General features: G+C 47.2%; 1 protein-coding gene across 3 annotated transcripts; it reads left to right on the top strand.

Annotated features, from left to right (window-relative positions):
* The first annotated feature begins 8,150 nt into the window (after positions 1-8,150).
* LOC141217696 (uncharacterized) lies at positions 8,151-58,776 on the top strand. 3 transcript variants are annotated; one of them, XM_073665833.1, is made up of 5 exons: positions 8,151-8,484; positions 15,536-15,703; positions 53,430-53,837; positions 56,977-57,108; positions 57,967-58,776. In XM_073665833.1, exons 3-5 carry the CDS (start codon positions 53,630-53,632, stop codon positions 58,560-58,562), a joined length of 936 nt encoding a protein of 311 aa, XP_073521934.1. In that variant the 5' UTR covers positions 8,151-8,484; positions 15,536-15,703; positions 53,430-53,629; the 3' UTR covers positions 58,563-58,776. The 3 variants fall into 3 exon arrangements, 2 of the variants coding, with proteins under 2 accessions (XP_073521934.1, XP_073521933.1); XM_073665832.1 differs by having other exon boundaries at positions 8,155-8,383; XR_012286496.1 differs by lacking the exon at positions 53,430-53,837 and having other exon boundaries at positions 8,171-8,383.
* The last annotated feature ends 9,823 nt before the right edge of the window (positions 58,777-68,599 follow it).

Below are 68,599 nucleotides of genomic sequence, written 5' to 3'. Positions count from 1 at the left end.
GACGTGGTGCCCGGGCTGTGATCTGCTGTGCAGGCTGCATAGACGATGCCTCCTAGGACCCGAACTTCACCCCTAACAGGCACAGCAGAGCTCGGACGGCTGCAAGTGAACGGAGAGCGGCTGATTAGTAACTGCTGCGTCTCCTGCAGCTCAGGTAAGAGCCGTACAGAGCGGGGGCTCAGTAATGATGAATACGGGAAGTGTCCGCCCCTCACATGTCCTATATGCGGCCTCCAGAGGTAAAGTCTCCCCTGTAACCAGCGCCTTCTCCCACCTTCTCTGCTGCCATGCTCCATTGCTTAAAGGGGATGTCTGAAGAAAACAAGTTATCACTTATCCACAGGCTCGGTAATCACTTACTGATTGTGGGGTCTGACCGCTGCGAACCATTGTCTGATCGGGAAGGAGTGGAAAGTCAGGGATCAACTGCAGCTCCATTCATTCTCTATGGGGCTCCAGAAAAGCCGAGCTCAGGGCTTGAATGCCACATAGGGAAGGAATGGAGTGGATCCTGGAGTAATAACATGTCCTCCTCTCCTCAGCTTTCTGTCTGTGTAAGTGGCTCAGCCCTTGTCTCCCCTTCTGCACCGGCTTCTGTACTGGTCCCTGTAGACTTTCTTCTATGAGGAAGAGGAAACCCCTCTGCCCTTCTGCTCTCAGACCTCTGCGGCTTTTCCCCATCGCTCAGTGCAGCCATTATATGTAATAAGGATCATTCTTGTCCGGCTTTCATTCCGCCCAGCTGACAAGATAATAAACATGTGAGGTGGAAGGTTCACAATTATTAGATGTGTTGTGAAAAGTCTCCACAGCAAATTCAGAGAAAACTGCAGGGTGACCGCTTGTGAAACCAGCACAAAATCCAGCGGACAGCGCCTCCCTGCCCCCCGCCGGTCTCTGTATCCTGGCATTCAGCTATTCCATTTGGTGCTTATTCAGGGAGGAAAACAAAAATGTGATGTTCTTACACAGACGCCTGAAGACGCGACGTTCGCTGCTGTGACGCCCAGCTGCGCTTGGTATCACAGATCCTATAAGTGTGCATTGATGGATTCCTCCACAAGACGCCCTCATAAGCATTCACACACCTCCACCTTCCACCTCAGACCACCAGAGGCAGCCCGTTAGGGATATATAAAGGGAAGGTGGAGCCAGGCAGCCCAGAAAGTGATTCAGCAGTTTCCTGCTCAGACACAGAAGGACTCAGTGCAGTCGAGCCAGAGCCTAGCAGTTCCTGCAGAAAGAGTTCAGTACAGTCTGTAGAGTGATTCCAGACTAGAACTCAGCTCAGGATAGAGAGCTAGGAGTGTGCCGACGCTCTGAGAGCGGCGAAGAAGAGCAGTGTCCCGGCTGCAGTGTGTGTTGCCTAGTGAGGGCCCGAGCGGGACCAAAGGTGAGTGGAGAGTGAATACATAGGGGGCAGAGGAGCTTAATTAGCTCACCCCGAAGAATTTACCGGACACCAGGTCTGAAGCTTAGCGGGATCTCTACGACCCAGTAAGACATAACCGGAATCCCTGGAGAACTACAGGTCCCAGGATCGTTAGAGTGCTGATACGTAACAGAGCCGGGAGACACATAGGCCCCGCAAGCTGAGGAGCGTGTACTCCAAGAAACGGCCCTACCACAAGGTCAGCCAGCGCAGGACAGAGACAAAGTTAGGCCTAGCTCCAGGCAGGTCAGAAACTTACTATGCAGAGGCAAGAAACAGGAGGCCCTACACCCGCTCATTGGGGAGGATCCTGATATGCACCCTTCACCCTACAGTGCTCCGGGATGTGCCTGACTTTCCATCAGTAAAAGGTACTGAAGTGACTACCGTGTCCGTCCCCGTTCTTGCTCTGACCCGGCTGGGTCTCGCCTGTCCTGCATTCCCCTTGCATACGCTGCCCAGAGGCCTAGCTCCGCCTGTGGGGAGCTATACCATCGAGCAACCTTATCACCGGCCTCAGTGGACTGCCGCAGCGCTGGTGATTATCATCAGAAACCACAGGTGGCGTCATTAACGTTCATAAAATTAACAAACAACCACCCTTTTAAAGAGTGACCCCAGGGTACGGGCCCGGGAGCCGACCACCGCGACATCCCCAAGGCCAGGCAAAGGCCCGGGTACCGAGTCATCCCCATCCCCTGGGCTGGTCACTGCTTTTCATCATCCATGTTGGGCTGTTGTACGACGTGTGGACTACTCTGCTTGTTGGATTCTTGCATTACCACAAACACTGCCTTTATTTTGTGATTTCTGTGCCGCTTCCCATTTCTATTGGCAGCGTGATATACCAGCACGTGAGGGCTGCCACAATCATGTGTCAATAGGTTATTGATGGAGGCCGTGATACAGAGACTGTCCTGGACCAGGGAGGAGTTGGTACAGAAGCACCTAGAGAGGGGGGTACAGGGGCTTCATTTCAATTTTAAAACTTAGCTGGATTGTGTTTAGGTACAAGAATGGAAAGAAAAATAGAAAAAAAAAATTAAGAGTTTATTATTTGGCAAAATCGTTCATCAGAGGTTTGGCCACTACCAAAAAGTTTTTGATGAACTTACAGTAGCAGCTGGCAAAACCCAAAAAACTTTGTAACACCTTTAAGTCCTGAATATAATAACAATCCAGTACCGTCCGGACTTTTGCCAGATCCATGCAAAAACAGTGAATGATAAGAAATAACCCAAAAAAGGGACCTCTTGATGGAGAACATAAATTATTTGTCAAACCAGAGAAATGTATTATCTTTGAGTATCTGTAAGACCTGCCTGACATGTACCTGATGTGATACGAGGTGAATAAATTAGACTGTGGGGACCCCCAACCAAACCCCGACGCTCAGGCCCCCTACCGCCACCCCTTCCTTAACAATACAATAATGTAACTCTTACAACTGGATGGGTGAGGATAGGTCACAGCTTTATTAACTCTTTAACTCATTCCATTAGAAAGGCATTTTATTTCCAAAAATAATTCCGCTTGTTGCAGCATGCCCTGTGTCTCCACACCGGCAAGTTGGCCAACAAGAGTAACTTTCCAACATGTCCTTTCTATTTCAGGCCAAGGAGGATCCTGCGTACTCGTATGCAGGACTCCGACCCCCACCCATCATCATTAACGCTTGCTCCACTCCGTCCTGGAGTCCTGACAGGAATATGTCCAGTCCAATATCCGTAAAATGAACACCGTCGGGCCGTATGAGGCCAGCTTTATCTCCTTCCAGTTCTCGGTGTCTTATCACTACACCACCTCTTTCCTTTACAAATTTTGCCATCCGAATATTTATTAGCCGCCTTGTCCGTTCGATGGCTGCACTGTCTCGCGCACCTCGCCATACCGTTCTCGGCACAATCTCTAACCATATTATAGTTAGTTTACTAAAAAATGCTCTGAAGCGCTCAGTGTCTAGCTTCATTATTGCCATTAGTTATGCGCTCTTGTAATGACCGAAGTCGTTCCCCCCGGCGTGTATAACTAAGATAACCGGACCTGTTGCTTCTCTCCCTATGTTGATTACCTCCATTAGTACCTGTGGCCATCGCAGGCCTCTAATACCTCTCCAGTTGAAATATGTGTCATGAAACCCCATATTCCTCCCGCCTGGGCGGACTGTCGCCCTTTTTTCTGCCCAGTATATGTACGAGTGTCCTATCACCCACACTGTTGGCTTATCGTCACCTGTAAAAGAAACAAACCACGTTAGGATAACAAGTCCGGTCTTATGTATCTCGCAAAACACACGGATCGCCATCTGCCTATCCTCTGCACTTCCAGACAGTCCTGCTCTAGCTGCTTCCGTGGCCGTGCCTATGCGGAATGAGTGTGTCCCGTAATCTTTGGGGTGGTTCCCTGCTGATGTTAGGCATTTATTAAATATAAATTGGAACTGGTATCTTGATAATGGCGTTCCATCAATGTGTGATAGGAAGAAATTACTTTGTGGCCTGATGGCTGCATATGTTTTTTCTATTGTTACCGGACACAGTGTACTGTTTGTGGGTTTTAGAAGCACCCAAGTGCCCTTGCCCGTTGGGTCTGTTTTGGATTTGCGTATGCGTAGGCGTATTGCATTATTGGCTATGACTACGTCCTGGTGTAATAAGCCTCCACTGGTGGTGATTTTGGATCGAGGGACTAATTCGCTTATGCGTAGTGCCCCGAAAAAGGCGATCACAAATGCAGTAGACAGTAGTGTTGCTTCAAATTGTGAGTGGCATGTTAATGGTGTTAGGGATATGATTTTTGAGAGCAGATTTAGTGACACGGGATGTCTGCACTCCTGACTTGTCTGACCTCTTTTCCACCCTTTTAAGGCTTGACTGATGATGAATCTTTTTGTCACATCTCCCCAATTCAGTAGTTGGAAATGAAATGCTACTCCGGTCCGCCACCGCTGCGCTGACGCCCCTGATATTCCCCTCATTATTAGCTGGTGGAGAAATTCTATGGTTACATCTAGTCTGGCTTGTTCACATTGGTCAACCAGTCTGCCTGCTACTAGTCGTGTCCAGTCTTCCCATGCCTTACCGTATGCTTTCCACATTGACGGGGCGACTGACGCTCTGATTAATGGCATCAGCTGTTCGCCACTAGATCCCATGGGGAGGGTGGGCAACTGGTGCCCGACGGGTGGGCTTTGGGGAGGCGCTCTCTGAAAACCTGCCAATTGAATTGTGATAAAGCGTTAGCAGCAGCGTTAGATCCCCCCTCCACATTGTGGCTAGCGCGGACCCATACATTGTGTTTTAGGCACAGGAATGCTAGCCGGCGTAGTAGGCCTAGCACTGGGAGAAACGATGATGCCATCTTATTAATGCAGTGCGCTAGGCTGGTGTTATTTGTTATGAAGCGTATATTTTTGTTCGCTAGGTACGTGCCCGATATTTCTATGGCTACCACTATTGGGAAAAGTTCCAGGAGTGTCTGTTTTTTTGTTAACCCTTGTTCAGACCAATACGGAGGCCATAAGCCTGTGCACCACTGGTTATCTAGTATCGCTGCATATCCGCCCACTTCTGCTGCCCCGGTGAATAATGTTAGTTCAATGTTGGACTGTTCTGCTGACATAAATAACGTGTGACCATTGAATGATTGTAAGTATGTTTTCCACACCTCTAAGTCCGCCCGAAGCTGCCTGCTGATTCTGATTCTATGACTCGGTTTTAATGCACGTTTTGTTGCAAGGTATAAACGACGAGAAAAAACCCTTCCGACTGGCATCACCTGGCTCGCGAACACGAGGAGGCCTAGTAACACTTGCATCTGTTGTAGTGTTACTTTCCGTACTGTGCAAAATCACTCGAGGTGTAGTGTTTTTTGTATTTTTTCTGTTGGGAGGTGGAATAACCTTGCTGTGGTGTCGATTTCGATGCCTAAGAACGATAGCTTTGTTGTGGGGCCTATGGTTTTTGTAGGGCATAATGGGACTCCGAACCGTCGAGAGATGTTTGTGAATTCGTTAAGAAATGATTGGCATTGATATGAGTCTTTGGGTGCGACGAATAGGAAGTCATCTAGGTAATGTGTGACGGACCTATTGCCGGTTTCATACCTCAACACCCATTCTAGGAAGGAACTGAATAGTTCGATGTAATAACAAGATATTGAACAACCCATTGGGAGGCAAGTGTCGTAGAAGTATTCATCGTCCACTTGGCATCCCAGCAGGTGGTAGCAATCTGGGTGCACCGGTAGTAGGCGAAAGGCGGATTCTATGTCGGATTTAGCGAGCAGCGCTCCGGGCCCCGCATCGCGTACTAACATTACTGCTCTGTCGAACGACGCGTAGGAGACCGAGGCGTCTTCAGACGAAATACCGTCATTTACAGACTCTCCTTTTGGGTAAGATAAATGATGGATAAGCCGGAATGAACCTGGCTCTTTTTTGGGGATTATTCCCAGAGGGGAAACTCTTAGGTTACTGAATGGTGGTGTTGGGAAAGGGCCCGCCACTCTGCCTAGAGCTACTTCTTTTTGTATTTTTTGCCTAAGTATTTCAGGGTGCTCTTTTGCAGATTTAAGGTTATTTGCAAAGGTGGGCGATTTATTAAGTTTGAAAGGGATGAAAAATACCGTATGTGAAACCAAAACGTAACTGTCCCGCTGCGTCTTTCTTAGGATATTGGTCTAGCCAGGGGCCCATCGCGTTTACGCTCACCGGGGTCCTTGGATTCTGACTGTGGGAGTTTAATTGATAATTTGCTTGTGGGACGAGAACATCTTGCCGCGGGGTGGGCTGCACCGCAGGCTGAGCATTCATGTTTGTATCTGCATAAGGCGTAGAAACGACAGTGTCCCTCATTGTACTGCCAGCTGGCCCCTGGTCTACGTACTACCACTGAATTTTGGCCTGCTGTTGTCTGTTGTCCAGTAGCCGTTGTTGGAAAGGGATGGTGTTTCTGTGACAGCATTCATCGCAACCATACGTCTGTAGCTTTTACCCCCCAGCCTAACTGTGGTTGCAGGGCCAACCACCTCCGGAACTCTTCATCGTAGCGCCACCATGCTGAACCGCCGTGGGCTTTGTACGAGTTATACACCCTATCCTGGTATATGAATAGTTCCGAGCAGCGTTCCGGATGCTTTTGGCCCATGATGAACCCAGCACAGAAAACGCCTGTAACCAGTTACTCATCGTCATTGCAACCTTTTGTCTGTTTCTGTCGAATGGTCTGTCGGCTATCCTTTTCTCTTTGTCTATAGTATGTTGGTCAGCGGTTACAAGTGACCAAATGTCGATGCAGTCATTATTCCATATTTTAATTCTGGTTTCCTCGTCTATGTGTGAGCCCAATGGGCTTTTCCCGCAAAAGAATGTGTCCTTGTGTATGCTGGCTAATGGTGGAGTTCTTTTAGTAGAATTATGTATAGCGCCTGGTGGCGCGGATAGTTGTTCGACTATGGCCTTAAGGGCCGCTATTAAGTTGGTGTTACTATTTCCCATTTCAGTTATACTTATATTGCACGCACCCATTCCTGCGGCTGGAGGAGGGACTCCGATGTGTGGAGGGACTCTGACACCTGTCTCGCTCGGGGTGAGCGGCGTGCCTGTGCTCGTAGACCTGCGTGAAATCGTTGTATCGTGCAGACTGTAAGCTCTGGAGGGTGCTATTGTATAGTTTCTGTCCCCGGGAGGACGGGATCGGTGCAAGCGGCTGTTGGGGCTCGACGATGCGCTCGACATCTCTGATGCAGAGGATGGTGAGCGCCACCTTGAGGACTGCGACCTGTGACCCCTCCTGTGGGATGCCGATCTCCGCTTTGCTTGAGATGTCCGCTTCCTTCGCCGGTGACTTGTGTGCGATGGCATAGATCTGTCGTCGGAGGAACTACAGCGAGTTCGCCTAGAGTGAGTACGCCTGGAGTCTCTGTGTCCCTGAGGGTGTATGGGGGGTTCTGCGCAGTTTACATGTGTCCCACCGGGACATGTCGGTGCTATTTGTGGCCAGGGCAATGCTATAGCGGTGTCAAGCGCGTGCGTCGCTGCGCTATTATAGGGGTATATGGGGGAGGCGAGGATGGTCGCTGAAGTGTTTAGGCTCCGTATCGTGTCCATCAGTGGGGTATTGATACTGTGACTGGGCGCTGGATGGGCTGCGGTGATTACAGGGCCGCAATGTCCCCTGGATGTGTAGTGTCACGTGTTCTGTTTTGGGAACTTTTTCTTTTATTTTTAATAGGAGTTTTTCTGTGGGGGATTGTTTGGGGGGGAGGCAGAGCACAGCCCCCGGCAGAGGATTCCTGTCTGGAGCTCTGCTCTGCCACAGCCCCTGCTGTGTGTTGAGGGGGCGGGGAATGGTTACTAAGTGGCCCGCAGCTTCTTCTGTGAGGCTGCGGGGTGCTGTGCCTAAAGCGCTCTGGAGGACGGGAGTGCCTGCTGGACCTCCGCCCTCCAGGGCGCTCCTCGGCAGGATGCGGGACGGGAGTGTTAACAGGGGTGGGGAACAACAGGCTCTATGCTGTCTCCAGCGCCGGCGGCAGGCAGGAGACCTGAATCCCCTCTGTGCCCGCCGCCGACATGGAAGACAGCCCGCACTCATTTATTAGTGCAGTGGAGCCCTGCGCCCGCTGTGAGTGAGGCGCAGGGTCCACTGCCGCACTAGCTTCAGCTTCCTGCTCCGCCCCGCAGCTTTCTGGACTGGGGGGCGTGACCTGCGGGGTCACGTGAGGCGGACATGCGCCCCGCACATGCGCATCGAGCGCTTCCTGCCCTCCAGCTCCGCCTCCCCCAACATGCCTCTTCGGCCTAGTGGAGTCGCGCGCCCGCTTCCGGACCGCCACGTCTGCCCGCTTCCCCGAGTCAGCGCGCGCCTGCAGCACTACCGCAGCCACCTGCCGTCCCGTGCCGGGTTGAGTGGCCCGATGAACACTGTAAAGTTGTGCGGATGCGGCGGTCAGGTGAGGATGGGGATCGGGACCAGGCCGCGGAAGTAATGCAGCCCCCCGTTCCAGATGACCCGACCGCCGTGGAGGGGACCGTTGTATCGTGGGCAATTGGAGTGAGTAGGCCCAAGTGGTGAGGGGACTGGGACTGGGGAATATGATGTTCCCATAAGGGGTTGAGGGCCAGGGGCAGGGTGATCTGGGGATTTAGAGCTTGGGGCCAGGGGGATGAGCGCTGAGCCCCGACATGAGAGCCTGTAACCAGCGCTCGCCCCCCTGTGCAAACCCAGCCTGGAGGGCCTCAGCAATCTGACCTGATCCTGAAATCTCCATGACATTCGACTCCGGGACCAGCAAAGAAAGGAAGTAACGTGGGATGTCCCGGTGTTTATGTATCCAGGGGACGGCTTGCAGCAGCCGTCCCTTTCGCTTCATTGGATCCTTCCGGGGGCTTCAGGATCACTGGTCAGTAAGGGGCAGAGAAGGGGGGGTCACCAATCGCCACGGCCCAGGGAGGGGCCACCACAGTCAGTGACTCCCTCCTTATTTAGTATGGAGTCTACCATTATGTCATCAAGATGGGTTTGTTGTGATCTACCTGCCAGATGAGTAAAAATGGGAGCATTAGTCAACCCAAATGCCATCACAAGGTTTTCATAGTGCCCCTCAGGAGTATTGAAGGCCGTCTTCCACTCATCTCCTCAATGTGAATGAGATTATAAGCCACCCTGAGGTCTAGTTTAATCAAATTGTAGGAGCCAAATGGTTTTCTAAAGAGGTCTGGGATGAGAGGGAGAGGATATGCATCCCAGACCTTAATCTGATTAAACTCGCAAAAATCAAGGCAGGGGCACAACCCCTAGTTTGTTTGTTTTTTGACAAAGAAAAACCCCACTGCAACGGGAGATGAAGAAAGTCTTATGGCCCTTTGGTAGACTTTCAGTGATCTAGTTTTTCATGGCCTGCCTCTCTGAACCAGAGATATTATATAACCTGTTTTTTTGGTAGCTTGGCCCCAGGAATAATATTGCCGACGCAATCATAAGGATGATGGGGAGGAAGTTCTTGACTCCCCTGTTCAGAAAACACATTCCTAAAATCAGACCCACCGTGGCTATCCGAGTGACCAAGCAGTGTTCTTGGCAATACTCGCTCCATTTTACCACCTCCCGAGTCTGCCAGTCTACGGCTAAGTGCCCACGATGCAGAAATGCTCTGGATTTTTCCTGAGCGTTTCTGCATCTCCCTGGCAGAAAAAAATGCATGCGGATTTTACATGTGTTTTTCCTGCCAGGGACATGCGGATGTGAAGCGTTCTTCACATGCATTTCCGCATGCGGGTTGACAAGCGATTTTAGCATCACTTGGAAAGTGCTTGACAACTTGGTCACACTATATAAATACGTGCAACCAGCATGGATTTATATAGTGTGACCAAGTTAATAGTTGAAGAAAAAAGATTAAAAATGGTAAAAAAAACAAAAAACAAAAACATTTTACTTACCTTCTGATGGCCCCTGGTCTCTTGTACGGCTCACGGTGGTGTGAAAGGACCTTCCATGACGTCATTTAGTCATGTGACAGATCACGCGACCGCTGTCGAGCCGTACAAGAGACTGGGCGCAGCGGAGAAAAGACAGGGGGCCATCAGAAGGTAAGAATAATGTATTTTTTTCTTTTCTTTTTTTTTTTTTTTTTTTTTTTTTACTACAGGTACCATGGTACCCGGGTCTTGAGGAGAGTCTCTTCTTCTCCAGACCCGGGTACCATCCACACGTTGAATCGCTTAATATCCGCATGTGCACATGTAGTCATGCGGATATTAAGCCATTCAATGGAGGCGAAAACGTTGCGATTACGCAAAATAATTGGTAGTGCTGCGGATTTTTCCGCACTGATAATGCGCAGCGGAAATTTCCGCAGCATGTGCACAGCACATGGGGATTATCATTGGGGAACATTGCAGACCTTCTACCAAGCGTTTAAGCGTTTCTGCAATGGAATTGCCGCTGCGGAAACGCTTAAAAGACGCATAGTGGGCACACAACCTACCACAGGATTGTGCAGCGTAAACCAAGGTAGTCCAAGGACCACAGGAGAGGGCAAGCCCTCTAGCACATAACAGTCAATAAATTTAGAGTGCAAGGCCCCTACCTGCAGGTGTAGCACACGAGCGACAAGAGTAAAATACCCCTAGCTCAAGGGTGCAGAGTCAATGGCGATTATGGGTGTTGAGCCAGAAAATTTATGAGGTTTGAGGTCCTGATCGAACCTAGCGTCGATCAAAATAAACCCCGCCCCAATGTCCAGAAGGGCAGAAATTACCACCATACTTTTGCCAAGATGGATCTTGGACGGTAAAAAAAAAAATTGTGACCTACCCACAGAGGAAATAAGTACACCCCCGAGTTGCCAATTCACCCCGCAACTCGCGGGCGCCTTAGTTTTCCGGTGGGTGTTTAGGAATTTAGGAAAGACACACACACACACGTGCAACATCCCCCCAGAATACCCAGAACATGCCCCCACCAGCCCCACAGACCACCCAAAGCAAGCAGCATCCCCCAGAGCCCAGCACTGACCTCCTCCTGAAGCTTCACCGTATCACTTTCTGCATGAATCTCTGGCGTCTGGTGCTAAACTAGAACACGCCCATAATGCAGTCAGGACACGCCCCCGCAAACTACGTCATACCTGGAAGGAGCCCATACATTCTAACGTTTACCAGGGAGGAGGCTGCAGAGCGAGTTGTGGGTGGTGAGGCTGCTGAGTATTGGGGAGACATGGCGGATGACTGCGCACCCCACACTGAGCTCCCGGGGGGGGCAGTCTCAGTCCGGGGGGGGGGCACCCTGGCTTCCTGTGGATGTGGTTAGTCCCCTGCAGCAATGGTCGGTGACGGGTCAGAGCCGGGGATTACAGGGAGCCGCAGCCTCTCACCTGTCAGCAGTTGGACTATAAACCAGGTTTCCAGTCACTGACAGTATGGCTGGAGCTCTGCCCATTATGCACTGTTAGAACTTGGCGATGTCTGCCATGTTTGGAGGTTCCTGGATTCTGTATTTTTCTGCACAGGGTTTGTCCATGAGAAAAAGGAACACAGAGCGCCAGTCCTGGCCCCAGGTTGTGTCTGGTACTACAGCTCCGGTCTAGTGACGTGACAGGTGCTGAGCTGTAATGCCACACACAGCCTGTACCTAGGGGTGGCGCTGTAATCCAACAGCTCTGGCTTTCTACTCTGGGGCAACTTCTGTAAGGCTGAATTCACACATCTGTGCTCCACGGAGCGAGCTCAGACCTGACAACCGCTGGGTCACCAGTGCTGATCTGTGATTACCTCCTAGGAATGGATGAGGCACTGATCAGGTCCGGAGAGCCGGGCCGGGTCCTCGGATCCCACCACGGATGTGTGAATTCCTCCTTAAGTTAATATCTTAGTGTTAGAGTTCTCCTTTAGAATTTGTGTTCACATGAGAGTAATTTATTATAGTTTATTGTGTAACTTTCGAAAAACGTATCGATTACTAATCCTGAGTTACAGCCAGTGATAGTCTAGAGCTGCGTTCAGAGATCTGCAGGCTTCTGAGCTGAAATCTCCCGCAGTCCTTGCTGAGATTACTATTGTTAGCGTTGCAATGTTAAGGCAGGTGCAGATAGCAGTGTTTTCGGTCGGAGTGCGATCTGACAAAACATTGAATCGCACTGTGACCAGTGTTTGTCCAAGGAGAAAAATCGCACATGTGCACGGCCCCATAGACAGTCTGTCCGAGGACAAAAATCACTATGCTTGAGTTTCATCTAATATTCGGATCACGTTCGGCCATGCAAGTTAATGAGTCCTTCGAAAAGATCGCACTGCACTCAGATGACATCTGAGTGCAGTCCCATTTTTCACGGATTGACGGAACGAAGAAGATGGAGAATTTTTTTTGACCTATGTCTTGTATCTTGTTTTGTGTCACTTTATGTACAGTTCTGGCCAAAAGTCTTGTGACTGATACAAATTTTGGTGTTCACTTCAGTGTTTTTAGATCTTTTAGTCAGATGTTTCTGTGGTTACTGTAGTACAATTATCAGCATTTTATAAGTTTTACACTTTTATTGACAAATACATCAAGTTTATGGAAAGATTCAATATTCAGTGTTGACCCTTATTTTTCAAGACTCGTTCCCTTCGCCTTGGCAGCTGGATATCGGCTGCTGGGCCAAATCCTGACTGACGATGGACAATTTTTGTCTAATCAGTGCTAGGAGCTCACTACATACATTTCTGTTTGTCCACCCGCTTTTTGAGGAGTGACCACAATCGAATTGAGATCTGGAGAGTTTACTGGCCATGAACCCAAAATGTCAATGTTACCCAGACACTTAGTTGTCACTTTTGCCTTGTGACATATTCTCCGTCATGCTGATATATGCATTGTTAATCACCAAAAATGCTCCTGCAGTGTTCTTAGGCAAAATTGTGAGTGAGCCCACTCCCTTTTGATGATGGATAACTCCACACATGACTCGTCTCGGGTGCTTTACTGTTGGCATAACACAGGACTCAAAGTAGCACTCAGCTTTTCTTCTCCGGACATTCATTCTTCCATATGTCCCTAACAGTTTGAAGGGGGCCTTCATCAGGGAAATAACTTTACCCCAGTCCTCTGTAATCCAATCACTGTAGTTTACTGCATTTTATAATCCTGTTCTTCATCTTTTTCATGGAGAAAAGTGGTTTCTTTGCTGCCCTACTTGACACCAGCACAGCCTCCAAAATCCTTCTCCTCACGGTGTGTACAGATGCACTGACGCCCGCCTGCTGCCATTCTTGAGCAAGCTCTGCACTGGTGTTGAACCAATTCCATAGCTGAATCCTATGTAGGAAGTGATACAGGGACTTGCTGGACTTTTTTCGGAGTCCTGAAGTCTCCACAGCAAATTAACCTCCCCCTATTAAGTTATTATTTTTTATAGTGCCATTTATTACATGGAGCTTTACATGTGAAAAGGGATATACATAGCAAAAAACAAGTACAATAATCTTGAACAAAAACGAATCACCGACTGGTACAGGAGGAGCGAGGACCCTGCCCGCGAGGGCTTACAGTCTACAATGAATGGGTGAGGATACAGTAGGTGAGGGTAGAGCTGGTCGTGCAGTGGTATGATGGAGCGGTGGTTACTGCAGATTGTAGGCTTGTCAGAAGAAGTGGATCTTCAGCTTCCTTTTGAAGGTTTCCACGGTTGGCAACAGTCTGATATATTGGGGTAGAGAGTTCTAGAGTAGGGGGATGCATGGGAGAAATCTTGCGTGCGATTGTGGGAAGAGGAGATAAGAGGGGAGTAGAGAAGGAGATCTTGTGAGGATTGGAGGTTGCGTGCAGGTAAGTACCAGGACACTAAGTCACAGTTATATGGAGGAGACAGGTTGTGGATGGCTTGGTATGTCATGGTTAGGGTTTTCATCTGGAGTCTCTGGATAATGGGGAGCCAGTGAAGGGATTGACAGAGGGGAGAGGCCAGGGAATAGTGGGGGGGACAGGTGGATTAGTCGGGCAGCAGAGTACAGTTATCTGACAGGAGAAAACAAACTCCTTTGCCATGCTTGCCGATGGGGCGAGGGGTGTGGGAAAGGTGGAATCCAACGTATGAAAGTGCAGCTGGAGAGGCCATGTCAGATGGGGTGAGTCAGGTACCATTGATGCCAAGGAAGGAAAGTTTGTTAGTAATGAAAAGTTTGTTGCAGACGGAGAGAGCATTCCATAGAGCTCCTGTTAGTGGGATTGGGGAAGCTGGGGATGGGCAATGGGTATAGGGTTAGAAATGTTGCGGAAATTTGATAGATTGTGGATGAGAGGTAGAAGTGACTGTGGGGATGTGGTGAGGAGGGCCATGATTTGGAGAGATATCGCCAGCAGTGAGGAGCAGAAGGAGCGAGCGTGAGGTGGCTGTCTGTGTTTAGAGACAGAGGATTGTATGTTGAGGAACAGATCTGAGGAGGAGGTGAGATGGAGGGAGAGATGACCAGTTCATTACTAGGTGTAGGGATTAGAAGGGTTAGTAGAACGTGTAGGACTATAGGGGTGAGAGTGAAAACAAAGAGAAACATTTTTTACTCTGGCTGTGCAGTTACCTTCAGGTATCTTCTGGTTCATTTCTGGTCTAACTCAGTGCAGCACACTGTAAGGTGGCTGCCAGACAGGTCGTGGACGGGAGGTATGTGTCCCCGAAGTACCAAACTTCGGTGATGTAGGACATGGAGAAGCAGGCTCCAGAACACATAGTGCTGGGAGGGAGTTAATGGGCCCGGATTAAAGGGCCGGGTTTTAAGAGCAGCTGAAAGAGTTGGGGGGAAATAGCTGCTCACTTACCTCCAGTCCAGGTCTTGGAAGGCCTGATTTAAGACAGCTGCGCCTGTCTCAGTGGTGCTGTGTGTTGTGCAAGGTGAGCAAACCTTGCATGTGCTGCTCAGTCTGCTGGAGGCCGAGAAAAGCACTACATTTAAACGGCTGATGCCGTGCTGTATGGACTGGTTATTTTTAGTTTTGTTCTGTTATAGCAGTGTTTCCCAAACCTCATCCTTACGGACCCCCATAGGTCATGTTTTCAGAATCTCCTTAGTATTACACAGGTGAGAGAATTCCTGATGCCTTGATGATACTTCAGTCACCTTTGTAATACTAAGGAAATCCTGAAAATATGACCTGTGGGGTCTGTGAGGATGGGGTTTGGGAAACACTGCGTTATACCTTTTGTGTATCTATTGTATGGTGGCAGAAGGTGCCAAGCCCCCCCTGCTTTGGGCAGAGGGGGGGTATGTAAGGTTGCTGCCGGACAGGTCGTGGACGGGAGGTATGTGTCCCCGAAGTGCCAAGCTTTGGTGATGTAGGACCCGGAGAAGCAGGCTCCAGCACACATAGTGTAGTGATAGGGTTTTGTGGTTAAGTAATTTCTTTGGGAAAAAATTAATATGCATTTTTTTTTTTTTTAACAATTCATCTGATCATTCTTCATAACAATCTACAGTTAATGCAAATTGACACTATAAAAACTGAAGCAGCAAACTTTATGAAAGCCAGAATGTGTTTCAGTCTCCAAACTTGACGACTGTGTATTATTGTGTTACCTCTTTTGTATATTATTGTCACCTCTTATCTTGTGTATCGCTTCTCTTTTCAGTTTGTTAGCCACATGCTGCCAGGCGAGAGCTTGTGGGCACAATCATGCGGCTGGTGATTCTTGATGACTATGCCCTGGCCAGCGAATGGGCAGCAAAATACCTAAGTAATCGCATCGCCCAGTTCAATCCTGGACCTGACAATTACTTCACACTTGGGCTACCCACAGGTAATGTGCCTTTTATCTATCTTTATCCAGTTTTCCACGAGTTGGTTCCAGCGTTTTAGTTGTGGATTGAACTATTTTTGCACATGTGAATTACGAGAAGTCCTCACGAGTAAGTCAGATGTGTACGGCAAAGCTTCATAGAGGAGGGAGACTCCAAGTTCACCGCTGAACATCTGCTCTCTCCATGTTTCGTTGCGATCTACCAGTGTCTCCGTAAGATTTGGCCATTCTCTACTGTTATATGCAAGAGTGTGCCAATTTTCCAAAGAAACAAGGAGATTGAGTAGCTCAACAGCCTCTTGCCACTGATCGGCAAACAAATTTGGAGAAAATAATTGGACAAAGCCTGAAGGACGCGGTAATGCAGGGCTGTGTTCTGGGGGATCGATGAAGACCTAAGAAGCATGATCTGTGCTGAACAGTATGGATGGTAATCCAAAGCCTCCATAACCAAGCTTGGCGTGGAAGGCACTCGGGAAATAGGAGTGTGAGTTGGGGGTCTCCCAGTGGTAATACAGTTGGAATCACTGCCTTATTAATACAACGGGGAACTGTTTTTATTTCAATTAACAATTTAAAGGGGTTGTCCGCACCCTACACTGATTTAATCCTAAATCTCTATTTAATTTAATAATCTACCGTATTTTTCAGACTATAAGACGCACTTTTTTCCTCCAAAATTTTGGTGGAAAATGGGGGGTGCATCTTATAGTCCGAATGTTGGGGGGGGTGTGTATATATATATATATATATATATATATATATATATGTGGGGTGTGGGGGTAGCGGTGGAGGAGCGGGGCACAGGAGGCAGCGGCCGCCCGCTGCAGCCTACACTGTCCCCGCTGCTACAGCAAATTAATATTCACTGCTCCCCACGCCCATGGGGCATGGGGAGCACTGAATATTCATGCTCCTTAATAGCAGCACACAGTGTAGCCGCACTGCGGCTCCTGCTGCTGCCGGAATCGCCTGTGCCCGCTATTAAAGGGCTTGAATATTCAACCTCTCTCCACGCCCATGGGCGTGGGGAGGGGGTGAATATTCATGTCCTTTAATAAGCGGGCACACGCTATAGCCCGGCAGCAGCAGGAGCCGCAGCACGGCTAAGCTGTGTGCCGGCTATGAAGGAGAGTGAAGTCACTGCTCCCCGCACACACAGACCCGGCATGGGAGTGACTTCCGGGAGCTGATCTTTCCATGTCAGCCGCGCATGGCAGTGACGTCATGCGCGGCTGTAAAATAATACTCTTTCTGTATTATTTTTTCTACTGAGGACTTCTCAAAGTATCAATATCACGATATTCTTATAAAAAAATGTATCTATTTATTCTTGGATTGTCCATTAAAAAGAATCAGATTGCAGCAGGTACATACAATAATTAGTTATAAAGTAATTGTCCATTTGTCCATAATTAGCTTAATTGTTGAGATTCACCCATCTTTCCTTGGATCCTGGCTGGTAAATCATGTCTTTATCCAGCACGTGTCCAGGCCTACATGTCAGATACTTCTCAGCATGAAGATTCTGTGTCTTGTGGGGTGGGAAGAGCAAGAGAGCCCCCCTTTCTGTACCATGGGCTTTTATAGCCGGTCGTATGGACACCTGTTCTACATATGGTGGTGAACCAAAAATACACACACAAATAGCGCATGTCAACTAGACACGATGGCTGATGCATAGAACTCAGATTTAAGAAAAATGATTATCGATTATTAATTATTTAACATTCCCCCCTTTTTGAGGATAAAAAGGACTGAAAAATCCTCAAAAGAAGACAGGTTTATCATTAGGATAACAATCATTTTTTCTTTCCTTCTTCCTTGGCAATATCATTAAATTTCCATAATAATAATAATAATAATATCAATATCTGATTATTGTTATATAATGATGTGAATTCATGTTATGGTAAGCCGTGACTAATATTCATTTAATATGTATAATTATACTTCCCTATATCTAAATTGAAGTAATCGCGGGTCCAATCGTCATCATCTGATGTCATCGGGTCGTCGTCTCGTCTTCTTCTTGGTTCTTTTATAACAGTCTTTAGATGAAAACTCCTTTGAAATAAATGACAGCGTGTAGATATTGTACAGTCCATAATTGTATTCATCATTGTGCAGTCTATAAACTGTATTCTTTATTAGAAAGATCATGTGTGTCAACTGATAAGAAAACAAAGTCCATGGATGAAATGTAGCTTTAATATCTGTGTGATGTCACCTGGACTGACGTTGGATATTCTGGAATCTTCCCCGTGTCATCTGCACTGGTCTCATGTCACTTTTGGAACAGATGTGACGTCTTTGGTCAGTAAAGCAAGGGTTAACTTGACACTTCCCTGCTTTATATAGCCCCATAACCAGTACTCAGTCCTTTATATACAGGACACATATGCCAGGTATTACCTGTTCACCAGCTTTCATTGAAGCGTTGCAGGTGATAAGAAACCACTGGAACGTGATGAAACTTGAACACAACACAGTTCATATAGGATCATCGTCCTCTGCCGTCCCGGTGATCAGTGGTGTGAATTGTATCTGACACAGTCTATTATCACTCAGCATTCACACCTGTTACCTTCTGAGACTTCCGGATATCGGTTGCGTCTTCTTGTAACCTCTGAGAGTCTCTTTGATTTATAAATATGAAAGTCTTTATTAAGATAGAATTCATAATTGCGATGTCTTGATTGAAGTCTTCATTCCCTAATCTGATACCAAATCTGGCAACTTTCCTAACCTATAATATCACAGCGTACCATAGCAATCAATAATATCCATCTAATTATTATCAAAATATTAAAATAAATTATGTTTGGAATAATAAACAATAATAGATAATAATTCATTATTAATCAAGTTCTTCATGTGATAGAACATTTTTATGTCATAGGTGTAATTGCCTTTTCCAACCCATAGGTGTCAGTGTGTTTTGAAACAACAAGTGTTTATATCTTTATTAAACCAATAATACCAAAGAATGTATACTGCTGAACTAAAATGAATAAATATATGAATGTAAGAATGAATGAATGAATTGTTGTGTTTACTCAGAAAATGTAAACATTTTTCTTATATTAATTCATATCATCATTATATTTAATGAAGCAATATTCTTTGTACTAGACATTACCCCATTAAATATTAATGTGTTTTCTCAGTTGAAATATTGAACTGAATTAAAATCAAAAATTGAAAATTAAAACTGAAAAATGGAAAAATAAGAAAATAAGTAAGAATAAAAATGTAAAAATGAAAATAAAAATAAGGCCTTCATATGTTAATGACAAATGAAGAGTAATTATATTCTCCATAAAAAATACCTTTATATTTCCATTATCTGGATGATTTCATATTTGTCATAACCTTGTATCACCAAAAAAATATTAAACTATGCAACTTTGCATGTAATACCCTTCTTAATTATACCATTGTACCTTATAACTTTTTGACAGTTAGGGTGATTAATGAGTGGAACAGGCTGCCACGAGAGGTGGTGAGTTCCCCTTCAATGGACGTCTTCAAACAGAGGCTGGACAGACATCTGTCTGAGATGATCTAGTGAATCCTGCTTTGAGCAGGGGGTTGGACCAGATGACCCAGGAGGTCCCTTCCAACTCTACCATTCTATGATTCTATGATTCTATTATTGTTTCTTCTTTATTAAAATGTGTGAAAAAATAAGTATTGATCAAAAGTGATTATGTAATCAGGATCAAAAACACATTTTCCCCTTTAATACCAAAAAATATTATTTTATAAAATTTATGTATATATCAGAACCAAATTAAAAATAATTATTCTTCTATGAACATTTTGCATAAATTTCATATCGATGAGTAGCATAGATTTGTCTACAGAGAGGTGTGTACCTATTTAGGTAACCATTAAAAATAATATCATAGTTATTCAAGAATATTATCATGTGGAAAATTATTCTAAATATAAATTTGCTTTGTAAACCATTTGATGTGTGGTTGCTCTTATCCACTATTAGTTAAATCAAGAAATAATAATTATTAAAGAAATATAGAAGTATATATATATGTAGATAATACCTAATTATGTATTATAATTTTTTTTCAGAATTAAATATATTTTTGTACCTTCACATAAAGAAACATTTTTTTTTTCCAAACATACAAACATACGAGGCCTCTGTCACATCAATCACACTTAGCAGCTGCTGATTTACTCATCTGTCACCTTCACTCTGACATTCACAGATCTGTTCAACTCAAACATTCCACATATGAAGTTTTAGATATATATATATTTAACCCAAAATTGTTGTATCCCAATTTATTAATGCGCATTGTCATATCAATTAAATATGTTAATATTCTTTGAATATTCCCCAAGTACATATTATATAATATGAGAGTAAGTTGCTGAAATTTCAGATACTTGAAAAAAAAACCTCTTGTTTGGCTATGTGCACACGATGCAGAAATGAAGCAGAACATTTCTGCATCATTTCTGCATCTCCCTGGCAGAAAAAACGCATGCAGAAATGCGTTTTTCCTGCAGAATACATGCGGATCCACATGCAGATTCACATGCGTTTCCGCATGCAGATTGACAAGCGCTTTACTGGTGATTTTAGCATCTCTTGGAAAGTGCTTGACAACTAGGTCACACTATATAAATCCATGCAAACAGCATGGATTTATACAGTGTGACCCTAGAGAGTGTATATACTTACCTCCGATGGCCCGCGCTGTCCTGCTCACTCCGTTCTCCCGGCTGCCGGCAACTTTGAATTGAAAGACCTGCCGACGTCAGCGTCACGTGACCCGTCACATGACTCTGACGTCACCGCAGGTCCTACAACTCACTGCAAGTGCCGGGAAGCAAGCAGGAGCGCTGCGCGGGCCGACAGATGGTAAGTATATATATATTTTTTATTTTATTCTTGTTTTTACAGCTTTTTTAATGGTACCTGGGTGTGGATGAGACTCTCCTCTCCTCCACACCCGGGTACCATCCGCATATTAGAACGCACCAATTACGCAAGTACAGATGCAGTCTTGCGGAATTGGCGCGTTCTAATGCAAGTCAATGGCGGCGAAAACGCCGCGTTTCCGCAAAATTAAATGACATGCTGCGGATTTTTGAGCGCAGCGTTTACGCTGCGGAAAAATCCGCATCATGGGCACAGCACATGCGGATTTCAATTGGGGAACATTGCTTCCCTTCTACCATGCGTTTTTCATGCGTTTCCGCGGCGTTTACGCAACTGCAAAAACGCTGCGGAAACACATGAAATACGCATCGTGTGAACTCAGCCTTATAGATTCTTTTTTCACTGGCTGCCCGGTCTTAAGTTACATCAGCTGAAAATAGAATGAATAGGATCTATACTATTAGCTCAAAGTTCAAAGGCCGCAGCTGTCACACGTCATGCTGTAAAGCTACTTTAATTTGCACGAACACTTCATGCACAGAAAATATTAATTAATTAATGTTACACATAAATCATGCAATTTTCAGCTTCCTGTGTGAATAAAGAAATAAATCCATTTTAGAGTTGTTTGATCAAATCCTGCTTTGGAATGAAAACTCTAAGGAAATATAAGAAAATAAAATTAAATATCAAATTCATACAGAAACAGAATTATTTAAATATCTTATACATATATTGGTTGGTTCTAATGTAATTCAAAATATTGTTACTTAAATTTATATATAAAGTTCTAATTTATTAATTAATATATATATATATTTTATAAACATATATATAAATACAATTATACACAATCTCTACTTAGACAAGTGTATATATATATACATACATGAACTACTACCGTGTTTCCCCGAAAGTAAGGCCCTGTCTTACATTAATTTTACCCCCAAAAGTCCCACCCTGCCTTACTTTCGGGGGAGGCCTTACATTGGGAAAAAAAATGACGACAATTTTTTTTAACAATAAAATTAACATTTATTAACAGTCCGGCAACCCTCCCCATCCTCCCCCCTGCAGCATCCCCATACAGTGGTTCTGCCCCCCACTCTGCCACCACACATACTGACACATACGGTACCGGTACAGCCCCACACGGCACCCACACACATATCGTACCGGTACCGTACACACACTGACACATACAGCCCCATACGGCACCCATACACATACCGTACACATACCGTACACACACACACACACACACAGACACACACACACACACACACAGAGAGAGTTTCGGAACTTACCGTTACTTTCCTTCTGTTTCGATCTCCTCTGCGGTGCCGGGCTGACGATTCGGATGCCGGGGAAGCTGGACCAATCGGAGCGAGCCTGTAGGCGGTGACGTCGCAGCTGATTCGGCCAATCAGCTGCGAGCCGGCTGACTGGCCAATCACAGCTCGGGCTGGTGGCCAGCAGGGACTACGGTACGGAGCCTGTGACGAACAGGCTGATCGGCCAATCAGCCTTACATTCCCCGCCCCCCCCCCGCTACCCTGCCTTACAATCGGGGGGTGCCCTACATTGGCGGACCCCCCGAAACCCCCCACCCTGCCTTACTTTCGGGGGGGCCTTACTTTCGGGGAAACACGGTAGAAACTATGTAACTACAATTTTACTGTATAAGATTATAAATAAATATTGAGACATTGTAACACTTCTATGCTACATTATAATTACAGTTTTTCCTTAGCCACTCCCTAAACCAAATCTTCTGTCTCTCTCAAATATCTCCAGGAACGCCCTATTTAGGAAAGACATTTTTCTATCCTTCAAAACCTCAGAGAACTGCCTGTCCTTCTGTCCACATTCCATGACGTCACTGTGAGCCGGTCGTCTCACCTGACTCTGTCCATCAGTTTCGGCCATTTTCCTTTTTAGAGAATCACAGTTCTGACTGAGAATTAACTCATTCTGTGAAGAGATGGACCTTTGCACTGGCTGATATGGCTTATAACAGATATGAAATCTCCTGCGTATTTGATAGAGTTCACTATGGGGATGACTCAGTCTAGGAGAGTTTGATATTGGCTTTTGATAAGATTTTACCTTTCCTGGTTTTATAAAATTAACTTGATTTTTTTCCTTTTCACGATTCTCATGTTTCCTAACAGAATCCAGCAACTGCACACATTTGAATAGGGATTCTTTTTGTGACGCTATAACTCTAGATACTGGATCTAGGAATTTGAATTTTTGTACAAAACTTTTTATCATATGTTGTACTTTTCCATTTTTGATGAGAGCTTTGTACAACCGTTCAAATATGGACATGAATGTATATGTACATTCCTTCCTACCAATCCTTAGTTTCTGCAGATCTTCTATGTTGGGAAAATCCTTTGTGACACAATAAATCAAATATCTTAATCTGTCCGAATCATTTTCCCATCCATTAGGAGAGTCATTTTCACAGGGCATTAAATGTAAACGTCTGGACAATGTCACAGGAATCCATATTTTAAATAATTGATTCCTCTCCTCATTGGATAAATCAAACTTATCAGAGAAGCTCTCAAATGTCTCTGAATTTCTACAGGCATGGATTTTGACATCATATTTTGGCATGATTTTGTATAATTTCAGCAAATTTTTCCTCATTTTAATTTGCAGTTGAGCCTGGGTAATTCCTGAATTCTCTGATATTTTTAGTGGCTCTTGTACGTCCGCTCCTCCTACGTCACTCACGTCTCCTCCCACATCACCTAGTATGTCGGTTTCTCGTATGTCAGTCATGTCTCCTCCCATGTCAGGTTTCTGTATGTCCATCTCTTGGTCAGACCCAAGGTCACCTTCAGTTACAGACACGTGTCTTATTTCTTGTTTATTTTCCACATTACAGTCAGAATCAGTATCACCATCTGACATTTCTACACTATTTTTCTGCTTAGAAATCTCTAACACAAGACTATGAAAAAAATCTACCAAATGTAGAATATTTCTCAATTTCTGTTTGTCTCTATTTACCAATTTAGAAGTGAACTGTAAATTCTGCAATTCACATTCTTTGTATAAACTGAGCCACAAAACTTCTATATCATCTCCTACATTAACTTTGAAATTAATATTACTTTGTTTAGCAAAAGAAGAAATTATATCCATATTTTGCTTACCTTAAGATTCCTTAGCTTCTCTTTATCAGCACATCCTGTCTTCAGTTCGTCTGATTCTTTTCCTGTGTGATTCTGTTCCTTGTTAGTACCTCAGTCTATAGATCCTTTCTGCTTCTCGTGACAAATTAGTGAATTTACTGACACGTGAACAACAGCTGTTCAGCTCGTCAGGACTTCCCCCCTTGTTCACGGAAGAAATTCACTTAATTAAAAAAAAAACGAAAAACAGGACTGGCTGGCTCACCATTGTAAAATAATACTCTTCTCTGTATTATTTTTTCTACTGAGGACTTCTCAAAGTATCAATATCACGATATTCTTATAAAAAAATGTATCGATTTATTCTTGGATTGTCCATTAAAAAGAATCAGATTGCAGCAGGTACATACAATAATTAGTTATAAAGTAATTGTCCATTTGTCCATAATTAGCTTAATGGTTGAGATTCACCCATCTTTCCTTGGATCCTGGCTGGTAAATCATGTCTTTGTCCAGCACGTGTCCAAGCCTACATGTCATCTGCTTCTCAGCATGAAGATTCTTCTTGTGGGGTGGGCAGAGCAAGAGAGCCCCCCTTTCTGTACCATGGGCTTTTATAGCCAGTCGTATGGCACACCTGTTCTACATATGGTAGTGAACTAAAAATACACACACAAATAGCGCATGTCAACTAGACACGATGGCTGAGGCATAGAACTCAGATTTAAGAAAAATGATTATCGATTATTAATTATTTAACATTCCAAATGAATTTCCATAATTAACCATTTAACAATGATAGGGCAGCTTCAGATGGAATGGCTCCCCACAGGTGGAGCAGGCCTCAGGGCAGTGTAGAATAAATGGAGGTGCGCTGGGCGTTGTAGTGCAGGGAGGCAAATGGCACCGGCGAAAGAAAGGAGCGGAGGCAGCTCAGTGCAGTCATCCAAGATTTACTCACAGTTCTTAGACAGTCCACAGGTGCACTGTACTGGTGCAAGCCTCCCGCGTCGCGCCGCGTTCACCGGGCAGGGGTTCCATCTTTCCTCAGGCAGTTTGGGTGTACCTGGCAGAACCCCACTTTCTTATGTACCTCTCTAGACTGACTTCACGCTGGGTCTTACTCCCTCCTGCCCTGCGCTTCCCACTGTGAATCCTGTTCGGGTGGCTGCGAGGTCCGCCCTGTCCGTCGGAGTTGCACAGACCTGCTTGACCTTACTCGGATTGAAGTGGGGGTTTGGCTCCTGGCTATAGAAGTCAGAAGCCTCAGGTTTTTCCAGCCGAGGCCTGAAGCTGCATGACTGGGCCAGGGGCCGGTCCCCTTCTTGCAGCCTAGATCCTCCTGACACTTGGCAGGTTCGGGGTGTACGGGTGGCGCCTGCACTCGCCGTACTCCCCTAGGATCCCTTCTACAGAACAGAGCTTACTCCCTGCTCCCCTCCTGGGCCTCAGTCCTGGGCCCTTGAAGTGGAGCGGAGCTCCTACAGAGACTCTGCTCCCAGACTGTTCCTCTGAACCACACTCCTCAACTTCCTGCTCTTGTTAAGATGTCTACCTTTTTATATATCTACTGTATGAGTGCTCCCATAAACTACTTCCTTCACCCACACCCACTACTGGTTCCCCCTAACTTTGGGTTCCCCCCACCCCAGCCAGGGTCAGGGCTCAGCAGAAAACTACATTGCGTCTTGCCCCTCCTGCTGGCCTGGGGTAGTGTAGTGTTGGATGTAGGTGTTGGGGTTCCATGCAGCACTCCCTCCTTACCTGAGAGAAGGGAGACACCACACCTCTGGGTGAGGAGCAGTACCTCTGTGGCGACCAAACCCTCAGGGGCGCCACACTACTACATAGATGACTATGGAGATGCATTATACTTTATGGATGACTATGGGGCTGCATTATAGTACATGGATGATTATGGGCTGTGCATTATAATTTATGGATGACTATAGGGTGCATTATGTTTTATGGATGACTATGGGGTGCATTATATTTTATGGATGACTATGGGGGTGCATTATAGTACATGGATGACTATGGGCTGTGCATTATACGTTATGAATGACTATGGATTGTGCAATATCCTTATTGAAAAAAAACACCATCCTTATTGAAAAAATGACCAAGTATGCAATGGACCAGGCAACTGTTAGGTGGATTCATAACTGGCTTAGTGATCGGACTCAAAGGGTGGTTGTAAATGGCTTCACATCCAGCTGGATGAATGTCTCAAGTGGGGTACCACAGGGCTCCGTCCTGGGACCTGTATTGTTCAACATCTTTATCAATGATTTAGATGAAGGAATTGAGGGTAAACTGATTAAATTTGCTGATGACACAAAGCTAGGAGGGATAGCTAATACTAGAGAAGAGAGAGGGAAGATTCAAAAAGACCTAAATAAACTGGAGCAGTGGGCAGCAACCAACAGAATGGTTTTTAACAGGGAAAAATACAAAGTACTACATCTGGGCAATAAAAATGAAAAAAGCATATACAGAATGGGAGGAATAGAGCTAAGCAACAGTACATGTGAAAAAGACTTAGGTATACTAATAGATCATAGACTGAACATGAGTCAACAGTGTGATGCAGCAGCAAAAAAGGCAAATACAATTCTGGGATGTATTAACAGAAGCATACAGTCTAGATCACGTGAAGTCATTATCGGTCTTTACTCCTCTTTGGTCAGACCTCATCTGGAATACTGTGTACAGTTTTGGGCACCACATTTTAAAAAAGACATAGACAAACTGGAGCAAGTTCAGAGAAGAGCGACCAGAATGGTGACTGGTCTGCAAACCATGTCCTATGAGGAACGGTTGCAGGATTTGGGAATGTTTAGCTTGCAAAAAAGAAGACTGAGAGGAGACTTAATAGCTGTCTACAAATATGTCAAGGGCTGTCACATTGTAGAAGGATCATCTTTATTCTCATTTGCACAAGGAAAGACTAGAAGCAATGGGATGAAACTAAATGGGAGGAGACACAGATTAGATATTAGAAAAAACTTTTTGACAGTTAGGGTGATTAATGAGTGGAACAGGCTGCCAGGAGAGGTGTTGAGTTCCCCTTCAATGGACGTCTTCAAACAGAGGCTGGACAGAAATCTGTCTGAGATGATTTAGTGAATCCTGCTTTGAGCAGGGGGTTGGACCAGATGACCCAGGAGGTCCCCTCCAACTCTACCATTCTATGATTCTATGATTCTATATAATTTATGGATGACTATGGGGTGCACTATACTACATGGATGACTATGGGCTGTACATTATACTTTATGGAGGACTAATGGCTGTGTATTATATTATATGAAGGATATGGGCTGTGTATTATGCTAATATGGATGACTATGGGCTGTGCAGTGTATTATATGGAGGACTATGGGATGTATTATACAATATAAAGGACTATGAGATGTCCATTATACTTCTTCTTTGGAGCCCCGTGACTTTTACATACGCCCCTGATGAGCATAGTTTATTTTCTTCTATACATTAAAGAACAGTAGCAGAATGGGGAAAATGTACCAGGATGAGGGATATACTGTATATACCAGAATGGGCCCGGGATAAGGGACATATACCAGAATGGGCGATATAAATACCAGGATGGGGCCAGGATGAGGGACATATATACCAGGATGAGTGATATACAGTATATACCAGGATGGAGGACGCGCATATATATATATATATATATATAATATAATATAATATAATATAATATAATATAATATAATATAATAATTTATTCAAGATAGAAGGGGGACCCGGTCCAGATCTTGCACTTGGGCCCATACGACTCTAGTTACGCCACTGCATGCAGCTATAACCAGTCAGTCAAATGGGTACATACAGTACTGTGCAATATTTTTAAACAGGTATGGAAAACTGCTGCAAAACAACATCAAAGCATCAGGTACACTTGCATACAGTTTTGTGAAGGACCTCAACAAGGAGACTGTTCCCAATATCTTGGCTCACTAAAAAATAACCACAGATCTTCTGTGGATGTAGGCTTGGACAAAAATACTTCTGTCTCTCTATGTAATCCAAGACTGACTTGATGATTTTGAGATCAGTGTTCTGTGGGGGCCATATCATCACTTCCAGGTTCGTTGTTCTTTTTTATACTGTAGATAGTACTTAGTCACATTGGCTTTATGTTTGGAGTCATTGTCCTACTTGTTAGGAATTGTGGTTCTGTGCTCCCACCTGAGAATGGATCAAGTCCAGTGCTACGCTACTCCGGTTTGCAGGGGCCACCATTGTCCTGACTCTGCAGGCGAAGCTACTACGCATGCAGGAAAACCGCCTCAATCTTATGGAGCATCGCGCTCTGGAGTAGTAGGATTTGTGAGGACGCGGGATGCCGTATCTCCCGCTGATATAATGCCCGGTTAACATGGGATGCTGTGTTCCCCTGATTGCCAGGCAACACACGATACTGCGGTGTCTGGCACTAGGCAGTGGTGGGATTGGGTCCAAGCTGCTGTGCAAGTTAGCAGGGAGTGGTTGTCTTGGGATGATTGAGAGGTATTCAACACCTGATCATTAGGCGGGCTATTTAAACCTGTTCCCTGCTCAGTCCTTTGCTGTTTATTACAGTTTCAATGTGCTGTGGTGGTGAGGGGTGCTATCATTATTAGCTGTTATCTTTCCAGTGTTTTGTCTTAGGAGTCCTCTCTTTCCCTTTTAATTTTTACTAGGTGTTCTTATAGAGGTACCCACCTGGTTCTTGACTAGGCACCGGCCGTGTCACCAGACCCCAGCTGGCTGGCGACAGTGGGCCTGGGAAGGCTCTGCCAAAGTCCCCCTTCCATCACTGGGAGCTGAGTGAAAAGTGTTCCCGGTCCTAAAGAGCTCACCTAGCTGGGCAGCTTGCGCCAAGTGCGTCTGTCCCTGCGGATTTGCTGGTTTGGTGCCAGTCTTCCTGGGTCTTTCTGCGTTAGCGCATAACACTGCTGAATAATAAATTTAGAGCCAGTCAGACGCTTAACTGATGGTATTGCATGATGGATAATTATTAGTGTTGAGCGAGTATGTTCTGTTAACCCTTTCGGCGAGTATGCTTGGGCCGAGCACCGAGTAGTTACAGCTGCTCGGTGTTATGTTTAAATCACTCCCGTGTGCATGATTTGCGACTGTTTGACAGCTTTAGTACATGTAAGGAATGTCTATTTATTACACATTCCTCACATGTATTAAAGTTGTCATACTCGCCAAAAGTGTTAACAGGACATACTCGCTCAACACTAATAATTATCTGCTATATTTCTCTGCATTGAAGACACCATTCATGATGACCAAATCCCCAACTCCATTTGTTGAACTGGAGTTCCAAATATGCTAGGTCCCTCTGTAATGGTGTAGAACAGGGGTCCTCAAGCTACGGCCCGCGGGCCACATGCGGCCCGCGGAGGACTTTTATCCGGCCCGCCGGGCTGTGGGCAGAGGAGAGCGGTGTCAGCGCCCGCCCTTCCTCCCGCTTGCTCAGAGCCCCGGCAGCCCGATACTTACCTCTCCCCGTGCCTCCGCAGATCCGCTGTCTTCCTGGTCTGCGCTCCCTGTGACGTCTCAGGTCAGAGGGTGCGGTGACGTCTTTACACCGCGCCCTCCCCTGAGCCGTCACAGGGAGCGCAGTGCGGGACGTCACTGCCGCGACACTGGAGTCCGGACCTGAGCAGCGGCAGCAGGCAAGGAGGGAGGTGAGTATTGGATTTTTTTTTTTAATGTATGGAGGCATGGGACATAATATTAGGGGTGACATCCTGCCTGTGGCATTATATGGGGGGGTGACATCCTGCCTGTGGCATTATATGGGGGGGGGTGACATCCTGAACGGGGCATTATATGGGGGGGGTGACATCCTGAACGGGGCATTATATGGGGGGGGGTGACATGCTGCATGGGGCATTATATGGGGGGGTGACATGCTGCATGGGGCATTATATGGGGGGGTGACATCCTGAATGGGGCATTATATGGGGGGGTGACATCCTGAATGGGGCATTATATGGGGGGGTGACATGCTGCATGGGGCATTATATGGGGGGTGACATCCAGCATGGGGCATTATATGGGGGAGTGACATCCTGAATGGGGCATTATAAAGACAGGGGGGGTGATATCTTGCACGGGGCATTATATGGTGGGAGAAAGGGAAATCCTGCATGGGGCATAATAAGGGGGGAACAGCCTGCATAGGGCATTATAAGGGGGAAACAGCCTGCCTATTGAGGACCTATGCTGCCTATTGGGGACATTTACCTGCCTATTGGGGACCTATGCTGCCTATTTGGGACATTTACCTGCCTATTTGGGACATTTACCTGCCTATTGGGGACCTATGTTGCCTATTGGAAACATTTACCTGCCTATTTGGGACATTTACCTGCCTATTGGGGACCTATGCTGGCTATTGGGAACATTTACCTGCCTATTGGGGACATTTACCTGCCTATTGGGGACCTATGCTGCCTATTGGGTACATTTACCTGCCTGTTTGGGACATTTACCTGCCTATTGGGGACCTATGCTGGCTATTGGGAACATTTACCTGCATATTGGGGACATTTACCTGCCTATTGGGGACCTATGCTGCCTATTGGGTACATTTACCTGCCTGTTTGGGACATTTACCTGCCTATTGGGGACCTATGCTGCCTATTGGAATCATTTACCTGCCTATTTGGGACATTTACCTGCCTATTGGGGACCTATGCTGCCTATTGGGAACATTTACCTGCCTATTGGGGACATTTACCTGCCTATTGGGGACCTATGCTGGCTATTGGGTACATTTACCTGCCTATTGGGGACCTATGCTGCCTATTGGGGATATTTACCTGCCTATTGGGGATATTTACCTGCCTATTGAGGACCTATGCTGCCTATTGGGGACATTTACCTGCCTATTGGGGACCTATGCTGCTTATTGGGGATATTTACCTGCCTATTGGGGACCTATGCTGCCTATTGGGGACATTTACCTGCCTATTGGGGACCTATGCTGCTTATTGGGGATATTTACCTGCCTATTGAGGACCTATGCTGCCTATTGGGGACATTTACATGCCTATTGAGGACCTATGCTGCCTATTGGGCACAGTTACCTACCTATTGAAATACCGGTTGATTTAACTTTACTTGTTCTTCATTTAAATATTGTATTTGTTCCTGTATTGTTTTTTAACTACAAAATAAGATATGTGCAGTGTGCATAGTAATTTGTTCATAGTTTTTTTTAAAAACTATATTCCGGCCCTCCAATGGTCTGAGGGACCGTGAACTGGCCCCCTGTTTAAAAAGTTTGAGGACCCCTGGTGTAAAAGATGTCTGAACACCCTCTCTGAAGACTCCTGACTGTATAGTTAGTGTGACCTGTGGTTTTATGTGTTTTATCCTTATGTAGGCTCCAGTTTTCCTCTGTACAGGGGTGGACATGGTTAACTGTAGGGCCAGCCCATAGTTTGGGGAGGAGTAAGTGGGCACCAGGAGTTAGTTCCTGTTTTAATAGAGAGTCTGAGTAGAGCTGCAGAGAAGAAAGGACAACTTCAATCGGATCTAGCCATAATTTTGCGTTTGCGAAGAGCAAATGTGACACCCCAGGGGTCTGGTTGCCACAGTGATAGAGATATTACGTCTGAGAGCAGGTGGGAGGTCTCTTGGTCAGGGATCCTATGCATGCCACACCTCCTGCCCAGTCCTGGGAGGGGAAGAACTTCCCCTATATAAACCTGGGGCTGAGGCAGGGTTAGTGAGTAGAGAAGAAGCAGAGAAAAGAAGCAAATATAGGAAGAAACAACAGGAGCTCTGTGGGAGCAGTGTACAAGGAGTCAGGGGCTGGCAGCTGCAGAGCTCGCCCTGACCGAGAAGATTTCTTACCGGACCCGGAGTCCGAGGCTGTGGGGACTAACTCCTGCCCAGCAGCAGAATCCGTCAGGCAGGGGATTCCAGGTCCTCTGGCCAAGAAACCTGAAGGCACGGTCACACGCATGGGACCAGCACCGCCATCGTGGAGCGGAAGCTACTAGAAGGCCCCGAGTCACCGGCCATACGGGTGAGCACCACACGGCACACTCAGGGACGTGGGCTACTTTTACCCGCCTCTAGCAAGGTAGCCAGAAGAGTACAGTTAGTTTGGGAGGCCTACAACTCCGCCTGGCCAGGGGAGATTCCATCTGCTCAAGGACTGACCAGGCCCCAATCGCTAGCCAGTACTCCGGGAGGGTCTATCTTTGTCACCAGTAAAGACCCTGAACTACACAGTACCGTCTCCGAGTGGTTCCTGCTACCCCCATCATCCACGTCGGCTGCCCTGAGGCCATACCCCTCCCGTTGGGGGTTATACTATCACGCTGCACAATCCTACCACCGGCCTCAGCGGTCTGCCCTGCAGCAGCAGCTCCCTGGCTGCACTCAACGGGTGGCGTAGTCATCTAACATCTACTGCTAAAACATCGCCGCTTAGTCTGACTCCCTGGGCACGGACCGGATCACCGCCACGAGACTACAACCCTCAACAGATCCGGCTCCGGGTAAGCTCCCGCGTGCGCAACGCTGCGCGACACAGGCCCAGGGGCGCGTCAACTTTGGCGTAGTCGGCAGGATCTCGTGCCCGCAACCACCGGGTACTGCGTGCCTGAAAAAGAGACTTTTCAAACTTACCTTCCGGCGCCATCTTCAGCCTTCTTCCCGCCATCAGTGAAGTTTCCCGCCATCCGGCGCCATCTTCTGCCTTCTTCCCGCCATCCGTGGAGTTTTCCCGCCATTGGACGCCATCTTGAGGACGCCGCGCGGGAAGAAGAGGGGGCGTGGACTCCGAAAGCGCGCGAGAACTGAAGCCCCGCCTCACGTCCGGACGTTGCGTAAGGTCCTGGAAGGAGCCCAGCAGACGCCGACGTCACAAGAGCGCGACGGAAGGTCCTCAACCCTGACGATCCACTGCGGAGCCGCGGCCTACGGAAGAGGATCATCGCAAGGTAGGCCACGGTCCACTAGGGGGGAGGAAGATGTCGGATACGGAGGAGAGCTTCACTGCCTCAACCCCTGCCAGCGCTACCGCTGCTGCAGTTATGCCCTTCACCATGCCCTATATCCCGGGAGCAGCTTGGCTACCCCAGTACTCAGGGGAGTCACATACCCTGCATGACTTTAGAGAAAAGCTGGATAGCCTCTTCCAGGTGTACCCCCTCACAGAAGAGCAAAAAGTGAGCATCCTGGTGGCCCAACTAACCGGGGCAGCCAAAAGGGAAGTAAAATCCTGGCCACCTGGGAGGAATACTGTCGCAGGGATACTAACCCGGCTGAAGGACACCTTTGATACCCGCACCTCAGCCGAGATTAAGCTTAGATTCTACGGGTGCAAGCAGCGAGCGCATGAGAGTATAAGGGACTATGCACTAAACCTACAAGAGGCCCTGAGGGCCATTAAGCAGACCGACCCTGATGGAGTGGGAAACGAGGACAGGCTGTTGACCGAACAGTTTATAGAGGGACTATATTGTAATACCCACCGAACCCAGTTGCGGGCAATGGCCTTACAGGATCCCCATCTGGGCTTTGCACAGTTCAAGGACAGAGCCATCCGGGTGCTCCGAGAACCGGCACCGGGTGGCGTTGTGACCCACAGGCGCCCTGCTATCACTTACCACCAGGAGGCGGCGCCCTTGTCGGCGGGGCCTGTGGGAGCTGATGCGCAGGCTTTGGACAATGACCCGGCTCCAGACCTACACCATCAGGTCCAAGAGCTAGCTAAGAGCGTTGCTGCGCTAACCCGAACTGTGCAGTCTTTACAGGCTTCCACCCCAGGGAAGATCCAGCTGGCATCCGGACCGGAGGACATCCCGTGGCGTCGACCAAGGAGGACCCCACCGGCCAGAGGAAGACCCAGTGACCGATACAGCGAGGACGGACGACCCATCTGCCGCCGCTGCAATCAACCCGGACATATGGCAAGGTACTGTTCTTTAAACGGGCACAACCTGGGGTAGAGGGCCAACCCCCAGGAAAAAGATCACCAGGCCCATCGAACTGGCGCGACAGATATGTGGGAGGACGTCCAGTCTTGCCTGTGGTACTGGATGGCATTCCCATGAGTGCCCTACTGGACACCGGGTCACAGGTCACCACCATCCCGTACGTGCTCTTTAAGCAGTACTGGAATGACTCGGATATTACCCGCTACCCTGACGACGACTTGAGTATCATCGCCAGCAATGGCCAGCCCGTGCCACAGATCGGATTTAAAGAGGTGACCATCAAAATCGGAAGAGTCGAACTGGCAGCACAGGGACTGATCATTGTAGATATTGACAAACATGAGAGTCACCCAAAAATAACTCTGGGAACTAATGTAATTGAAAATTGTCTTGCAGAGGTGATTTTCCTTCTACAGCAGGTTGCCAAGAACGCCAGCGCCGGCGAGCAGCGGGTGCTCCAGAAAGAGATCCGGGCACTGATGCGACGGCAACAGGTGGAACTCTCCGGCGGTGAGATTGGTAGTGTAAGAATGTGTGACCCTTTTCCTATTGCCATGCCCCCAAAAAGTGAAATGATGATTTGGTGCCGGGCAGCTATTGGTCTGAGAGGTAGGGATTACCAGGCAATGGTAGAACCAGTTTACTCAGACAGTAGGCCCACCATTTTGACAGCCCGGGGGGTGGTTGATGTACGCCATGGGAGGGTGCCCGTTCGCATAATAAATATCGGGGAGAGGGAAGTGTACCTGCCCCGGTATGCCACGCTAGCCAAATTATATACCATTAACCAAAATTCTATACAATCTGTGGAACCCTTGCCTCCATCTCACCCGGAGGAAGGTAACGGCTCTAAGAAAAACATGGAGGACTGGTGTCAGCAACTACATCTAGGTACTGACTCCACTCCCTCACACCAGAAACAAGGAGTCTATCGGGTGGTTCAAGAGTACGAGAGAGTGTTCAGTAAACACCCGTTAGACTTCGGGCGAGTCAAGGGGGTAGAACACCACATCCCCACGGGAGACCATCCTCCTATAAAAGAGAGGTATCGACCCGTACCCCCTGCCCACTACCAACACGCTAAGGGGATGCTTAGAGACATGAAGGAGGCTGGGGTGATCAGGGATAGCTGTAGCCCCTGGGCAGCTCCACTAGTCTTAGTCCGAAAGAAAGACAACACCATGAGGATGTGTGTAGATTACCGGAAAATCAACCGTATCACACACAAGGATGCGTACCCCTTACCAAGGATAGAGGAGTCATTGGCTGCTTTAAGATCTGCTAACTTCTTCTCTACCTTGGATCTCACTAGCGGGTACTGGCAGGTTCCTGTAGCAGAGGCGGACCGGGAGAAGACTGCATTCACCACCCCGATGGGACTTAGTGAGTTCACCTGCATGCCGTTCGGACTCTGCAACGCACCAGGAACCTTCCAACGATTAATGGAGTGCTGTCTGGGCCACAGAAACTTCGAGACGGTCCTGTTGTACCTGGACGATGTCATCGTATATTCTAAGACTTATGAGGACCACCTGAAACACCTGGCGGAGGTGTTCGAAGCTCTGGCGAGTTACGGCCTAAAGGTGAAACCCTCCAAGTGTCACCTCCTGAAACCAAAGGTGCAGTACCTGGGACACGTGGTGAGCGCTGACGGAGTGGCTCCCGACCCTGATAAGATCACCGCAATTAAGGAATGGCCAAGCCCCTCCAGCGTAAAAGAAGTGCGGCAGTTCCTCGGGTTGGTAGGCTACTACCGAAGGTTTATTCCCGGTTTCACCAGAAAGGCAGCACCTATGCAGGACCTCCTGATAGGCCAGTCCCGGAAGGCCAAGAACCAGAAGCCACCCTTCAAATGGGAGGAGCTGGAAGAAGAGTCCTTCCGCCAGCTGAAGATGGCCCTCACGGGGGATGAAATCCTGGCGTACCCGGATTATAGCCAGCCCTTTATCCTCTACACCGACGCCAGTAACATCGGGCTAGGAGCCGTACTGTCCCAGATTCAGCAGGGGAAAGAACGAGTAATCGCCTACGCCAGCCGAAAACTGCGACCCACCGAAAGGAACCCCGAGAATTACAGCTCATTTAAGCTAGAGTTCCTGGCCGTGGTATGGGCAGTCACCGAGCGCTTTAAGCATTACCTCGCTTCTTCCCGGTTCACCGTGTACACGGATAACAACCCGTTGACACACCTGGACACGGCAAGACTCGGTGCCCTGGAGCAGAGGTGGATGGCCCGTCTGTCCAACTACGAGTTCACAATCAAATACCGGGCAGGACGCTCCAATACCAACACGGACGCCCTGTCCAGGATGCCCAACCTGCCGGACGGAGGAGAAGATCCGGAGGGACTGGAAGAAGTTGAACTCCCTGCGTTCCACCGTCATGGGACTATCCAGTATTCCCACCGGGTAAGGAGTAAGCAGGCTGCTACGTTGAACCCCTTACCCCACTACAACTGGGCAGAAACGCAAGACAGCGACCCTGCCGTCCGACTGGTGAAGGAGATGCTGACTCGGCCGGAGGCTCGCCTTGAATCAGACGCTCCGGAGGAAGCCAAACAACTATGGGCAGAGAAGAGTCGACTGTTCCTTTACAAAGGGAAGTTGTGCCGCAGAATGGTTAACTCCCGGACGCATGAATTACTCTGGCAAGTAGTGGTGCCACGAAGAGACGCAGCCATGGTGATGGAGGCATACCACGACGGAGCTGGACACTTCGGGTGGAAGAAGCTGGAGTTCCTGCTGCGCGAGCGGTTCCACTGGGTAGGCATGAGGGGAACCATCGAGAAGTGGTGCAGAGACTGTGGCCCGTGCAACCTGAGAAGGAAGGACCGTGCCAGCCAGAAGACTCCCCTGCAGTCCATCGTCACCCGGCAACCGTTGGAACTGGTAGCCTTGGATCATGTAAAGCTGACCCCAAGCAGAAGTGGCTACGTCTACGCGTTAACCATCGTGGATCATTACTCCCGGTTCTTGGTTGTCGTCCCCGTCAAGGACTTAACGGCTCAAACAGCAGCTAGAGCCTTCCAGCAGCACTTCTGCCGTCCACACGGGTACCCGGACCAAGTGCTGACGGACCAGGGACCTGCCTTTGAAGCGGAGGTCTTCCAGGAATTTTGCAATCTGTATGGCTGCCGGAAGATAAGGACGACACCCTACCATCCGCAAACTAATGGACTTTGTGAAAAAATGAACCAGGTGGTAATGGATCTTCTAAAAACGTTGCCTCTGGAAGAACGCAGTCTGTGGCCTGAGAAGTTGCCCGATCTGGTGGACCTATACAACCACATCCCGGTAGGTTCCACCAACTGTACCCCGGCTTACCTAATGAGGGCGAGACCTGGTAAGTTACCTGTTGACCTGGAAATGGGAGTCCTGACACCCGAGGACACTTCACCAGAACCGGAAAGTACAGGAGAGCGTGGAGCGAAGTCTCTGTCAGGCTAGGGAAAGACAAGAGAAAACTTACAACCAATATGCTCCCGCCATTCCCCTGGTACCCGGAGAGCAGGTCTTAAAGAGGAAAAGACGGCTCCACAAGTTGGACGACCAGTGGGAGAAGGACCCGTACACCGTACTGCCCTCAAGCCACGATAACCCGAAGGTCTGTACCATCAGTAAAGACGGAGGGGAAACCACAGCCATTGTATCCCGGGACCACCTGAAGAAGTGTCCCGAACAACTGAGGAACCCTGAAGAGGAACAAGAAGACCATCGACCCGTAGAGGAAAGGGAAGATATGGTTAGTACTGTGCTCGGGGACTTCCCTCGGTCTTGGACTCAAGTCAATGGTGCAGTTGTGGTACCCGTACTCACCTTCCTCCAACCGTCATCCCAAGCACCTACGGAGCAACGGGTAGAGCTGGAAGAACAGCCGGTCCAGGAGGCAGAAGACCCCACACCCGCAGACCAGGAGGATCAATCCTCTGCTTGCAGTGAGCCTGCCATATCCCTAGTGAGCCAGGGAACTCGTAGACAGCTGCCCAGTTTACCCTTGACAGCTCCTACACCCTGTAGTTCGGGGCCAGACAGTCAGCTCCGTAGGTCCACCAGAGCCACTAGAGGCCAGTTACCCGCACGCTGGAGGATTTAAAGTGTATAAATTGTTTTATTTATGTTTACCTGTGTATTGTTGCTTGTGTATAATTTTGTGTTTCTAGTTATTTTTAGGAGTCCTTGGTGGATCTTCCGGGAATCCTTGTACAATTAGTTGGAGCGTAACCCAGGATGGACTAGAGACTGTTAAGGACTCGGGGCAAGACAGACCCCTACCTGGTTACGTCTCCCTGTTTTGGTGAAATGGACACCTTTGTTTTCTTCAAAACTGCACCCGGTTGCGGACACGCCGTAACCATCTTTATGTGTTTTTCTTATTGTATTATTATTGTTTATACCTTGTTATGTTTTTCTAAAAATATGTTTAGTCCCGGAGTACTAAATTTCACTAGGGGGGAATGTGACACCCCAGGGGTCTGGTTGCCACAGTGATAGAGATATTACGTCTGAGAGCAGGTGGGAGGTCTCTTGGTCAGGGATCCTATGCATGCCACACCTCCTGCCCAGTCCTGGGAGGGGAAGAACTTCCCCTATATAAACCTGGGGCTGAGGCAGGGTTAGTGAGTAGAGAAGAAGCAGAGAAAAGAAGCAAATATAGGAAGAAACAACAGGAGCTCTGTGGGAGCAGTGTACAAGGAGTCAGGGGCTGGCAGCTGCAGAGCTCGCCCTGACTGAGAAGATTTCTTACCGGACCCGGAGTCCGAGGCTGTGGGGACTAACTCCTGCCCAGCAGCAGAATCCGTCAGGCAGGGGATTCCAGGTCCTCTGGCCAAGAAACCTGAAGGCACGGTCACACGCATGGGACCAGCACCGCCATCGTGGAGCGGAAGCTACTAGAAGGCCCCGAGTCACCGGCCATACGGGTGAGCACCACACGGCACACTCAGGGACGTGGGCTACTTTTACCCGCCTCTAGCAAGGTAGCCAGAAGAGTACAGTTAGTTTGGGAGGCCTACAACTCCGCCTGGCCAGGGGAGATCCCATCTGCTCAAGGACTGACCAGGCCCCAATCGCTAGCCAGTACTCCGGGAGGGTCTATCTTTGTCACCAGTAAAGACCCTGAACTACACAGTACCGTCTCCGAGTGGTTCCTGCTACCCCCATCATCCACGTCGGCTGCCCTGAGGCCATACCCCTCCCGTTGGGGGTTATACTATCACGCTGCACAATCCTACCACCGGCCTCAGCGGTCTGCCCTGCAGCAGCAGCTCCCTGGCTGCACTCAACGGGTGGCGTAGTCATCTAACATCTACTGCTAAAACATCGCCGCTTAGTCTGACTCCCTGGGCACGGACCGGATCACCGCCACGAGACTACAACCCTCAACAGATCCGGCTCCGGGTAAGCTCCCGCGTGCGCAACGCTGCGCGACACAGGCCCAGGGGCGCGTCACAGACATACTAGGGAATACATTTCAGCATTCAAGTAACAGTGGCAGCAGTACTCCATACCAAAGGCAAGTTGGGGCACACACTGAAAAATAAATCATTTTAAAGCTAGTCTCAGTGTTAGCCAGACCTGGAGGTCTTTGTGAAGAAATATGGGATCAGTCAGGCTGGTACAATGGTCACAGCGCAATACATCGACCCATGTAGCCCTGTACTGGGAATATGAAGGCCCTCGGTGGAGCTTGTTGTTCATTTGCAAAGTTCTACACAAGTATTGCGCCACCGTCCTCAACCATCAAATGTGAACCTCTGTCATACTATACAGATGAAAGTTTAAAGCATTATTCCTGCTACCCATTGTACATTTTTTCCAGACCTAGTAAATGAGAGTTTATTTTCGGAAACATGTCTGTCTTCTTCTTTGCGGAGTTAAAGAGTCCCAGTGTCTCACCAACTGTGGCAGAACATAGTCTGAAGGTGCCATCAGCTGAATCCGTAATATGTGCACACAACGAGGAACCCCTTGTCTCGTCCCTTACACCTTCACCATACTTCATTGTTGCTTGCAGACCCTCTATATTGTTCCACTCTCCAGCCCTTTGACAAACTAACTGTCTTCTGTGAACGGCAAATATTTCACATTTTTGCTCATTAGTCCATAGCCAAGGCTGACATTTTTCGGCACCCTTGTTTCTATGACTAAGATATTGTTTTTGATTACAATTCTTCCTTGAAGACCACTTCTGGCCAGAACTTTGGATGGGATGGGAGCATTTTTGTGCCAGCTCTGTGCTCAGGCTTGGACTGGCCGACAGGAGAATCCTCCAGTGGACCCCTGTGCAGAGTGGCCACCACCCTTTTATATGAGCAGTACTTGGCACAATAAACTTTACTCACTATGTGCAGACAAAGGTAGCATCTTATTCATTTACCAATCTACCCAGTTCATGGTTATATAAATTTGTGATTGAGGATAATGTCACATTTGCATGTAGTTGAGAAGTGGGGCCCTAAAGTTGGACAGTGGGGGTCTCTGGCACCAGTCAGACACTGCTTGTGTCTCTTGTATTCGGTGTCTCTGTGTCCCGGTCTTCAGTCTTCAAGCAGGTAGTTTGTTGTGTAGGACATACACTATTTTAGTGCCCTTCCCCCATCACAGAGATTGGTCTCCATAAGGATGTGTGCCCACGATGCATTTTTAAACTTTTCCGCAGCAGCAAAAACGCTGCAGAAACGCTTAAAAAACGCATGGTAGAAGGCCTGCCATGGTCCCCAATGATAATCCGCATGTGCTGTGCACATGCTGCGGAAATTTCCACTGCGGATTATCATTGCGGAAAAAAACGCAGCACTACCAATTATTTTGCGGAAGTGCTGCGTTTTCGCCGCCATTTACTTGCATTAGATCGCATGGATTACGCATCACTGTATATGTAGATGCGCATTCCATGCGTTCTAATGTGTGGATCGTACCCAGGTCTAGAGAAGAGGAGACTCTCCTCCGGACCCTTGTACCATAGAAAATTGTAAAAAAAAATGAATAAAATAAGTATATATTTATTTTTTACCTTCTGGCGGCCCCCGATGAGCTCCTCCTCTCATGCCGGCAGTTCGATGGACTGAAGGAATTGCGCTGACGTCATAGTCATGTGACGGGTCACGCGACACTGACGTCGGCAGGTCCTTCAGTGTAACATGATCTGCCGGCAGCCGGGACGGTGAAGCTAGACACCGGGGGCCATCAGAAGGTAAGTAAATATTTATTTTTTGACATTCTCTTGGGTCACACTATATAAATCCATGCTGGTTGCATGGATTTATATAGTGTGACCAAGTTGTCAAGCACTTTCCAAGTGATGCTAAAATCGCTTGGAAAGCACTTGTCAAACCGCATGCGGAAATGCATGTGAAGAACGCTTCACATCCGCATGTCCCTGGCAGGAAAAACGCATGTACAATCCGCATGTACAATCCGCATGTACAATCCGCACGTACAATCCACATGCGTTTTTTCTGCCAGGGGAGATGCAGAAACGCTCAGGAAAAATCCGGAGCATTTCTGCATTGTGGGCACATTGTTAGAACCCTCCTGTTAGTTTTTGCTATCTTGTGTTTTGCAGTCACGTGACGATCTACCTATATATTCCAGCTCCTCCCTTCTGGCTTTGCTGGACTTCAGTGTTGTTTGACTGTTTTGCTAGCCTGGTGCTTCTGTGCCTTTCTCTGTTTGCTTGGTCCTCTTGGACCTCTAGTACTTTTTGTCAGTTTGTCTTTTGTGTTCTACAACAATTTCTGTTTAGGAGGTGTCCCATTTTTGTCCCAGTCCTTAGTTCTTTAGGGACCCCTACCTTAATTCTATAGGTCTTCGTTCAGACTAGCCGAGGACGAAGGTGGGTCTGTTCACTAGGAACAGGCAGCCCGCTACATCGTAGGGATTCAGCTTAGTCTTACTGTAGGGACAGCTTTCCCCTATCTTTCCTTAGTTCTTCTTGCAGATCACAACAGTAAGTCCAGCCCAAAAAAAAAACTAAAAGGAAAGAAATTCAGGGATCAGTATGGTTTCCGTCCAGGAGTTGGCTCAACGCGTGCAAGGATTGTCTCTGGAGGTGGCCGAGCTTCAGCAACACGTGAGTAGCTGTCCTGGAGCGCATTTTGTGGAACCAAAGGTAGGACTGCCTGATGTTTTTTATGGTAAACAGCAAGATTTTTTTCCTTTAAAAATGCTTATTTGTTATATTTTCGTTTGAGACCAAGTTCCTCTGGGAATGAATCACAGCGCATTGGTTTTATTATGTCACTTTTGCGCAAAGAACCACAGGGTTGGGCCTTTTCCCTCCAGCCTAATGATCCGTGTTTAAATTCTGTTGAAGAATTTTTTTCTGCTATGGGGCTATTATATGACGATCCTGATCGAATCTCATCTGCTGAATCAGAACTTAGACGTTTGAATCAGGGGTCTGATGATGTTGAAAATTATTTCACACACATCAGGAGATGGGCTTCAGAAGTTAAGTGGAATGATTCGGCGCTTAGATGTTTATTTCTTGCTGGTCTGAGTGAAAGGGTTAAGGATTTGCTAATTGCATTCCCTGCACCTGAGACTCTGCAGGAGGCTATGCAGTTAGCTGTTCGTATAGACAGGAGACTGAGGTGCAGGCTCAATGACGTAAAGACTCCTGTAATGTCAGGTCCTAGTCCCCAGAAAATCTGCACTGACGGCGGGGAACCGATGGAGGTTGGGGAGATGTCACTCCACTCTCAGGAAAAAGACTGGAGATTCGCTGAGGGATTGTGTCTTTATTGTGGTAAAGGTGACCATTTGATTAAGTATTGTGAGCGTCATTTAAGTAAAGAAAAAAAAAGGTCAGTTACGCCCGTATAGCTTGTTTATGCTCTGCAAGAGTATTTCTTTCTGGGAGTACTACTCTGCAGGGAGATTTGATTGAATTTCAGGTATTTGTGGATTGTGGTTCAGCACTTAATGTGATTGATAAAGGGTTTTTGGAAAACCTTAAATTGAAATCCAAACCTTTGTCATCACTTATTTCTGTGGTTGCAATTGATAACACTCCTTTGAACTGTATTACTCACAAGGTTGCAGTATTTTCTCGCACTATCAATGGAGTTCACCAAGAAATTTTGGACTTGGTTGTTTTGGATAATTTACCCTCTCCAGTTGTTCTAGGATTGCCTTGGTTAAAACTGCACAATCCTTTATTGGACTGGTCTACTAATGTGATTAAGTTTTGGAGTCCGAAGTGCTATGATAAATGTTGTAATGGTCGCTCTGCGGCTGTGGAAAAAGTGGAATTACCTGTACCTATTCAAGATTTTTGGAGGGTTTTTTTGGAGGAGTCGCAAGTTTTACCTCCTCATAGGGATTATGATTGCGCCATTGAGTTTGTTCTGGGTGCTACTCTTCCCAAAAGTCGCTTGTTTAAACTGACTATCCCTGAAAGAAAGGCCTTGGAGGAGTACAAAGAGACTAGCCTGGTTGCTAGTCACATTAGACCTTCTAAGTCGCCTGTGGCAGTCGGATTCTTCTTTGTTAAAAAAAAGGACGGCGGTTTATGTCCATGTCTGGATTTTCGTGAAATAAGATTACCGTACGCAATTCCTACCCGTTACCGTTAATTCCTGACTTGTTTAACCAGTTAGTGGGAGACAAGTGGTTCTCCAAAATTGATCTCCGGGGGGCATACAATTTGTTACGTGTGAAGGAGGGTGATGAATGGAAAACTGCTTTTAACACTCCGGTAGGTCATTTTGAAAATCTGGTGATGCCTTTTGGTCTTACCAATGCACCTGCATTTTTTCAGAACCCTATTAATGACATCCTGAGACCTCTGATTGGTAAGAATGTGGTTGTGTATTTGGATGACATTTTGATTTATTCACCAGATCTGGAGTCCCATTGGCAGAGTGTACGTGAAGTTTTGCAGTTATTGGGTGATATTTCACTCTTTGCTAATCTGGAGAAATGTGAGTTTGCTGTGCAGAAAATTTGTTTTTTGGGCTACATTGTCTCCAGCGATTGCTTTGAGATGGACCCTGTGAAGGTTCAGGCTGTGCAGGAATGGCCTAGGCCTATTGGTTTGAAATCTATACAGAGATTTTTGGGTTTTGCCAATTATTACAGGAAATTCATTAAGAATTTTTCTGTAATTGTTAAACCTCTAACCGATCTCACCAGGAAAGGTGCGAATACGGCCCAGTGGACTACTGAGGCCATTGAAGTTTTTGAGTATCTCAAAGAGAGGTTCAGTTCTGCCCCTATCCTTATGCAGCCTGATGAGACCAAGCCTTTTTTGGTCGAGGTCGATGCTTCATCGGTGGGGGTCGGAGCAGTTTTGTCTCAGGAGAACAAGGGTGGAGTACATCCTTGTGCCTTCTTTTCGAAAATTTTTTCGGAAACCGAACTGAATTATGATGTTGGAAATCGGGAGCTGCTGGCTATTAAACTCGCGTTTGAACATTGGCGTCATTTTTTGGAAGGCGCTAGATTTCCTATTCAGGTTTTCACAGATCATAAGAATTTGATTTATCTGGATGCTGCCAAGCGCTTGAATGCCCGTCAAGCTAGGTGGGCACTTTTTTTTTCTCGGTTTCATTTTTCTGTTACCTATTTCCCTGGTACTAAGAATGTTAAAGCCAATGCTTTATCTCGCAGCTTCTCTCCTACGGTCGGTGCCGAGGAGGAGGAGAGCATTTTACAGAAAGGAGTTGTGGTGGCGGCTTTGGACTCTGTTTTGGAGAATGGGATTCTGAAAGCTCAAGATGATGCTCCATCTAACACTCCCCATGGGAGGTTGTTCGTGCCTGGAGCCTTTAGGAGAGATTTGTTTGTGGAGTGTCATGAGTCTCTGTTGGCAGGTCATCCAGGAATTTCGGAGACTAAGAGACTGATCAGTCGCAGTTTTTGGTGGCCTGGATGGCAGAAGGAAGTCATCAAGTGAGTGTGTCAGTGTACTGTGTGCGCTAGGTCAAAGGCTTCACATACTCCTGCTGCGGGGTTGCTTTGCCTTCTGGATGTTCCTAGTGCGCCTTGGACGCATCTCACTATGGATTTTATTACTGATCTTCCTGTGTCCGAGGGTTTTACTGTCATCTGGGTGGTCGTGGACCGTTTTAGTAAGATGTGTCATTTGGTTCCATTCATTAAGTTGCCCTGCGCCAAGACACTCGCTAAGGCATTTGTTAAGGAGATTGTCAAGCTCCATGGTGTTCCCACGGATATTGTTTCTGATAGAGGACCTCAGTTTGTGGCTTGCTTTTGGCGTGCTTTTTGTGCAGGTTGGGAGTCCATTTGTCATTTTCGTCTGGTTATCATCCTGAGTCTAATGGACAGACTGAAAGAAAGAACCAGGATGTTGAGCAGTTTTTGCGTTGCTTTGTGGCGGACAATCAAGAGGTGTGGTCGGAGTTTCTGCTTCTCGCAGAATTTGCTCTTAACAGTCATACATCCTCCTCTGCTGGGTGTTCTCCTTTTTTTTTGTTGTACTGGGAGACATCCGTCTTTTGGTTCTTTCTCCAAATTGGGGTCGGCGGTGCCGGAGGAGGAGAATTTTTCCGGTGATTTAGAGAGAGTTTGGACTAATGTACGTTGTAACCTTCAAGAGGCTAACAAAAAGTCCAAGAAGTATTTTGACAGGAAACGTAAAGAGGTTTTGTTTACTGTGGGTGACATGGTTTGGTTGTCCTTGAAGAACCTGCGTTTGAGGATTCCCTCTAAAAAACTGGGTCCTAAGTTTGTGGGTCCATTTAAAGTGCTTCAGGTTGTTAACCCACCTGCTGTTAGGTTGGATGTCCCTACTTCCTGGAAGATTAATCCTGTATTTCATGTTTCCTTCTTGAAAAAGGCTGACGTATCTAATAGGGACGCCACTGTCACAGTTCCTCCTGTGGTGGAAGACGGCGAATATGAAATTTCTCGTATTTTGAATTCTAGATGGCATAGAGGGAAATTACAGTATCTTGTCTCCTGGAAGGGTTTCGGTCCCGAAGACTACTCCTGGGTAAGGACGGATGATGTCTCTGCTCCTAGGCTAGTTAAAGCTTTCCACAGGAGGTTTCCTCAAAGGCCTGGGCCTGGAGGATCAGGAGGATCCTCATAGAAGAGGGGGTTCTGTTAGAACCCTCCTGTTAGTTTTTGCTATCTTGTGTTTTGTGGCCACGTGACCACCTGCCTATATATTCCAGCTCTGCCCTTCTGGCTTTGCTGGACTTCAGTGTTGTTTGACTGTTTTGCTAGCCTGGTGCTTCGGTGCCTAGCTCTGTCAGTTTGCTTGGTCCTCTTGGACCTCTAGTACTTTTTGTCAATTTGTCTTTTGTGTTCTACAACAATTTCTGTTTAGGAAGTGTCCCATTTTTGTCCCAGTCCTTAGTTCTTTAGGAGCCCTTCCTTAATTCTATAGGTCTTCGTTCAGACTAGCCGAAGAAAAAAGTGGGTCTGTTCACTAGGAACAGGCAGCCCGCTACATCGTAGGGATTCAGCTTAGTCTTACTGTAGGGACAGCTTTCCCCTATCTTTCCTTATTTCTTCTTGCAGATCATAACACACATAGCCTTACTTTGTTATTTAGATAGACAGATAGATAGAGGGCTGCCACCAGGAATTTCAGGGCCCAATATTGGCAACATTTTCAAGCTCCCTTGAGACTCCGCCCAGGCTCCACCCCAGCTCCACCTCCACCCCTCGAAACTTCCACAGTCCCACCACCAAATATTGGAAAAACTCCACTTCTGCACCACGCCCTCACCAATCACAGATTTACAGTTCCCACTCAACCATATATCACATACATAGCCAGCAACTTTTGTTTTGGCCAAAAGATTTTTTTAATCAACCACCACGACAAGTTAGACTCTTTTGGCTGGGCCCTACTTTACTCTAACCTATTAAACCTTTCTTAAAATATCCAATACTCTTTTTAGGTATATTTTTATTTCTTTTTCTTTAAAGGAATGTGTCACATACATTTTTTAAAATGACTAATAATATCACATTCAAGGAACAAAAACCATCACACCATAGCCGGACCACAATTTACCATCACATAGTCACCAAATAATACCACATACAAGGTATACTGCCACACCATGACCAGACCACATATTACCACCACATAGTGATCAAATAATAGCACATACAAGGAAAAAATACCGCCACACCATGGCCAGACCACATATTACCACCACATAGTGATCAAATAATACCACATACAAGGAAAAAATACCGCCACACCATGGCCAGACCACATATTACCACCAAATGGTCACCAAATAATACCACATATACACTGTGTGCAGAATTATTAGGCAAATAAGTATTTTGATCACATGATAATTTTTATACATGTTGTCCTACTCCAAGCTGCATAGGCTTGAGAGCCAACTACCAATTAAGTAAATCTGGTGATGTGCATCTCTGTAATGAGGAGAGGTGTTGACTAATGACATCAACACCCTATATAAGGTGTGCTTAATTATTAGGCAACTTCCTTTCCTTTGGCAAAATGGGTCAGAAGAGAGATTTGACGGGCTCTGAAAAGTCCAAAATTGTGAGATGTCTTGCAGAGGGATGCAGCAATCTTGAAATTTCCATACTTTTGAAGCGTGATCACCGAACAATCAAGCGTTTCATGGCAAATAGCCAACAGGGTCGCAAGAAGCGTGTTGGCCAAAAAAGGCGCAAAATAACTGCCCATGAATTGACGAAAATCAAGCGTGAAGCTGCCAAGATGCCATTCGCCACCAGCTTTGCCATATTTCAGAGCTGCAACGTTACTGGAGTATCAAAAAGCACAAGGTGTGCGATACTCAGGGACATGGCCAAGGTAAGGAAGGCTGAAAAACGACCACCTTTGAACAAGAAACATAAGATAAAATGTCAAGAATGGGCCAAGAAATATCTTAAGACTGATTTTTCAAAGGTTTTATGGACTGATGAAATGAGAGTGACTCTTGATGGGCCAGATGGATGGGCCAGAGGCTGGATCAGTAAAGGGCAGAGAGCTCCACTTCGACTCAGACGCCAGCAAGGTGGAGGTGGGGTACTGGTATGGGCTGATATAATCAAAGATGAACTTATGGGACCTTTTCGGGTTGAGGATGGAGTGAAGCTCAACTCTCAGACCTACTGCCACTTTCTGCAAGACAACTTCTTCAAGCAGTGGTACAGGAAGAAGTCGGTATCGTTCAAAAAAAACATGATTTAAATGCAGGACAATGCTCCCTCACATGCATCCAACTACTCCACAGCGTGGCTGGCCAGTAAAGGTCTAAAAGAAGAAAAAATAATGACATGGCCCCCTTGTTCATCTGATCTGAACCCCATAGAGAACCTGTGGTCCATCATAAAATGTGAGATCTACAGGGAGTGAAAACAGTACACCTCTCGGAACAGTGTCTGGGAGGCTGTGGTGGCTGCTGCACGCAATGTTGATCGAAAACATATCAAGCAACAGACAGAATCTATGGATGGAAGGCTGTTGAGTGTCATCATAAAGAAAGGTGGCTATAATGATCACTAATTTTTTTGGTTTTTGTTTTTGCATGTCAGAAATGTTTATTTCTAAATTTTGTGCACTGATATTGGTTTACCTGGTGAAAATAAACAACTGACATAGGATTATATTTGGTTTTTATTAAGTTGCCTAATAATTCTGCACAGTAATAGTTACCTGCACACACAGATATCCTCCTAAGATAGCCAAATCTAAAAAAAAAACACTCCAACTTCCAAAAATATTAAGCTTGGATATTTATGAGTCTTTTGGGTTGATTGAGAACATAGTTGTTGATCAATAATAAAAATAATCCTCTAAAATACAACTTGCCTAATAATTCTGCACACAGTGTAAGGGACAAATACCGCCACACCATGACCGGACCACATATTACCACCACATAGTGACCAAATAATACAATACTGATCATTAATAAAAAAAAAAAAAAATACTAATATTACCATAAGTGCCATTATACACAGGAGCTCTCTACATAGTAGACGGTGTACAGTGATCACCAGTGACATTATACACAGGAGCTCTGTATATAGTGTCAGTGTACAGGTAATACAGTGATCACCAGTGACATTATACATAGGAGCTGTGTATATAGTGTACAGGTAATACAGTGATCACCAGTGACATTATACACAGGAGCTCTGTATATAGTGTCAGTGTACAGGTAATACAGTGATCACCAGTGACATTATACATAGGAGCTGTGTATATAGTGTACAGGTAATACAGTGATCACCAGTGACATTATGCACAGGAGCTCTCCATATAGTGTATAGTGTACAGGTAATACAGTGATCACCAGTGACATACACAGGAGCTCTGCACATTAGTATATAGTGTCATTGTACAGAGAACACACTGACTCACAAGTGACGTCTCTAGTTGAAGTCCTTCATCTTCGCTTTTTTTCACTTTCATCCAGCGCAGACCGACCTCACTTCTTCCAGCCAGGACTCGTCTCTGCATAAAATAGCACACAGTTATCTAGAGCACATTCCCCAATTTCTACATTACGCAGCTGAATACAGATGTGCACCCACCATTAATATATAATTAGTTATTATGCAACCCACCATTCCAAATACAAATTGTAATCCACCACGGCCCCCCCCACTAACTGTAAATAGCCACTTTCTCCACCCAATAAATATATAAATTAAATAGCACCTGTACTCTTTCCCAATTCATTACCAGTCACACTCCTGCATCCTCAACACCCCCCACTCTGTACCTTCCGCTCCCCCAATTCATTATATTTACATGAACCCCTCCACTCCAATTCATTATGTCATGTTCATGCTCTCTCCCAACCTGTATTCATAATCATTTATTCTCCCCCACTCCCAATTCATCATTTGCTCTCCCCCACTCCCAATTCATTATTTGCTCTCCCCCACTCCCAATTCACCATTAGCTCTCCCCACCCCCCATTCAACATTTGCTCTCCCCACTCCAAATTCACCATTAGCTCTCCCCACTCCAAATTCACCACTAGCTCTCCCCACCCCCCACTCCCAATTCACCATTTGCTCCCCCCATCCCCACTCCCCATTCACCATTTGCTCTCCCCACTCCCAACTCATCATTTGCTCTCCCCACTCCCAATTCACCATTTGTTCTCCCCACCCTCCACTCCCAATTCACCATTTGCTCACCCCACCCTCCACTCCCAATTCACCATTTGCTCTCCCCACCCGCACTCCTAATTCACCATCTGCTCTCTACCCCCACTTCCAATTCAACGTTTGCTCTCCCCACCCCCCACTCACTATTTGCTCCATTCACCATTAGTTCTCCCCACCCCCTATTCCCAATTCACCATTTGCTCTTCCCACCCCCAATTCATCATGTGCACTCCACACTCCCAATTCACCATTAGCTCTCACTACCGCTCCCTCCCAATTGACCATTTTCTCTCCCCACTCCCAATTTACCATTAGCTCTCCCCACCCCCACTCCCAATGCACCATTTGCTCTCCCCACCCACCACTCCCAATTCACCGTTTGCTCTCCCCACCCCCAATTCACCATTTGCTCTCCCCACCCCCACTTCATCATTTGCTCTCCCCACCCCCAATTCACCATGTGCTCTCCACACTCCCAATTCACAATTTGCTCTCCCCACTCACCTCTCTCAATTAATCATTTGCTCTCCCCAACCACTCCCAATTCATCATTTGCTCTCCTCACCCCCCCATTCAGCATATGCTCTCCCCACCCCCCACTTCCAATTCACCATGTACTCTCCCCACCCCCCAGATCATTATCTGCTCTCCCCACCCCCAATTCACCATGTGCTCTCCCCATCCCCCACTCGCAATTCACCATTTGCTCTCTCCACCCCCCACCTTCAATTCATAATTTGCTCTCCCCACCCACCATGTGCTCTCCCCACCCCCAATTAATAATGTGCTCTATCCACTCCTCACTCCCAATTCACCATGTGCTCTCCCCACCCCCCACTCCCAGTTCACCATGTGCTCTCCCCACCCCTTAATTCCAGTTCACCTTGTGCTCTCCTCACCCCCCACTTCCAATTCTCCATGTGCTCTCCCCACCCCGACTCTCAGTTCATCATGAGCTCTCCCCACCCCCACTCCAAAATCATCATTTGCTCTCCCCACCCCCAATTCACCATGTGCTCTCTCCCCCCCCACTCCCAATTCATCATGTGCTCTCCCCTTCCCCCACTCCCTATTCTCCAAGTGCTTTCCCCAACCTCCACTCCCAGTTCATCATGAGCTCTCCCCCAAGACCATTTAATTAATTCTATTAAAAATAAATAAATTGATACTTACCTCTCATATAATCCCCTGCAGCTGCACTTCTGTACTGGCATCTTGGCCCTCTATGCAGACGCGTACGCGATGATGTCATTGCGTACGCACCTTCACCAGCACGTCCCATAAGAGGCGGAGGGACTGCACGGCCGTTCAGGTTTTATGGCGGTGAGAGCTCCAAGGGTCCCGGCACACGATACCCCAGTGTCGGCATATAAGTAAGCAAAAAAGATGGTAGCACTTAATAGAAAATTACATAAAAAATGGTGTATTTATTGGCCCGTGTGAACAGGTGCCAATGTTTCGGCTCAAAAGCAAGTGGATTTTTAATGCAACCAAACAAGCCTCATCAGGTCTAAGAAATGTATTTATTTTAATAAAATAAACAGTTTGTATTGTGGAGTCTGCTCCACTTCAGAATTATTACATATATTGGGAATAACTCTTTAACCCCTTCCCACTTAAGGTACTTTTTACTTTCCTGACCAAGCCAAATTTTTTAAACTAATATGTGCCATTTTATGTGGTAATAATTTTTTTCTTGACACATTGTAGTTTACGTTCGTGGTAAATTTAGGTCAATATGATAGACATTTATATAAAAAATATCGGAAATTTGATAAATATTTAGAAAAAGTCTCATTTTTGTACTTTGAATTTTGTATGCCAATGAAATGTCCCATCCCTCAGTTTTTCAGGACCATCTACGCATTTGAAAAGATTTTGAGGGACCTATATGTCATGTATACACCTCAAAATATTCAAAACCGTATTCAGAAATTTTGTATAACCCACAGGGCTTCATGCAAAGTTAAATGAAAAATTACTTTTTATTATTATTATTAGCATGTGAAGGTATTTGCAAAGGGGGGTAGCAGAGGAATAGTGAGGCGAGAGATGAACCAGTCGAGCAGCAGAGTTGGGGATGGACTGGAGGGGTGCGAGAGTGTTAGCAGGTAGGCCACAGAGGAGGGTGTTGCAGTAGTCGAGGCGGGAGATGATGAGGGCATGAACAAGCAGTTTAATAGATTGAGGGTTGAGGAAAGGATGGATTCTGGGAATACTTTTGAGCTGGAGGCCACAGGAGGTGGCAAGAGCTTGGATGTGGGGTTTGAAGGACAGGGCAGAGTCAGGGGTTACTCCGGGGACCGGGGAAAGTGTGATGTCATTTATTGTGATAGAAAGATCAGGTGGGGAAGATATGCGAGATGAAGGAAAGATGATGAGTTCAGTGCTGAAACAGTTGGCTTATCCTCGAGTATATACGGTATATACTTTAAACTGTAAAGTGTTAGTAACAAGGCAAATCAACAGTAGAACTAATAACAGTAAGCTTGGGATAGCAGAGAAAGTCTTTCACTATTTAACGTTAATGTTCTCTTCACAAAGGTGGTGTGCCCAGTCGTGTGAGTTTCCATGTAAGTTCTCTATGAAGCTCTGGCCCTAGCGGGGATCACTGGGTTTTCCGGCTAGGCCGCAAGTCTCTCTCTGATGTTCACTACTAGGACCAACCCTTCTCAATCAATATGTTTCCACAAAGTAAAATAATAGGAGCTATACTCACCTCTGGTGCTGGCACCATTCCAGCTGGATCACTGAGGGGCTCCCGCAGGAACTGAGCAGTCAATGTCTGTGATCCTAGCTGTTATCTTTAATTAACGCCTTTGATGCCGCAACCTATAGTATCAGTGGCATCTAGGTTGTCAAATAAAGGTAGGGGGCTCTTTTAGTCAACCAACTCACACAATGGCCCCCACAGCTGTAATTGTAAATCATGCCTCGCAGCATCGTGCAATAAAGCTCAACCAGGTTCACGTTCTGTAAAGGGACTAAAGTAAAAAAAGTAAAAACCAAAACGGTTTATAGAAAAAAATAACAAATCCCAGGTCCCGTTCTTTGATGTGGACTTGGGAACTGAGCCGACAAATGATGGCTGCATTATTCAGCCATCATCTGCCTCTAACAGATGCGAGTGGAGGGAAGCGACCGTTAACCTGTTATATGCCGCTAACTATCTGTGATGGCAGAATTTACAGCGACTGGTCCAGGTGGGGCACACTGTTCTAACTGTCCCTGCATCATGATTGTGGGGTGCCAAAGGGTTGTCATGACAGCTTGAGGTTTTCTGAACACCCCAGTGCTTGTCATGACAATACTCTGTAGTATCGGTGTCTCTGCGCCTTGACAGGCAGAGACGCCGTCCCTCTTACCGCCGCGCTCCCCTCCCGGCGTCCTCCGGCGCTCCTGCTTCTGCCGGCGCGCAGCTTCCCGGGCATTGTGCTTAGGGCGCCCTCTTAAAGGGGCCGCGCACGCCGTCCTAAGGAGTCCCCGACCAATGACCGGAGGACCTCTCATATAAAAGGCACCTCCTCCAAGATGGAGGTGCCCATGCAAGGTTGTAGCTTTGTGTGTTAAACTCTGCTTCAGCCCTCAGGTCCTGCTGCCAGCCTGACTACCAGTCCAGCCCGCCAGCTTGACTACAAGTCCAGCCCGCCAGCCTGACTACAAGTCCAGCCCGCCAACCTGACTACAAGTCCAGCCCGCCAGCCTGACTACTAGTCCAGTCCGCCAGCTTGTCTACTCTCCAGCCCGACAGTCTGTCTACAGTCAAGTCCGCCAGTCTGTCTATGGGCCTTGCCCGCCTGCTTACCTGGAAGCACCTGCCTGTTACCTACCGTGCCTACCAGTCAGCTTATCTGGAGGCTCCTGCTTGTTATCTGCCGTGTCTGCCAGTCTGCCTACCCGGATCACCCGTCAGCCTGCCTGCCGTGCTCATCTGCTGTACCGGTCAGTTCCTGCCTTCTGACCCGTGGGAGTCACCTGCTCTCATACAAGGTTGGTCCCAGAGTAGCACCTGGTCTCTCTGCTCGGTCTTCCCTGGTCACGGAGTCGATTGAGCCGCCGTATGACCTTGGTCAGTCCGAGTTGACAGCTACTTACGCCCCTCTGGTCCCTCCTTGCACCGCAGCACAGAGGTTCCACCACCCGGATCCGTAACATACTCCTTTGAACACATGCCTGTGGAGAGTAGGAGACTGTGATTTTTGCTACATACTGAAGCAGGGCTGCCACCAGGAATTTCAGCACCCCATACTGGCAACATTTCCGGGCACCCTTGAGACTCCACACCAGCCCCGCCTCCACCCCTCAAACTTTCCACCGTCCCACCTCCCACTCTTGGAAAAACTCTGCTTCTGCACCTCGGTTTCACCAATCACACATAAACAGTTCCCATCGAACACCATATCACATACACAGCCATCAGCTTTTGTTTTGGCCAAAAGATTTTTTAAGCCTGCCACCACGACAAGGTAGACTCTTTTGGCAGGGCCCTACTCTACTCTAACCTATTAAACATTTCTTAAACTATCCAATATTCTTTTTAGGTATATTTTGCTTATTTTTCTTTAAGGGAATGAGTGACGTACATTTTTTAAACTAATTGAAACCAGATTGTGATAATTTTTTTATAATCTGTATTTCTGACTTCAGATTATTGTATCCTGTTTTCTGTACATTTATGGAAATCTGCTGTCTTGCCTGTTTGGAGATATGAACAATAGACATATGGATGTATATATATCACAAGACAAAATATGGGAGTCTAATTCCTAGGGAGAGTTTTCTATACATGTTCTCATGTTTAGTGACATGCAGATGTCATTGTGCAGGAAAGGGGAAGAGGTGAGCTGTGACATGACCTAATGTGAATGGTGGATTCTGTTATCTCTCATTGTAATCCTGCTGGCTATGATAATGAGGTGACTGCTGAAAAGGAATCTCTTCTGGACGTGTTATTCTATTAGAAAAGCAATTTCTGTTTATTTATTATTTATGATATAAGGGGTGACAAACTTTAAAGTAAATTCTTCCAAAAAGTTAAACTATGATTAAAAGGATTGGCAATTTTCTGGTTATTCTTTACCAATGTGTTTGAGATGATGATAAGGCACTTAGTATTATGGTCTTTCTTGAACTTCGGCACTAAATACGAAATATGGGAAATAGACTATATTTCTATGTTGAATTTCTGCATTAAGGGCCTTTTATTCATCTCACACACACATTGGTTAAGAATAACCAGAACACGGTCAATGCCCTTAACATAAAAGTTTTGTAAAACATTCCCACTAAACATTTCGCTAATTAAATCTATTTTTCATAAGAGTCATTTAGTTAAATCCTTTGGTCAATTATGTAAAGTGCAAAATTATAATGTAACAAAACAAAGACAAAACGTATAACCAATTAATACAATGAAAATAAGGTCATTTTGTGAGGTCAGAAAACATATTAAAACAACAAACAGTTTTGCACACGATCTAAGGAAATGAACCATAATAATAAAGATGTATTTCCATAAATTCAAGAACAACAAACAATAGTGCGCTCTATCCTAAAAACTGAGCCCTAATATTAAATGGGTATTCCCATCTGGGGTACGGATAGTGCATCGCAGGGTCAGTCAGGTGCAGGTCTCAGAACTGAAACATTACTAACTGATCTGTTACATCTGTCTAATACTAGGACTTTGGGTCAGTAATCCCGCAGTCAGGCTAGGACACTCATCCATAATACAGGGGAACATACATGGCAATAACACACTAATGTAAAACTGGCTACATGTAGAAGATGTGAAGATGCAAATTTACATGTATGGAACAGGCAGTCGTTTTACCTGCTAGTTAGAAAAATCCTTAATCAGGTCTTTAATATTCAGGTGTCTGGCGAGGTCATGTTCAATTGACAGAAGGGCTCGGCTGTTTAACCGTTGTTCCGTCATTGTAGAATGCAGATAGTTCTTGAGAGTTTGCTAATGCTATCTCTCCTTCTGCTACTCAAAGTGGTTGGGTGATAAAAATTCTTGCAATACACACCTCTCCAAATCTTGAAGCTCGAATTTGTAGATGGCGTTTAGTAAAGCCAGTGGACCAATGTTTTCTGTAAATGTAGCTTCATAAACTTTCCGAAGACGTTGCTACTCAGAAAGTAACGGTGATGTGAGATCTACCTGCCTTCCCATGGGTTGTTCCATCTCTTGCTATTATTTTGAATTATTTGGTTCTTTCCTAGAATGAGTGGTTAAGTATGAAACAGGTTCCTCCGCTATAATCCATTATCTTGACGATTTTCTTTTTGTGGGACCACCAGATTCCAGGTCCTGTCAATTTTTGCTGGACAATTTTATTTTTTTCGCGTCGTATTTTGGCGTTCCCTTATCCAGTGGAAAAACTTTTGCTACTACTTCGCTATCCTTTTTAGGAATTGAGATTGATTCCGTTGCCATGGTTTTTCGCCTTCCCTCAGAAAAAAATTCAAAATTGCTGTCCCAGATTGAAGGATTTTGTTCTGTCCTCAAAGTAACACTATGTCAAATGCAGTCCATGCTAGGCCTCCTTAACTTTGCTTGCACAGTAATGCCTATGGGGAGAATTTTTCCAGACGTTTATCCCTCTCGACCAAAAGCATCAAGCTTCCCCATCATAGAATTCGGATAAAACCTCCTTTGAAAGCAGACTTGCTGGTTGGGAAGGAGTTCCTCTTGTCCTATAATGGATATACATTCTTTTAGTCATCGGAATTGACTAATGAGGATCTCTCCCTTTTTTCCGATGCCGCTGGATCTACTGGTTTCAGTGTCATTTTTGGAGACCAATGGTGTGCCGAACCTTGGCCGGAATCTTGGCGCACTGAGGGCTGGGTTAAAAACCTTACTTGGTTAGAGTTATTTCCTATCATCACAGCCATTTCTTTATGGGGCCCATCCCTCAGGGATAAACGGATCTGTTATTGGACTGACAATATGAGTATTGTACACGCCATAAATCACTTGTCATCCTCATCTCCCCTGGTTATCAAATTACTCAGATTCCTGGTATTAAAATGCTTACGTTTAAACATCTGGTTTTAAGCCCGCCATGTTCCGGGTACAAATAATGTCATTGCTGATTCTCTTTCTCGTTTCGATTGGCAGAAATTCCGGGAATGTTTCCCCGCAGCCAAACCAGAGGGGCATCCATGCCCATCCCTCATGTGGGAGGTGGTAGAGAAAGATTGATGGAGTTGGTGAGATCTTCAGTGGCCTCATCTACATGGCGTTCTTACGGTAAGGCATGGAATGAGTGGCATAACCTATTTGGGGATAGATCAGCAGCAGCATCCGACGCTGCCCGTCTGGAGGTCACAATCGAATATTTACTTTACTTGCGTAGCATGGGTGTTTCAGGAGCCGTTGCACAGAACCGCCTATCTGATCTCGGTGTTTATTTTCGCCTCTTAGGTTGGAACGATGTTACTAAGGTTTTCATCATTCGGCAGGCTATTATGGATTGGAGGAGGGAGCACACTCGTCAGGAGAACAGACGGCCCATTTCTTTCAGTTTACTTACCCGCCTAATCAACCCACTCCCGCTGTCCGCTCTTCTCCTTTCAAGTCTGCTCTACTCTCTGCCGCTTTTTGACTCGCGTTTTTTGGTTTGGTGCTTTGCGCATTAGTGAATTGGTGTCCCCATCCAAGCGCACTTCAGGAGGACTCCAGTATGATGGTATCACTCCCTGTGACCGAGGTCTCCGTATCCACTTTCGGAAATCGAAAATTGACCCGTCCGGTATTTGTTCATGGGTTCCCCTTCTTACCATCCCCGGTCCTATTTGTCCTTTAACCCTTGTTAATAATTACTTATCATTCTGGCGATCTGGTGACTCCTTTTTCTCACATGAGGATGGTTCTCCTCTTACGGTTTTTCAATTTCAATCTAGTTTTTTTGGAAATGTTTAGCTTTCGTAGGCCTTCCTCTCAAGGTATTTGGTACGTACTCCTTTAGGATAGCAGCTGCTACCGAAGCAGCCCGTGCTGGTTTGCCTAACTCCGAGATCCAGCACATTGGTAGATGGCGTTCCTCCTGTTTTGCAAGATACATCAGACCGAATTTATTGCTTCACTAACTTTATTATCTCTTCATAGATGGTGTAAAACACACAGTGAGGATACTGGGCCACTCTTACATCTTCTGGGCATCCCAAAGAGCAGAACGTCGACCAGGTGGCAGAGGTCTTGGGTTCCACGGCATCAACGTTTTTTTGAGAGGAATAAGAGGCTTGACCTGGCCTCAGGTTCTTCCCGAGGTGGTGCGGATAGCTCAGACTGCTTCCTCTCCCTTAATTCTAGTCCTGCATGCGGGCGGGAATGATCTCTGCTCCTTTCACCTAGCGGAACTCCTCACAATCATGCGCTCCGACGTGGATAAATTCCACAGACTTTTTCCAGAGCTTACTCTGATTTGGTCAGAGGTCATGTCACGTGTTGCATGGCAGGGCGCGAGAGATGTGGCGGCAGTTGAACGTTCTGTGCGCACGCTTAATGCCCGCTTGTCCCGCTTTATCCGTTTTAAGGCCGGAGTGGTCATGAGGCATCACCAACTTGAGGGAGACAATTCCAGTCTTATGCTACCCGATGGAGTCCATCTGACGGAAATAGGGCTGGATATTTTTCTCTCCGGTCTCCAGGATAGCATAGAACAAGCTTTTTACCAAATGGGTGGGGGGCGGAGCGCAGTATAAATACTCCGCTCCTCCTTAGCGGTCATTTTCTCCATCTTGATGTTTTTTTCCGGGACGAAGTCTGACTTGCGCTGGGAGTCCAGCTGTGGCATATGGATTTGCACCCGTTTCAGCTGGCCAATAGTGCCTTAACCGAGTTTTATACCGGTTAAATACTGAGCATGTCCTTTTTGGCTGTGACCGACTTCTACCCATTAAAAGGAGTTTTGGTTAAGATCTGTGTGTTGTCGTTATTCCATGGGACTTTTTGAGGAAATATTGTTGTTGGGTCTCAGCAGTCTGCAGGGCACGTCAATCTTTAATTGAATGCCCCTTGACTGCTGTGCCCTGCTGAAGGGGTTAAATTGTGTGTCCCATGTTCTTTTTCTCCTCTCCTCCTGGCTTTCACCCAATAATCCTCTTCTTCCTCCCTCTTCCCCTCTTTATAAGTCCAGACCCTGTGTGAAGCCCAGCTGTGCTTGGTATCACAGATCCTAGAAGGGTGTATTGACGGATTCCTCCACAAGAGGCCCCCATAACCATTCACACATCTCCACCTTCCACCTCAGACCACCAGAGGGAGCTGTTAGGGATATATAAAGAAGGGAAGGTGGAGCCAGGCAGTCAGTTCCTGCAGAGTGAGACACAGAAACAGGGCAGTCTGCAGTGGAGCTCAGTGACTCCGCAATTCCTCTGGAGAGTTCAGTTAGTGCAAGCCTGAATACAGAGTTGAGCCCGGTTGAGTCGTAGCTCAGAATAGTGAGCTTAGGTGTGCCGGTGCCATAAGATCGGTGAAGCGCGGCAAGCTGCCGTTAGTGCGAGTAGCCTATTGAGGGCCCGAGTAGGCCGAAGGCGAGTAGAGAGAGTTAGTACATAGGGGGCAGAGGAGCTTAACTAGCTCACCCCGAAGAAGAATTTACCGGACACCGGGTCCGAAGCTTACCGGGATATCCACGACCCAGTAAGATATAACCGGAATCCCTGGAGAACTACAAGTCCCAGGATCGCTAAAGGGCTGATACGTACCAGAGCCAGGAGACACATAGGCCCCGTAGGTCGGGAGAGTGCACTCCAAGAGAAGGCCCTACCACAAGGACAGCCAGCGCAGGACAGAGACAAAGTTAGGCCTAGCTTCAGGCAGGTCAGAAACTTACTAAGCAGAGGCAAGGAACAGGAGGCCCAAAACCCGCTCATTGGGGAGGATCCGGACATACACCCTTCACCCTACATTGCTCCGGGGAGTGCCTGAATTTCCATCAGTAAAAGGTACTGAAGTGACTATCGTGTCTGTCCCTGTTCTTGCTCTGACGCGGCTGAGTCTCTCTGTCCTGCATACCCCGTCATACACTGCCCTGAGGCCTAGCTCCATCTGTGGGAGCTATACCATCCAGCTGCCTTATCATTGGCCTCAGTGGACTGCGCAGCGCTGGTGATCCTCACCAGAAGCCACAGGTGGCGTCACGAACTTTTATAAACTTAACATCTATCAACGCCTTTTTAAAGAGAGACCCCAGAGTACGGGCCCGGGAGCCGACCACCGCGACCTCCTTAAGGCTAAAGGCCCGGGTAACCGAGTCTTCCCCCATCCCCTGGGCTAGTCATCTCCAACTGGCGTCACGAACAGGATTACGTGCCCGCTGCAACGACAGAGTGTTGTGCCCGTTGCCACCGGGTACTGTGCGCCTTTATTCTGAACTGTGTACGTAAAGTTGTGGTGAAGGTTGCCGCCATTGTTGGGCCGTTGAGCAAGAAGAAGGGCGTAACCGCGGGAAAATAAGGGGCGTACCTTCAAAAGAGCGCTAAGCCCCGGACACGCCCCACGCCTTGACGTCAAAGCTAGAAGCGCCAGTTCCTGTAAGGAGCATCGCTGAACGCTCTGACGTAGGACGCAAGGTCCTGAAGACAACCGTCACCTGCGGAGCTGCGGCCTACCGGAAGAAAAAAAACAGAAGGTAGGCCACGGTTAACTAGGGAGGTGCCAAGATGTCCGACAAGCAGCAGAACGCCAACCTACCGGTCAACGTCCCTGAAGTTCAGCCCGATGATGAGCAGGCCGAAGCCGCCGCTCCACCAGCAGCGCCTGTAACACCCGTAATTCCTATGACTTTACCGTACATTCCTGGAGCAAAGTGGCTCCCCCAGTACAACGGCAAACCAAATACCCTGTCTGGATTCAAACGGAAGATATGTGGTATCTTGGACATGTACTCCATGACCGGCAAACAAAGAGCCGCCGTTGTATTAGGACAGCTGACCGGTGCTGCGGAGCGGGAAGTGGAAACATGATCGGCCGCAGACCAGGAGTCAGTGTCCGCAATATTTCAAAAACTACAGACTGTCTTTGAGGACCTTACTGAGGCGGACCTCCAGATGAGGTTTTACAGCTGTTCCCAACAACCAGAGGACAATGTTCGGGACTACGCCTGGCGTCTACAGGGGGCCCTGCGGGCTCTAAACCAGGTTAGTCCAACCAGCGTTGAAAATGAGAACAAAATGCTGAAGGAACAGTTTGTCCGGGGACTGAGGTCTCCAGAGGAGAGCAGGACTGTGCGTTGGTGGTCCCTGGATCATCCAGAAGCTACCTTTGACAATCTTAAGGACATGGCTATAAAAGGACTGCAGCCCCTGGAAACAAATGCCATCCAACGTTACCAGGGTGGGGCGACCCCAGTACCTGCAACACCCACCTTTTCCCCGGTGGCTGCTGAAGCTAAAGTTCCAGCAACGTCCCCTAAAGAACTGGACAGTCTGCGCTCTGAGGTGCGTCAGTTGAGTAAAACCCTGACCACTGTGCTGAGTGCTCTGCAGTTGCGGACGGAGCCTGAGGAAGGAGGGAAGATCCTGTTAGCCGATAGCCCTGAGAATGTCCCCTGGATGCGAAGGAGGAGGAGACCAACACCACCCTCGCCGAGGATCAGTGACTAGCGCCGTCCACCAAAGGACCCAGCCTGCTACCGCTGCCGCAAGACCGGACACATCGCCCACAATTGTCCTTTAAACGAGAAAACCCTGGGTCCGAGGGCCGACACCCAGGAGTAGACTCACCAGGCCCATCAGACTGGTACAACAGGTTCGTCGGAGGAAGACCTTTCCTGTCCATTGTACTGGACGGGATCCCGACGCATGCCCTGCTGGACACAGGATCTCAGGTAACCATCATGCCTGAAGTCCTCTACAAGAGGTTCTGGTCCATGGACGACCTACGTCCGCCAGCTCCAAATCTGTCTGTGTATGCCTCAAATGGACTCCTCCTTAACCTACTCGGGGTTAAGAATGTGACTGTAAAGGTGGGGAGAGTGGAGCTGAAGGACCAGGGACTAATTGTAGTGGAGAATAACCCTGATGACAGCAACCCGTATATGGTATTGGGCACTAACGTTGTTGGTAACTGTTTGGGAGAAGTTGTGTTCTTGCTCCAACAGATCGCCGACACTGCCAGACCGAGAGAGAGGAGGGCACTGCAGAGGGAGATCCGCGTCCTGATGTATCAACAGCAAGTAAAGTTAACAGATGGTGAAATCAGTAACGTGCGGGTAACAGACCCCATACCCATTGTCGTTTCCCCAATGAGTGAAATGCTCATCTGATGAAGAGCTGCCATAGGTCTTAGAGGACAGAGCTACCAGGCGGTAGTAGAACCCCTATGCTCTGAGCACATACCCACGCTCTTAACTGCCAGGGGAGTGGTAGATGTACGTAATGGGAGGGTGCCCGTCCATCTTCTCAACTTAGGGGAAGATGAGGTCAAACTGCCACGTTATGCCACTGTTGCCAAATTACATGCTGTCAACAACAACTGCATCCATGAGGCGGAGTCCTTAACTTCACCAGAAGAAGTGGAGGATAATGACCCTGCAACCCAGGTGGAGGATTGGTGTCAACCGCTCCCTGTTGGGTCGGACACCACTCCTACCCACCAAAAACAGGGTGTACACTGGGTGGTTCAAGAGTACTCGCAGGTGTTCAGAAACATCCACTAGACTTCGGAAGGGTTAAGGGGGTTCAACATCATACCCCCACAGGCAACCATTCCCCAATCAAAGAACGTTATAGGCCTATACCCCCAGCTCACTACCAGAAGGAAAAAGAAATGCTGCATGACATGAGGAAGGCGGGAGTGATAAGGGATAGTTGTAGTCCCTGGGCAGCTCCCCTAGTGCTGGTTAGGAACAAGGACGGGAGCATGAGAATGTGTGTAGATTACCGTCAAGTAAATCGCATTACACATAAAGATGCATACCCTTTACCACGCATAGAGGAGTCCCTAGCTGCCTTAAAGTCTGCAAATTACTTTTCCACCCTTGACTTCACTAGTGGGTACTGGCAAGTAGCTGTGGCTGAGGAGGATCGGGAGAAGACGGCCTTCACCACCCCGATGGGACTCTGCGAGTTCAACAGTATGCCGTTTGGACTCTGCAATGCCCCCGGAACGTTCCAGAGATTGATGGAGTGCTGCCTGGGACACCGCAACTTCGAGACTGTGTTACTTTACCTGGACGATGTAATTGTGTACTCCAGAACGTACGAGGACCACTTGAAACACCTGGCAGAGGTATTTGAGTCACTGTCCCGGTATGGGATGCAGTTGAAGCCCTCAAAGTGCAACCTACTCTAGAGAAAGGTACAGTACTTGGGGCACATTGTCAGTCCGGAAGGGGAAGCACCAGACCCGGAGAAAGTCACAGCCATCCAGAAGTGGCCAGAGCCGAAGAACCTCAAGGAGGTGCGTCAGTTCTTGGGACTAGTAGGATACTACCGGAGGTTCGTAAAGGACTACACTAAGAGAGCAGCTCCTCTGCAAGACCTCCTGGTAGGACAGTCCCCCAAAGGCAAAAAACCCCCATTCCACTGGGGTAAGGAGCAAGCCGAGTCGTTTCAGGAGATGAAGGAGATCCTGACAGGTGATGAGATCCTAGTCTACCCTGACTACAGCCAACCGTTCCTACTGTATACAGATGCCAGCAACGAAGGCCTGGGTGCTGTTCTAAGTCAGAAGCAGAATGGGCAGGAGAAGGTGATCGCATACGCAAGTAGGAAGCTCCACCCGACTGAGAGGAACCCAGAGAACTATAGCAGCTTCAAGTTGGAGTTCCTGGACTTGGTCTGGGCCATCACTGAAAGATTCAAGCACTATCTGGCTTCCAGCAAGTTCACTGCCTTTACTGATAACAACCCCTTGACCCATCTTGAAACAGCTAAGTTGAGAGCTCCGGAACAACGATGGATGGCTCGGCTGTCAAACTACCAATTTACAATCAAATACCGGGCGGGCCGCAAGAACGCCAAAGCCGATGCCCTGTCTAGGATGCCTCACCAGTCAGACACAGAAGAAGAAGTGGATGACCTGGAAGAGATTGAGCTACCTGCCCTTCATCGAAGTGGGATGATCCATGAGCAACGAGCCTCCAGGAATCAGCGTGGAAAAACGTTAAACCCCCTGTCTCAGCACAGCTGGAAAGAGACCCAGGATAGCGACCCGGTTGTCAGCCGCATCAAACAGCTGATAACTCAAGAAGGTGCCTCCCTGGAGAAAGATGCGTCTCTGCAAGCAAAGCAGCTGTGGAATGAGCGAAGTCGGCTGTTTATCTACCATGAGAAGCTGTGCCGGAGGTGCGTCAATCCAAAGACTCATGAGATGGTATGGCAGATAGTAGTCCCTAAGACAGACATCCAGATGGTATTAGAGGCTTACCACGATCAGGCGGGGCACTTTGGTTGGAAAAAGCTAGAGACCCTGCTGAAATGTCGATTCTACTGGGTAGAAATGCGCAGCTCCATTGAGAGGTGGTGCTGGGACTGTGGACCCTGCGGCCTAAGAAGGAAAGACTTCAGCAGCCAGAAGGCACCCCTGCAACCCATCAAGACGACTCGACCCCTGGAGATCGTGGCCCTGGACCATGTTGAGCTCTCCCCCAGCAGTTCAGGGTACTCCTATGCTCTGACTATGGTGGATCACTACTCACGTTTCTTGGTGGTCGCCCCCGTCAAAGACCTGACGGCAGAGACAGCAGCAAAGACGTTCCAAGCGTATTTCTGCAGACCCCATGGTTACCCTGAGCAGGTGCTGACGGACCAGGGCCCGGCCTTTGAGGCTGAGCTGTTTAAGGAGTTCTGCCATCTCTACGGGTGTAAAAATATAAGAGCTACACCGTATCACCCGCAAACAAACGGTCTCTGCGAAAAGATGAACAACATTATCATCGACCTGCTAAAGACCATACCACTTGAGGAGAGAAACCAGTGGCCAGACCTACTACCTGACCTAGTGGATCTGTAGAATCATATACCAGTGAGTTCCACCAACTGCACTTCGGCATATCTCATGCGGGCAAGGCCAGGAAAGCAGCCCATGGATCTGGAGCTTGGTGTTGTTGAACCTGAAGCTGATATGACCACTGAGGACTGGGACAAAACCAGACAAGAGCAGTACAGAAGGGTACAAGCTTGTGTCAAGGACAGTCTTACTCGGGTGAGAGAAAAGCAGGAAGTTTAATACAACAAAAACGCACCCGCAGAACCTTTCACACCAGGTGAAACAGTGTTAAAAAGAAAAAGAAGTAACCACAAACTTGATGACCAGTGGGAAAAAGACCCCTACACTGTGTTACCGTCACGGTTTAACAACAAAAAGACATGCATAATTAGTCGTGATGGAGGAAGAACATCTGCCACAGTGTCCAGGGACCACCTAAAGTTGTGTCCAGACTTACAGAAACACCAAGAAAAAGTGCCTCTCACAACCCAGGAAGAACCTAAAGAAGCAGTGACCCACACTGACCTAGGAGACTTCCCAGCGGATTGGCCTCAAATAGGAGGTGCAGTAATTATTCCAGTACTCCAATTCTATGAACAGCCAGCAAACCCTCCACAGCAAGTTAAACCTGTAAGTGCTGTAGAAGAGCCAGCTCAAGAAGTATCCCCGGATGAAGGATCCCCGGCAGGAGCAGAGCAACAGGGCCCAGCCAATGGTAGACTTGCCAGTCCAAGAGAGAGGTTAAGGCAGTTTTACAACATGGTTACATGTAGAACTGGTAGAGTAACTGAGGATACAGACACTGACACTCCACCAACCACAGCACTACGCAGGTCAATATGTAGTACAAGAGGTAAACCTCCTGTTAGGTACACTCAGTAGATAGTTAAAAATCTCTGAAAATATATATAGTTACCCCTGGGGTATTGTATATTAAATTGTAATGTACTGCATGACTGTTTATTTTTATGCATGCTTATCCATTTGTGCTTTTTTCTCATTAATTCTTTATTTGCCTAAGAACTTCGTGGCTGAGGACTGTGTGCAGCCCAAAAACTCTTACTATATATAATAGCGCTCCCTGGAGTGCCCTTTAGGTGACCTCAGAAGCAAAACCTGTTTGGAGTGGCTCTTTTGGAGGTCCAACTCGGGATCTTCATGCCCTGCAGCTACCCCAGGGCCAACGTAGAAGGTTTAGGACAGGTCCCTCAAAACTACCAAAGTACTCTACCTTGTGAGATGGACATCCTTGCTGGGAACCTCACCACAGGAGACTTGGATTCTGAGGACACTCTGTAATTGTTTTGTTATGCAACGTTTAAGATTCGTGCCTCCCATAAAGGGAATATTGTTCATGTATTGCTTAAGTTTACTATTGTTATTGTTTTATAAAATGTACTTCAGCTCGGGAGTGCTGAGATTAACTAGGGGGGAATGTGAAGCCCAGCTGTGCTTGGTATGACAGATCCTAGAAGGGTGTATTGACGGATTCCTCCACAAGAGGCCCCCATAACCATTCACACATCTCCACCTTCCATCTCAGACCACCAGAGGGAGCCCGTTAGGGATATATAAAGAAGGGAAGGTGGAGCCAGGCAGTCAGTTCCTGCAGAGTGAGACACAGAAACAGGTCAGTCTGCAGTGGAGCTCAGTGACTCAGCAATTCCTCTGGAGAGTTCAGTTAGTGCAAGCCTGAATACAGAGTTGAGCCCGGTTGAGTCGTAGCTCAGAATAGTGAGCTTAGGTGTGCCGGCGCCATAAGATCAGTGAAGCGCGGCAAGCTGCCGTTAGTGTGAGTAGCCTATTGAGGGCCCGAGTAGGCCGAAGGCGAGAGGAGAGAGTTAGTACATAGGGGGCAGAGGAGCTTAACTAGCTCACCCCGAAGAAGAAATTACCGGACACCGGGTCCGAAGCTTACCGGGATATCCCCGACCCAGTAAGATATAACCGGAATCCCTGGAGAACTACAAGTCCCAGGATCGCTAAAGTGCTGATACGTACCAGAGCCAGGAGACACATAGGCCCCGTAGGTCGGGAGCGTGCACTCCAAGAGAAGGCCCTACCACAAGGACAGCCAGCGCAGGACAGAGACAAAGTTAGGCCTAGCTCCAGGCAGGTCAGAAACTTACTACGCAGAGGCAAGGAACAGGAGGCCCAAAACCCGCTCATTGGGGAGGATCCGGACATACACTCTTCACCCTACAGTGCTCCGGGACGTGCCTGAATTTCCATCAGTAAAAGGTACTGAAGTGACTATCGTGTCTGTCCCTGTTCTTGCTCTGACGCGGCTGAGTCTCCTTGTCCTGCATACCCCGTCATACACTGCCCTGAGGCCTAGCTCCACCTGTGGGGAGCTATACCATCCAGCTGCCTTATCATCGGCCTCAGTGGACTGCGCAGCGCTGGTGATCCTCACCAGAAGCCACAGGTTGCGTCACGAACTTTTATAAACTTAACATCTATCAACGCCTTTTTAAAGAGAGACCCCAGAGTACGGGCCCGGGAGCCGACCACCGCGACCTCCTTAAGGCTAAAGGCCCGGGTAACCGAGTCTTCCCCCATCCCCTGGGCTAGTCACCTGCCTCTTCCTGCCTCTCTCCACACAAGCATGGGACCCGCAGTCTGCGTTTCCCACCACCCCTCCCCTTTTTTCCCATGTACAGTGTGTTTTGTTGGTATTATTTGGTTGTTCTGTATTTAAGTCACAGCAGCAGTCATTTGCTCTATCTTGATGTTTTTCTCCAGTACGAAGTATGATATGCGCCGGGAGTCCGGCAGTGGAATATGGATTTGTACCCGTTTCAGCTGGCCAATAGTGCCTTAACCGGGTTTTATACCAGTTACGCGCTGAGCACATCCTTTTTGGCTGTGACCGACCTCTAACCATTAAAAGGAGTTTTGGTTAAATTCTGTATGTTGTCGTTATTACATGGGACTTTTTGGGGAAATTTTGTTGTTGGGTCTCAGAAGTCATCTTACTACTGTTACTGGTAAAAATGATCATAGACATGTGCAATGTTGGTTAAAAAAAAATCTGGCCTCCTCCTCCCCTTAATAGCCGGCCATCGCACACCATGTTATTTCTTCTTACCCCAAGACAGCACCAAAGACTGGAGCTGTTATGAGCAAGAGGAAATCCAATTACCAGTTAAGGTAAAATGTTCTGCACATGCCTATGAGTATCATGAAGCGCAGATGTTGTGGCGCTTATACTTGCTGCCAGAATAGGAGTAGATCTGCTGGCATCTCTGTCTTTGGTGTCATATATTGGGATCCTCTGTCATTGCTATGCTTATCTTCATTACTAACTGATCATTTTTTAAAAAAAAAAAAAAAATCCGGCCTCCTTCCTCCCCTTAATAGCCGGCCATCACACACCTCTTCCCAACACCCATGACAGCACTTTCATGAGTGTGAGGAAATCTTACTACCGGTAATGGTAAAAATGATCATAGACATGTGCAATGTTAGTTAAAAAAAAAATCCGGCCTCCTTCCTCCCCTTAATAGCCGGCCATCGCACACCATGTTATTTCTTCTTAGCCCAAGACAGCACCGAAAGATGGAGCTGTCATGAGCAAGAGGAAATCCAATTACCAGTTAGTGTAAAATGTTCTGCACATGCCTATGAGTATAGTGAAGCGCAGATGTTGTGGCGCTTATACTTACTGCCAGCGCATGATTACATTGTCTGGCTTCTTCATCTTTGGGGTCTGTGTTTTGGGTCCCTCAGTGTCGTATCCATGGCCATCTTCATTCCAGCAGTGCTTTCAGATGATCATCAAAGTGATGTCCAATCTTCAGTT

This window comes from Phyllobates terribilis, unplaced genomic scaffold (assembly GCF_046119375.1).
Source record: "Phyllobates terribilis strain yellow unplaced genomic scaffold, ASM4611937v1 Scaffold_243__1_contigs__length_2969482, whole genome shotgun sequence".
NCBI lineage: Eukaryota > Metazoa > Chordata > Amphibia > Anura > Dendrobatidae > Phyllobates > Phyllobates terribilis.
Note: the sequence above shows the minus strand (reverse complement) of the source record. Positions and strands in the feature narration are given on the sequence as shown.

What these genes read in the sequence shown, in the direction of transcription:
- LOC141217696 (XM_073665833.1), top strand. Translation starts at nt 53,630, where the DNA reads ATGGGCCTTGCCCGCCTGCTTACCTGGAAGCACCTGCCTGTTACCTAC. An exon ending in GTCACCTGCTCTCATACAAG is followed by an intron (nt 53,838 to 56,976) that starts GTTGGTCCCAGA and finishes TTCGATTGGCAG; the next exon opens with AAATTCCGGGAATGTTTCCC. An exon ending in ATCTACATGGCGTTCTTACG is followed by an intron (nt 57,109 to 57,966) that starts GTAAGGCATGGA and finishes ATCTCTTCATAG; the next exon opens with ATGGTGTAAAACACACAGTG.